General features: G+C 37.5%; 2 protein-coding genes across 3 annotated transcripts; one reads left to right on the forward strand and one right to left on the reverse strand.

Moving 5' to 3' along the window:
* Positions 1-468: 468 nt before the first annotated feature.
* On the reverse strand, positions 469-37,133 carry SHROOM1 (shroom family member 1). 2 transcript variants are annotated; one of them, XM_087924435.1, is made up of 8 exons: positions 19,054-19,180; positions 17,595-17,715; positions 12,804-15,572; positions 8,273-8,343; positions 5,119-5,658; positions 3,053-3,203; positions 1,498-1,770; positions 469-938 (listed from the first exon to the last, which is right to left on the reverse strand). In XM_087924435.1, the coding sequence occupies exons 3-8, from the start codon at positions 15,420-15,422 to the stop codon at positions 684-686; spliced, it is 3,909 nt and encodes a 1,302-aa protein (XP_087780561.1). In that variant the 5' UTR covers positions 15,423-15,572; positions 17,595-17,715; positions 19,054-19,180; the 3' UTR covers positions 469-683. The 2 variants fall into 2 exon arrangements, with proteins under 2 accessions (XP_087780561.1, XP_026552225.1); XM_026696440.2 differs by lacking the exons at positions 17,595-17,715; positions 19,054-19,180 and adding an exon at positions 36,922-37,133.
* Positions 37,134-51,021: 13,888 nt separating this feature from the next.
* GDF9 (growth differentiation factor 9) lies at positions 51,022-52,786 on the forward strand. The gene is made up of 2 exons (XM_026696116.2): positions 51,022-51,415; positions 51,855-52,786. The coding sequence occupies exons 1-2, from the start codon at positions 51,022-51,024 to the stop codon at positions 52,784-52,786; spliced, it is 1,326 nt and encodes a 441-aa protein (XP_026551901.2).
* The last annotated feature ends 19,303 nt before the right edge of the window (positions 52,787-72,089 follow it).

The raw sequence follows: 72,089 nt of genomic DNA on the forward strand, positions 1-72,089 counted from the left end.
TGAATGGTTACTGGAACTATAGTTAAGCCTGAGGACATTGGGCTAATGGTGGTTTACTCCATAAAGAATGATGAAACCAGCAATGGTTATCATGACTTCAGAACCAGCCCTTGCTTCTTCTACAAACTATGCTACAATCTTAAAACACTGAATACCTGACAGTAAGAGTGTAAATTAGATCAGCATGTCCATAACCAAGGTATATTTTTTATTGAAAGAGCCTCAAGAACAAAACATGTGATTTTAAAATAACACCTGGCAGTAAATATAAATAACAATGGAAGTGATATCGATGTTGTTTGGGATTAAAAAAAATAAGAATAGACAATGATAAACATTGAATATATCATAAAATATATTTATGGAATTATTATTATTATAATCAGTCTGGAAAAAAACAGACTGCAGTCAATAAAGAAGAAAGGATCACATTAATTCCTTATGAAAAGACAATGCACATTGTACCAGTCATTTCAAGATTTTTATTTTTTTTTAAAGTGCTATCTGCAGTGAAGGCTTTGTATTTTCCTTCTGAGAATATACTGTATGCCTGAGCCAATGTAGCCTTTGTCAATGGGATCTTGTGATGGATTGCTAGAAATAATCAAAAGGTACCATTGCTCACATCTTAAATGATGCTTTGTTAATAGATATTTAGGAAAACAAGGGCAAATAATAGGGTTTTAAGGAAGAATACTCTTCTCTAATCTCTCCAACTGTTCTTCAAGAAATTTAACATGTTCCTCAAGGTCCTTTTGTTCAATCAGTAGAGTAATCTTCTCCTGAATAAAGTGTTTGTAGTCCTGGAGCTGATTCTCAGTCATGTACTGGGAAAGAATGCCTGACACCACCCTTTCTCTGCGATCCAAATTCTCCTTCAAATCCTTTGCATCTTCCCGCTGCCTGGATAAAAGTCGGTACCGCTCATTTAAGGATTCCTAAAGATAAACATGACCAAAACAGGGTTAATAGGTAAAATGTAATGTGAATATAACATAAAGTAAGAATTACTGATTCCTTCTGAGGATGTCTCTGCAAATTCCTTGTAACTTATGATTAGTGACACCATACGTAGCAGATAAATTTAACTAGAATCTCCTTTTCTTGCTTGACTGAATCCAAGCACGAGGGACCAAATTAGATGTTTCACCATACTGAAAAGCAGTTGTGGACAGCTGCCACTTAAAGTTTTTAAAAAATACATTTTTCAGTTGTTTTTTTAGTTTAATTCCAAATGCTTTTCTGTTCCTTTGGATTTAAAAAATGGAAGAAGTGGTAATTTTAAAGTGAACAATGACAAAAGAAGAAAGGATCTAGTCATGTCCCATCATATTTCATCTTCTACCCCAACCCTGTGTAAAGTTTCTTGGATCCCCAGCCTTTCAACAATAGACAAAGACTTCATTTCAGTTCCCTGGGAAACTGAGAAAGAAGCACCAGGACATATTTGAAAGATACAATAGCATAAAACTCTACAGTATCTTTCCTGGCACTCACTTTTTCCTCAGCATCAGTGTTTTCATCCATTTTCCCCATAGCATTGTGAATCCGGGCAAGGCGGGTAGAGAGACACAGCAGCAAGCTCACAACTTTTTCTAAATCACCCATGAACATCAGGTAGCGCTCAAATTCATTGGGTTTACATAGATCTTGCACCAGGGATTCCAGCACCTTCCCGTGAGCAGCATGTTCCAGAGCTTCAGACTGGATAAGTTCCCTCTCATCCTGAAGAGTCTGCAATTTTGACTGGATGCTCAAAATAAGCTGCTTCTGCAAGAAGAAAAACAGCTGAGAATCTGTAACAGGCTGTGCGAATAACCTTGGGAGACAGGAGGAAAAGATGTGGATTAGACAAAAGATACCTCAGTCCACATAAGGGAGCAGGATACGAAAAGCACCCAGAGGAAAGGAAAAGGAGGGGATTTGCAAGCTTCTATTTCTGTAACCTCAAAATAAAGTTAGTGTTAGCACTTGTAGTTTTGATTGCTTGTTTGGACTACCTTGAAGGGCTGGCAGAGCCTCAACTAAATTTAAGAAAGATATCTTAAAAAGAATCAATGAATTAGGAACTGGATTTTGGAAGCACATTGAAGAACAGAACAGAAATTTTTTGACTAAAATATTTTCTTATCTGACATAACAGATACAAAGATTTACAGGATTTTTACTGCAATCAAAGATTCTGCTGTTGTTTGCACAGTATTAAAAATGTCATTTCTTCTTTAATGAGCTAAATATCACTAGTAGTTTGTTAGTACCAGCTAAGACTTCTTCCAAAATTTGTAATTTTGGATCTGATCCTGATCAAAATGGTAGTATGAAGATTTCAGCTCTTTGTTTTTTCCGTATTCCTTGTTTGGGCTGAGCAGTCAAGGTTAACTCTAGCACCAAAGAAGTTTAAAAAGAATCAGCTTTACTTTCAATGTGGCAAATCTACAAATAACATTTTTGTCATGGTTTGGTGCAAGCCACTTCATGTTACATTGGTCTGTGTTACAGTGGCTTCCTGTGTTACTGAATTCATTCAGTTCAGAATCATGAACTAATCCAAGAAAGATTTTACAATCTGGTCCTTGAGATATGTTGGAAATATTGGCTAGGAATCCCTAGCATTTTGATCCAACCAATCAGAAGGACACACATTTTTGGAAGACTATTATAAACTAACTTTTTACTTTAAAATATTTGTCCTGTTTTATTCTTGTCACTCAGCAACTATTGGGTGGCTATTTATTTTTTTCTTTTCTGAAAAAAATGGTACAAGGAAAGTATTTTATAGTTTGGGGAGGTGAAGCATTGGAAATTCATTACAGTCTTATAAAAGTGTATCTATAGTGTCCATAACTCCTCGCCTGATATTCTGACTAAATGGCTTGCCGCCTCATATAATTTTTTGCTTGTAAGTGAATATATTTTCAGCAGGATTTTGTTCACATTTTGTTTGTTTGTTCAGCAACACAATGCACATTTACCACAAAATAATTCTATTGAATTCAAGGGAACTTTCCTGTGAATAGACTTGAAAAGTTTGTTGTGCCATTCAGCTACTTACTTTCTTACTTGTGATTCTGTCTACATCAGGAAGACTTTCTTTATTTTCATTCATGATTTGATTTGTATGAAATATGTCATCTTCTACTCTGTATCCAAGCTCATTTGCAGTTCCATGATATGGATCTGTTCCACACTCATTGCTTCTTTGGCTGCAAAAATTAAAACAATCACAACATTGTCAACCAAACCATGTGACAACAATTAGCCAATAGATAAGTTATTATTCAAATAAATGGTTTAGATCAGGAGTCTCAAACACAGTTTATAACAGTGGCATCACATGACGTATCGGGACTTTCCCTCCTTCACTAAACCGGGCATGGACATGACCAGTATGACATGCATCCGGCCCGTGGACTGGAAGTTTGATAGCCTTGGTTTAGATTATTCTAGACCATTTTTCTTCCAGGCACTTAAATTGATCCTTAAAAATATGTACCACATCCACAATCCTACCTAATGTTTTTTATGCATATCAGAAACAGAATGGTATATGCTTGTTTAACTATTTCCAAGTGCAACATAGGTATGTTTTGACTGCTAAGCCACTGAACAATACTGAACAATATTTGCTTTCCTAATGTGATGTATAGTTTTTAATGGCCTGGTATGGCTGCTACTGTGCTAGTGTGAGTTAGAAGAGAATGGCTGGAGACAACAATTGGAGAGTATAGTTGAAATTGCTGTGCAGATAAGTTGTTGGTTCCTGAGTCAAAAGGGGAGAAGAAAAGTTAACATAGGATTTATTGGAGGAAGACAAGCAAAATCCCAGACAGATGGTATCTTCACTCAAGAGGAGAATGAGGGAGATGGTTGGCTATGAATGGAGGATTTGAATCTTTGATGAAGTCCTAGTCTTTCGGAAAGGATTATCATCCTTGAAAACCTAAATGTATTATCAGTTCCAAAAGAACCCAGTCACACTGTGACACCCAATGAGTGGATATTGTCTAACAGGTGTTTATAGTGAGAAGAGTTCTGAAAGAATAACTTTCTTGGGATTGAAGCCAGTGCTATAAGGTTGCATTTTCAAAGTTGGAGATAATATCACAGGAAAAGATAATAAAAAGAGGAAGAGAAGGAAAGAAGACATCTGATAAAGGAAGAAACTATTGTTTTGTTGCCCACTGCACCATGCAGTTCCACCAGATGGCAATAGAAATAGCACTTAGACTTGTATACCACATCATAGTGCTTTACAGCCCTCTCTAAGCTGTTTACAGAGTCAGCATATTTTCCCCAACAACCTGGGTCCTCATTTTACCGACCTCAGAAGGATGGAAGGCTGAATCAATTGAGCTGGTCAATATCAAACTCCTGACAATGGGCAGTGTTAGCCTGCAATACTGCATTCTAATCACTGCACCACCACGGCTCTTAGATCCTACATGCGCTCTTTTTTTTTTTTTTTTGAAAAAAAAGTTGATTATATAAACACCAGACATTTCTGTCAAAAAATTGCCATCTTTGCAAACTATCTCATCTGAGATAAGAATATTTATTCATCTACATAATATATTCTACTTTGATTGAATCTCAGACTTTCCACACACAAAGCATGTGCTCCAATGGTGGGATTCATTTTTTTTTTACTACCGGTTCTGTTGGCATGGCTTGGTGGGCATGGCAGGGGAAGGAGACTATAAAATCTCCAGTCAGAGGTGGCATTTGCCGGTTTTCCGAACTCCTCAAAATTTCTGCTACCGGTTCTCCAGAACTGGTCAGAACCTGCTGAATACCACTAAATTACAGTCCTTCCTTCAGAATACTGTCCCATATTTTAACAAACGCTGTATGTTCATGTAAAAACAAAAACAAAACTCCCAAAGAATCACACCAGCTTCAGGCAAATTTTGTTAGCAGGAAAAGGTGCTATTATAAGACTCCTGATTTTTTGCCATATTAGATTAACGTGCCTCTCTATCTACTGTGCCTATGATATTCAAGCACCTATGTATTTTTTCCAATTGCAGACAACCCACAGAGTTGCTAACATCCATTGTGCTGTACACATTCGTTTCTACCCTTACATTCAATTTAAAATTCTGTGCTTCCTAAACTTACTCATTTTCTTGGGCAGCTTGAATTCCCCCATTCCTTCTGTGAGTCCTCCGTCTCACTGAAGTGTTCACAGGAAAAAGTCCTTCCATAAGATCATAAACAGTCTTTCTCGAGGGATGAGGGATGAGAATATCAACCAGAGAGCTGTCTTCTGCAATAACCTCAACTGCTAGATGGCCATACGTTTGATCCTGTTGAGATTTTGACTGAGCTATGGATAACTCGTGTTCATTTTGCAGAACTTTTAAATTTGCAAACTGTTGGCTCAAATGTTGAGGTTCTTCATTGTCTAATAGGGCTGTGAAATTGTCTGTTCTCTTTTCTGATTGATCTGATGCATCTTCCTCCTCTCTGTGCTGCCACTGCGTTCCCCCAGGATCACTGAACACTTCTGAGTTTTCACTTATTTCTTGCTTCAGCTCAGAATTCTTACTATTTTCTTTGGAGAACAAAGACAATTCAGCTTCCTGACCGTGTAAATTCTCTAAGGATTTCTTATCGTCTTCACTGTCCGCAGAATCTTCCTTCTCAGACACAGAGAAGCTGGAACAAAAAAGTAGATACAGATTGATACAATTCCACAGAGTCTTCTTTTTTTAAAATGATACTTCTTATGAGTCAATGCATGGGCTGTGTTTACATATGGCAGTAAGCCACAATATACTTCGTTTAATTTTGGTTTAGGATATTGTAGAAACCCAAATATTGTGGTTAGATCCCAGGGCTTCTTTGGATGTCATTTTTCCAAACTTTAAAAACAAAATTAGAGCTGCACTCTACCATATATACCAAGTAGTATATACATTTTATACTAAAATAATAACTTTAAAAAATTAAATAGATTTCCCCAGATGTTATTAATTTGGAAACAGTGTCGAAAATTTCTTTGGACAGACTTGTTTTCTATTTCCCGTCTACCCAAACTTAATGCCATAGAATTTTGAAGGGTGCAAAAATTTAGTATAATAGCACTACTGTAACATCATAGAAAGTGCCACAAATACTTCACATGTCTCAGTCATGTTCTATTGGGATTCGTATTTTTTTTCTCAACCCCGCCCCTCAAAAAACCACACCAGAAGTTAATTATAAAAATTCATCTAAAGATGTACTTGTATGAATTAATTTAACAGTAGTGTTTTACATCAGTTATCTAAGCACTGAGTTGCGCAGGTGATATTTGAAGAGACCTATGTACGTCAAATGCTTTGTTACTATTTACTGACACCTAACAGTTTCACAGCTGAAATAGTCTTCCCAGTTCCTTCAGAGTTGAGACTGAACCCTTTTCTTATCAAAATGCTACTTTATTTTGTAAACAAGTTTACATGTTTAATTCCTTTATTATGTTAAACTTTATATTCCAAAACTGCTGAATTGTGAAATCAGAAGAACTTATCCAACAAAAGAATGTTTAGTTCCCATTCATTATTTTAAACATATTTCTTGGTTTATATTTAGGCTTTGTAATAGTGGCAAATATTGCTTGGGCTGCAGTCACTATACTAATACTTGTCTTTATAAAGAAGCGGGTGGATGTTGCAAAAAAGAAAATTGATGTTAGGTTTGTGCATGGTTTAGTATAATAGCTGTGCTCTTCTTTTTGATTCAAGTAAGTTGGAAACTTCATCAGCCCCTAACCTCTAATGACTTACAGCATCTTTGACAAGGTCACTAATGCAGATCATGAGCAAGGAAGAAAAAAGCACCCAGATTGCAAGAATAATTTTTAATGCCATCATTAGGGCTAAAGTACAGAATGTGGGAAAACTGATAGGAAACTTCAGCTTCATTTATAATTGAGGACATTACAAAAAGGTACCTTGGATAGTTTAAATCTTTTCTTTTCAGGCTTTCTATTACCTAGACTGAGCTGCTATTTATAAGTAACTAATGAACTCTGCCACCTGTTGATTGTTCAGCCTATAATTCCTCCCATTTTTTTCTCAGCCTTGTCACAGTCTTCATAATCTCATCAAGGCTCTGCTGAAGTGATAGAATTTCTGTTTTCACTACTGCTATTTTGGCATAACAATGATTGGATTACTCTAGAAAATGTTATAGATCACTTCTGGGAAGATTACACTAATCAGCTTTTATCTAATAGTTATATCACATTATTATGTGATTGCTTAATATGTATATTACCACATATTTAATATATTTTGTAGTTAATTGCCCTAAGCATTTTCTATGAAATGGCAAGTTATAAATCTGACAAATTTTTCAAGGCATTTTCTGCTATTGGTTCAATCTGGAAAAATGTCCTTTTTGAAATACACAGTTTAAGCATAAGTCTGTGAAAACCTTGATTGTTTTGATTGTTTATGGTGAAAGGCAGGAAACATACGAGAGAGATAAGAGTTTTTGTGTGAGCAGCAAACCATTTTTTGGTAATGCCAAGAGTCAACACTGGAGGAAAAAAAATGGAAATGTAAGAAAAGGAGAAAAATAAAAGAAGAAACTAAAAATTAAACAGCTGCAGGATGGAAAAGTTCAAAGGCTTTTTAAAAAAGTATTAGATGATGGCAGAGAAAAGAGGATCTGGAAGCTTCTTTTGGAAGAGAATGCAGAAAATGATGTTTAGAAAACCACAGAAGTATATGTAATTATAGTACATATGAATGAGAAATATGAAAAAGAATCTTTGGTGGAATGATACGGTGAAAGAAGGTTAGGGTGAGGGGAAATGCATATGAAAATTTAGTTTACTTAATTGTCATTGCACCTTGTACAACGAAATTAAATACCATCTTCGGTATATATTATCACTATGAAAATAAACAGAAACACACATCCTTCATATTCTATACACTGAATTGAAAGCCTTGATATTGCATTAATATTGCAGTATACAGTAGAATTCAAAAGAGTTACTGCCCTGGGATAGAAGCTGTTTTTCAGCCTATTTGTGCTTGTTTTTATTATTCTGTATTGTCTGCCAGATGGTAATAGTTCAAAAAAGGGTGCCCAGGATGAGATGGATCTTTGAGAATGCTTTGAACTTTCTTAAGGCAAGAATTTCTTAACTTTCTTAAATGCAAGAAATTTCTTAGACCCTGCCTGAAAAGCACACGTCGGGAACTGTGTTCATCTCTGCATATGAAAACTCTAATGAAGTCAACTGGACAAATTTATTATATGGTCCCCCATTTACCTGTGATGTGCAGCATAATATTCATGATCCTGAGATGATGTGGTTGAAAAAGCTATAGGTCTATAGTAATCCTAAAAAATAAAAATAAAAATCTTTAAGAAAATTTCATCATTACAAAGCACCCATGTTGGTTTTATTTTTTTACTTTTAATATAAACATGTTGATGTAAAATAACACATTAGCAATGGGAAGTGAGGGTGTTTGGGGCCAAAGCATTGTACATAGTGACTCTGGTTAAAGAATTTAGATTAATAAGAATCCAAATAGACATGTTTTCAGTTCAAGGGTAGAAACAACGACTTTGATACCTACCAGACCTAGTGGCCTGGCCAAAAGGAGAACACCAGGTCAGCTGATTGCCAAGATAGGCTTAACTATGGACCTGTTTTGCCCTGCATGGTATTTCAATACTCTGCAAAGCATTTTATCCCTCATTATGAGCCAACCCAACCACTGGTACAACGTTCACCCAAGAGATGCCAACCCTAGAGATAATCTAAAGATTGCTTTATAATTTCTAAATTTAGCTGGCTACACTGAGTCACTGGTCTCTTGCACCTAAATGGGCCAATTGAAAGACCTCAAAGATTAGACATTTGATACAAAATGTTGACCAAAGTTTGAGCATGAGAATATTTATAGCTCAGGGATGAAATGAGGGACCCTTGGGGCTCTCTAACTTTGGTGGTTTTCTTGCAGACATCTCATTACCAAACAATTAGCATTCATCAATGTGGATGAATAACTGCAATACTGAGAAAAATTATTTTCACAACTATTAAGAATGCAAAATAACAAGGGGAAAGGCTAGCTGACTTCTACCAAAGGGATCTCTACAAGGGGATTAGAAGCGGCTCTTCTCTCACACAATAAATACAGAAAATCCAAGCAGACTAAACATTTGGTTCACACTCTCTGAACTTCCTAGTGAAACCACTGACTTATTGCCTAAATCAGGGGTCCCCAACCTTAAGCAACTTAAAGCCTGCCAGACTTCAAAGCTGGCTGGGGAATTCTGGGACTTAAAGTCCACCAGACTTAAAGTTGCCAAGGTTGGAGACCCCTGGCCTAAATAGTGATCATATGGCATCATGTCACTTTGCTACAGGTAGTCCTCAACTTACAACCATTTGTTTAGTGACCATTCAAAGTTACAGTGGCACTGAAAAAAGTGACTTAAGACTGTTTTACACACTTATAACTATTGCAGCATCCCCATGATCACATGATCACAATTTGGACAGCTGGCAACTGGCATGTATTTATAGCTATGGCAGTGGATCACCTTTTGTGACCTTCTGATCAGCAAAGCCATTGTGGAGGTCAAATTCACTGGACAACTGGGTTACTAACTTAACAACTGCAGTGAGTCACTTATTAACAACTGTGGCAAGAAAAGTTGTAAAGTGGCGGGGTGGGGAACTCACCTAACATCTACCTTGTTTAGCAACAGAAATGTTGGGCTCAGTTGTGATCGTATGTTAAGGATTACCTTGGTATTCAGAACCAAAGCGGGAAAGGTGCTCAGATCTGATTTGGATGGGCTCACGACACCTGATATCCTTAAAAAGGGAGCCAAGAGACGCAGTGTCTCTAAGAAACAGCTAATTCAATCTGTAATATTGCATAGCTGATTCTTTCTTGCTCCAGATTGAGCACCTCTCCATCCATAAAATATGCAGTTACAATCAACATATATTCCTCTTCCTCTCTCTCTCTCCCTCTCTCTTTCTCCCTCACACATGTGCGCACACGTACGCACACACACACACACATGACCAATGAAATTTCTTTTCAGCACTCGTAACTATTCAGGAAGAAACATACTTGTGGAAGTGGCAGAGTCACTGCTACAAAGGGGAAAGTTGCAATTTCCCTGTACTGAGTGTTATAATTCACCCAAAGCAATTACTTTGCTTTCTGATTTTTAACATTCATATGTATACATATACAAATTGAAGAAAATCAGAAAACAAAGTAACACACTATACAAGAAGCAGAGTGTATAAATTAGTCTCACGATACAGTGATATGCTACTCTAGTCTGCTTATTTCCATGTCTTCTTGAGTTTGATGAACACAGAAAGCTGGAGACGGTGCAGACCACTGTTAATCTAATCCATATCATCTTTCATTGGGAGCAGTTCATAAGGTCTTGGATGTACAGTTTTCCCAGTGCTTGCTACATGCTCAAATACTAGAGGGCCATGGTTTTAACTGGTCCAGTTGCAACCAGTAGGTGTAACATTTTGGTTATCATATTTTAATCAATGAAGCCAAATTATTCAGGTATTTCAAAATGTAAATTAAAATAAATAGCAGAGTTTAAGAATAAGGGAATGTTCATGAAATTCATAAATCCAACTTTTCTGTTATCTCCACATAATTTTACCAAGAAATCAGGGACCTCTTCCCCCACTAGTCTTTTAAAACAAACAGCTCAAGAGTTATGATCTGAAAAGATGTAAGGTTCTCTCACTCTCTGTAATATGAGAACTATCCCTCTTCTTAAATTCCAATTAAAAATGTAAAATGTCTTCTCCATTCATGCCCTCCAAATTAATTGGAACGCAAGTTTCATCATTGTCATCCCTCCTGGATATATCTGAAGGACCTCTAAGCCATGATTCAGAAAATCTCGGAAACCAAGTACAATGATCCACTGAACTTTTTTCTGTTTTATTTTTTACATTGCTATATGAATACTCATATAAAAATGTTTAAAAAAAACATTTAAAAACAATTGTCCCAAAGGTGTTTTTTTAAGAGGCAATTGGACTTTTTTGTTTTTTCTTTGAAGATGTTTTGCTTCTCATCTAAGAATGAGAATCTTTAGCTCTGACAGAATAGCGAGGAATGGAAGGAAAGGACAACCATGACCTAAATGACTGAGAATCTCTACAGACATTTTTTAAAAAGGCTAGAGAAAGTTTGTTATCAGAGAAATAGGTAACTGAAATCTCTTGAGCTGAAGAAATAGGTAACTGAAGTTTTGGCACTAAGAAACACGTATTTCTTGTTTCGTGTGGAAAAATAAATGTGGAACATGACAGAAAATTTTAAAAGGTAATTTCAAAAACAATAAGATTCAAGTATTAATAAACACAGAGAATTGTCCATGATCAATAGCATTTTTTAAAAGCCCAAAATCAAATTGGGAACATAAAGAAGCAGCAGATTACATGACAAACTACAGAATAATATTATATCTTCGATAGACAGAAATCAGTTGAGTTTCAGTATCTGTGTCATGGCACATTACATGGTATTTGATCCCCTTTAAACTCAAGAAAAATCACAAGCATACAGAAAATTGTAAACTTTGAAAGTAGTTTGTCATCAATAAATTTCACATAAAAATAATTTTACATGAAATGTAAAATATGACTTTCAGCAAAACACCCAAAAATGATTCGCAATGAAAATAATATTGTGCTGCCTCATTCAGGCTGTCCCCAGGGTGGGAGTGGGGGACGACAGTTAAAAAGAATTTGGAAGCCAAGGGTGTCTTGGCTTCCGAGGATATTTCTGCTCGTCCCATCAGGATTTATGGAGAAGGATGGTCCAAGTCCCTCGTATGTCATCCTGTAAGATGTTCTCTATCATAGTGCCTGCCCAATTGAGTAGCATCACCCTGAAGATCCAGGTGGCTCTGATATCTTGACCTTTTATAAGGCATTAAAAACCTGGATGTTCCCACAGGCATTTGGGCCAGAGTGAACTAAATGAACACTGATGGCGGTTTTGTCTGTTCTCGTGATTTTTCACCTGAAATGCAATGATTTTTAGAATCTAGTTTACATTATATTATTAAGACTACAGTATTCTGGATTAGTATTTTTGTGTATATTTTGTATGTTGTGATGTTTCTTTCTTTCTTTTTTGCCTTAACCCTCTCTGCCATGAAAAGTTATTGCCATGAGATGGAGGACTACATATATTGTTTACATAATAAATAGAACATAAGAAACCAGAACTTTACATGACACAGGAAACCTTAGTCCAAACAATTCTATATCTAAGATAAAGAGGAAGGTATTACTTAGTCTCTCATTCTTTCAAAATTAATGATAGGGTTTTTTAAAAAAACCTATCATGACAAATCTGCCAGTATTCTATTAAAGTATATAATATTAAAGTATTGGGAAAGGAAAAATAAAAAATATTATAGCAAGTTACTGTTTAAGTCACAGTGATTTCAATGAAAGAGAAAGTAGACCAGATATGTTCTCCTGTTTAATTATTAATGCCCAAACATACTGAAGTTCAATTGACATCATTGGAATTACAGTACAAGTGAGGTAATTTTTCAGATTATAAAATTTATTCATTTTTCAAGATCATGCTGGAAATAAATGTGACAATGAAGCATAAGTCATGCCTTCCTCCCTGAATTTTTTTCATTCAGTAATCTCTTCAATATATTGCCTTTACACAGATGAAATTCAGACTCATATGTATTATAGCATACTAAAGGAAAGAGCAAATTATCAGCAGAAGTAAATTATGTATGAATAGCTTCATAATTACCTGAACAGGAGAAGGAACTGATTGGGATCTCTCTTGGACTCTGCTGGAAACAAAACCTGAGTGAAGAAAACTTTGAGCAGGTACATATTTGCTGTTATAGCTTTCTTCCCTGATAACAGGCTGTGCTTTTGAATTCAGCAGCTCAGACTCCAGAGATCTGACAATACGTTTATCAGCTGTGGTGGTTGTACAGGTTAAAGTAGGGAAGGTAGAAGGTGGTTCATGAATTCTTCCAGAAGAAATAGGGAACGGAAAGAACTTATTCTGTGACTTCCTATTGGTATCAAGATTGGAAATGTTGTCTTCTGGAAGCCTCTTTGAATTCAGAATTCTGGGTTGTGAAGTCTGCTGTGACCAGTTCTTTGCTATGATAGGCTGTTGCCCAATCTTTCGTTCCATGTACTCTAGGAGTGCATTTTGTTGCAATTGCTTCAGTTCAACTTTTGAAATGGCCCTGCCTTGATTTGCCAGAGCTTTACCTCTGATTATCCTTATTTCCTGTCCAGTAATTTCATCAGAGCGGGATCTTGCCTTTTTCTGTCCCCAAGATATATTTTGATCCTTCTGGTCATCCAATTGGTTGAGCTTATCAGGTTCAGAATAAGACATCTTCTTTTGTTCTTTGGTTGCCCTTTTCCTGGCCCCAATTCGAATGGTCGGTGCCTTTTTGGATTCCCCATCTGGATAAGTATTTTCCTGTGGCTTGGATGGAGGAATTGATTTGGAGTCCTCATTTGTACTAGATAATGACAGTGACCTTAGATGTTGAATAGACGGCCTTGAAGAGGGCTTCTCTTTTAGACGAACAGGCAAGCTCATCTGTAAATCCTTCCTCTTAAAAGATGTCTCTCTTAGGACTTTCTGTTGGGCAAATTTAAGTTTTTCTCGGTAGTCATTCTTGAACTTTTCATCCAAGGAAGCCTCATTCTTGTTGGCAATATCATCCACGTGGCTGTTACTTTCTTTTGGCCTTACTCCTGGTTCAGCCAAGCCTGAAGGATTGCTCCTTGGAGATTTCATCAAAAAGTCTTCATGTTCTTGATCCTGATTTTTATGATTCATAAGGCTGGAATTTCTCCCACCAGAGAGATAATAAAGCAAAGGTGTTGTCTTTCTATTTATTTTGATATTGGCAGAGTCATTCTGGGATTGACTTTCAGCCTTTGAAAATGGCAGTCTGGGAAAACCAAAAGGCTTGAGCATTTCCTCCTGTCTAGGATATGCTAAAAGGCTGGTGCTGCTGGTTGTATTCTGCTCTGCTTTTCCAGGGCCGCTGAATAATTGAGAAGCAACTTCCTCTGCATCATAGTTGAAATAAGATCCTGAAGGTGAGGTCTCGTAAATCTTACCATAAGATATTTCCGTAGGAGCCAAAGCTTGAGATGGCAGGTTCTGGATTTTTAAAGGGTGCTGCTGCCAAATACTTCTGTTGCTTCCTTCCTCAGAAGAGAAAGTGCAGTCCTTATCTTCATAGGTATTAATTATTCTCGGTGTAGCTTCATGAGGAACAGAGCTGTCAGCATATTTTAAACCTTTACTGCTGTTGTATATACTGTGATCGAAACCTGAATAATCATCAACTCCGAACAGGTCCAGAAGACCGTAAAGCTGCCCCTCCCCTTTCCTGGGTACTACAGCCCTTCTCTTCAAATCTGCTTCTCCAAAGCGTGGCTTGTGTACACTGCTGGCATAATACTGTTTGTTCTCCAGTGGATCATTAACAGGTTTGTGGTTGGTCTGCAGTGAAAGGGAAGGATTAGCCCTTGTTGCCTCTGGAATTTTATAAGCATGAATTGCATTCTGACTAACCCACGTCTCCTGGCTCTTCTTGTCCAAAGAGCCAGATTTTGACTTTTCTTGAAGAATAGAAGGCTTGGTGGAAGAGGTAGTGCTATTCTTTGTAGTTTTCAGGTTAGTAGGACACCCAACCACGTCCTTTTCTGTGACTGGACTTTCATTCTGAGAAAATGAGAGCCAACAGTCATTACAGCAATTTGGTAGGATGTGCAAAGGAAGCCCTTGGTTGCCCTCTTCCATGTAGCTTTCTCCTTGAACATCACTGCTGAAGCAAATTCCAACATGAGTTTCATCCACATTTCGGTTAGTTTTATAGTGATCTACTTGAGCCGTTGGGGATGGCGGATGAGAAAGCAGAGGTGAGAGCCCAGTCAATGGTGATGCAGTTTGGTATAAGATCTCAAGAGTTGGCTTGGTTCCATATGATTTGATATATGCAGAGCTGTCCAACCTAGGGTAATTGCCTTTTCTCACTATCTTGTTTTCATACATCTGTCCATCCTCAAAATGTCTTGCACTGGGATTACAAATATTTCCTATAGATCCTGAATCCATGTATGGCACTTGCTTTAGAGGAAGCAAATCAGGTTCACCAGAGCCTAATGGCGTAGGGACTTCTGGAAGATTTGAGCTCCCTGAGAAAGAACTGTATGCAGAATCTGTTTTTCCAGAAATGTGCCTATATTGGTCTATGCCAGGAAGAGGGGCCTCTGGTGAAAAAATGGGAACATTGTTAGGTGAGACCAATGGTGACAAGAGCTCAGCTATTTCTCTGACATGTCCAGGGTGCCATTCTGATACTTCGTTATCAGAGGAAGACATTCTGTATTGTGAATCAGTCTGGTCTTCCAGAAAAGAAGTAATCTGAAGAGATCTCTGATCTTATTGCCAGGAATGCACATATTGAAACATATTTCTTTGGAGAAAGTTTCACCAGTCAGCTTCACCTTTCATGAGAAGAGGAGATGGATGCTAGAAAAGAAAAAAGAGAATTAAAACACATCTAGTGCATCTGTTTTGTTTTTTTCTAGCTAATCATTAAGATGATAAACCCAGCAACACATTGATTAACCTCAAATCTTTTAAACAACCAGTAGCATATCTTATCAAGAAAATAATCTATCTCTCATAATATAATTTTTAATAATTGCTCTTATGATTGAATATATCTGTGAAACTCTGGTGCAGAATTATTAATATTTCGTACTTATACCTTGTGAAATAATTGTGGTATTGTTTTCTGCCATATTTTATAGATGTAACTGTTACTGGAATTTCACTCTTATAGTTAATATTACAGGTTTTATAATAATCATATTACATATATTTTATCACAATACAGCAAACAAATACCTGATACCAAATATTAGGAATAATAGCACAGAAGCTGTAATTTTGAATCCTAGGGTCACATGAATTACATTTACATGTGCATTAACATTAGAAGAGGAGACCATGTTAACTTTTATCATCTGCTATATGAATATATTTGCTTTATAAATTATCTATCCAGCGATACACCGCTGGCTGATGGTGACACAGCAAAAGTCGTCAGATTTATTCACTCCTCTTTCACTTGCACTTTTATCCAGAAACATTTGATCAGTTAGCCTTAAAAAAATTGTTCAAACTATCTTTTCATGCAATGATTTTATCTGCTTTTGCCTCTGCTGTGTAAAATTTAAGCAGATTTTGTTTCAACTATTTATTTATTGGCAAATGATACAATTCCTCCATGAAACCTGTCTCAGTCAGAGGAAAAACAAGGTTGGGTTGTTTTCACAGGCTTCTGTTTGAGTAATAAGTTTTTAATTTCCTAGTTCCTCATTCTGGAATTTGACTCTTGTTCAGACTTTGGTCACTTAGAAACTGCCAAACCCTTGTGCAATTTTCTTCTTCCCACCTTCTCTTCTCTCAGCAGAACATTCTCTCATTTTTTTCCCCATTTGGTTCTCCTGGTGCCAAGAAGCCTTTACTGTCTCTGGATATATTTGAGGCTGAAACTGCAAACAAAGGATCCCACTTGATCTCCAGCTCTGAAGACACCATAGGAAATATTAACTTTCTATGGTTATATCTTAAGTGGCAGGATTGTCCCTTTAGTTTTCCTAATACTATATGAATTTGAAGATGTTTTAAATTTAGCTAATGATCTTTCTCATTTCTCACTCATTTCTCATTCATGGAATGCAGTGGCTCAGTGGCTAAGACATTAAGCTTGTTGATCTGAAAGGTCGGCGGTTTGGCGGTTAGAATACCTAACACTGCATAACGGAGTGAGCTCCCGTTACTTGTCCCAGCTTCTGCCAACCTAGCAGTTCGAAAGCATGTAAAAATGCAAGTAGAAAAATAGAGACCACTTTGGTGGGAAGGTAACAGTGTTCCGAGCGCCTTCGGTGTTTAGTAATGCTGGCCACATGACCACGAAGATGTCTTCGGACAGCACTGGCTCTTCAGCTTTGTAACAGAGATGAGCATCGCCTCCTAGAGCTAGAAACGACTAGCATGTATGTGTGAGGGGAACCTTTACCTTTAACTAATGATCTTTATTATTACATAATAGTAAAAAGGAAGAGTTTGCATAAGAAAATGCCTTAGAAGGTTATCCCCATAATTCACTGGCAGGATTTTTTTCAAACTATTAAAAAAACGAAGAAGTGAGCTCACTGTCTTTCATTTTTAGACAAAAAATTATCATGTAAATAAAACCTTGAAAATCCCCCCCAAAAAAACGGCACATGACCAAAGAATTTTTAGAGCTATTTCTGAAATAAGCCATGCAACTAACAGCAGAACTTATGACATGTATGAATCAAAGAAAATATTATTAGCGGGGAAAAAGAATTATAGCTGTATTTCAAATACTTTGGATTCTTGTCAGCAGTGTTGGGACATTCAAATTCAATCCTCATCACATGCGTTGAACTATTTTAAATGATACTAAAGCCAGCATAGCTGATACTGCTTAGCAAGTCTGCTGAAATAGCCTTTTACCTCAGAGAAGAATAATGGTATGTTTATCCTAGTCTGATCCAAGGTTATTTTCTTGAGTGGCGGTTTGGATTCTGTTTAATCGTTGAAGGAATCCTGGCAGCGAATTGCTAAGGTCTCTTTGCTGCCAAAATAAGAAGTATGTGTAAAAAGAATGCAAAGAAACCACCTGAGCACCACAGCCCTGATTATCATGCCACATAAGTCACGTTGGTAAGGCTCCTGAGAGTTACACTGGTTTTGTGACCTTATTGAGATGAAGATTTTCCACACCAGAATTCACTACCAGTATGTAGCTAGTACAATATTGGGAAGGCGGTATTTTTACTAATCTAAATCAGGATACCCAGCGAAAGGCAAGATTTTATCTCATTTTAAGCTCCATAATCAGTTAGGATAGTAATGAACTTTTATTTCCCTGTCTTATGTTTGGATTTAGACCCCAGGAGGATCTCAATGCATGCTGGGCAAATAGTTTCTAATCCAGTTAGATAAACTAAGACTGGTATTTAAAGAATCATGAATCATTCTCCAGTCTTCACTGCCACATCAAAGGCTTAGCTAAACTTAAATATATGTCTTAATTGGCAACATGTGTAAAGCACTTGAGCCACTTAATTTTCTCCACCTGGAAGAGGGGGGAACGTGGCAATTTCCTACGTAGACTATGGAAAGACGGCAGATAAAAAGTCAGAAATCTGTTGAATCACAGAGCAGTAGATAAGGGATGGCTGCACTCATAGCATTCCCAGAGAGCTGCAAAATTAAACAAAAATATAATAGCATATGTTGGACCAGTTGACTTCTGAATTATTTCTTAGATATTTCTCAAAATAGTTTTGGCCAGAATAAAATTCAGTCTGTTTTGGGTATTATATTCCAAGTACAAGTGACCTACACTGTGACTATATCTATGTGGTATGTATTTATCTGTCTGTCTGTCTAGTTGGATACAGTGATTAAAGTGCTGCAAACAGAAAGTTCTGAGTTCCAGTCATCTATTAAGCATAGAAGTCTGCTGGATGACTTTGGCCAAATCTCTTTCCAAGCCTTAGCATGAAAAACGTCTTGAAGGAACATTGTCAAGTCACTTCTGCCAAGAAAACTGCATGATCCTGTCCATAAAGTTACCAGGAGTTAAGATTGACTCAAAGGCACAATCACACCCTCACATACAGACACATAAATAATATATATTAATATATAGAGAGAGACAAATTCAATATACCTTCCTGAATTTCGAATTGCCATCTGGCCGTTACTGAAATATTTGCCCACCCAAGAGCAAATCACATATCTCACGATGTCATTTACCAGCCAGTTTTAAAAGCTTTTGCCCCAAGTTGTTCTCATCTCTACCAGCTGAGTGACAAGACAGCAGGAATGAAGAAGCAAAGCATGGGCGAAATGTGCCAGAAGAAAGCATCTTTCTTCAGTTGTGGAGGTGGGCTAAAGAAACAACTACCTGATGCAGAGCAGTCAGATTTTATTTCTTCGTTGCATTGCTCCATCCAGTTTTCAGGTGGCTGCAACCAGACCATATGGAGTGTCTAAGCAATAGGGATTGCCCCAAGCATAACACACCTCATTATTCCTTTTTCAAAGATGGTATGAAAAGGGAACAAGGCATGAAAAACATTATTTTTTCAAAATAACCAAAGAGGGTAAAGAGTTAGTTACCGTTTTGGACATAATGTTTTCTTGGAGAAATTGGACCTGGAGTAGAGTACAAAATTCATCTAATGATCATGAGGCTAAAGAATTCAGAGTTTACTGTTTAAATGGTCTACAGATCTCACAAAGATTATTGTTAATCTTTGCCAGAATCAAGTTACTTTCATAGCCCCAGGAGGGTGTATTGGAAAGGTACACATATTTTCAATATTTTAGTATATTTGTCCCAGGTTTGGACAGAAGGTTACTAGGTCAATGGGTATAAATTTCTGGGGGCTCTGATGGTATAGCTTTTATGAAGGACATATTGGTTTACATGTTAGAAAACCCAAGTTCAAATCAACTACCTTAATGTATTGCTATGCCCTAAATAAAGTCTGACAGTTGTGAATCATACATCTTAATGACAGGCAAAAGTTTTGGCCTCCAAAATAGCAATTTCACTGCAAACATTCTGAGGTCGTTGAGAAAAATAAATAAGCTGTCTCTCAACGGAGCTCTGCATTTCAAAACATGACAGTCAATATAGTATAATAATATCAAGAGTTGAAAAAATGAGGCCACTGGCACTATTGCACTGACTCTTACAGTGTCCAGGAAAGGAGGAATGGGGTGATAAAAAAAAAATTAAACTTTTTAAAATCTCCCTCTTTGGTTAACCTGGACAATTACTTGTAACCTACTTATCACTGCTGTTGATCTGGTCTACCCTCAGCCCAGGAAGGCCACTGGATGACTTAGACCAACCTACCTCACAGGCTTCTGGTTGTGTGGAAAAAGAATGCTGCCTACCCTGCCTTGACAGATGAGTTTTATGCCTAATAAATAAGTAGACAAGTTTTACCTTCCTGACACCTCAAACACCAGCCACAATTTCTGTAGCTAGCTTGTATGATAAGGAGATGACTCCTTCCCATCCTTAAAAACAAATTGAGGCACTCCAGGACTTGTAGTACTGTTCATAAAGCTTATGTTATGGTGAATTCTTTCTCAAAGTCCTAACAATGAACACGCCAATAGGCTGAAATCTGCATCACATCGGAGATGAGATCAACTAACCTACAGAAGGTGGCAACTGCGTGATTCCACATTTATCTCTGCATGGTCCTCCTCTCTAATTCCTGGTCCTTAAAAATGTTCATGTTGCAGGAGTTAGTTATCTTTTTGGCAGTGTCTAGTCATCCTTTGTCCTTGATCATTCTTACCTGCCACTATTTATGGGTTGTTGTCTCCTTAAAGAGATGAACACAGCAACACATGGACATAAAGGAAACTACTCACTGGGGCTTGAAATAGCATGCCATAAGTGGTAGTAAATAAAAACCAATCTTCCCCATTGTTTGCCTCTTAAAGCACAGTGAACTCTTTAGCTGGCATTTGTTGGCATCAGGGGTGTCAAACTTGTATCATCATGGCGGCATCATATGACATATCACAACTTTCCTCCCCTTTGCTAAACTGGGTGTGGGCATGGCCAGCACATGACACATCCAGCCCTGCTATATATGAAAGCAAAGAGAAGCACAGATGATTGCTGGGAATGTGAGTACACAAAAGATTCAATTTGCACACATATATTAGACATCATGACTTAATTGTGCCACTTGTGTGGGGATGTTATGAATGATGTTGCTGTTTTGACATAATATGGATTCTGAAAGTTCTTAGAAGCAATTAGAGACATGTTTAGCAATTTGATCGTCAAAAGATTACTTTTCAAACTTCTAACACACTGATGAATTACATCCAGTTTTAAATGAGTTCAAACAATCTTTTCTGGATACCCAGAATCAGATACCCGAGGCAGATGCTTCATCCGCCTAATGGCAGAGCATAGCTCATATGAACAATTGTAGAGGTTTCTGAGTGCTCCATCTCACAGCATCTCCTGGCAGAAGAATGGGAGAAGGAAGATGCCACCATACACCTTCCTGAGAAAGAAATGTCATTTTCCATACAAGGAAACTTCCATGTATTTTGGATTTCAGTTGGAAGGAGGTATAACTCATTGGAGAGTTACCTTTTCCAATTTCAACAACAGTTTTGATATGAAAACTTATTCTGAGCTTAGGGGTAGGGAAATCAGCTAAGTTGGGTAAGAGGTAGAAGTGGAAAATAGTTAATTGATAAAGTAGATCTACAAGACAGATTAAAGAAGAGGGAAGGATAAACCAGAATGATGTGCTGCTTGATGAGCAGAATACAGCCCTCCCCATGTTGTGTGCAGAGTGATGAGGTCTGGGTCCTTTGCCTTAATGATGTAGACTAAGTCATAAGGAAGAGTACAGTCATGACAGTGGAAATGGCAAATAATAGAGAAGGGTAAATCCACTAACGTTGTGCAGTAAAGTCACGAATGCCTGCCTGTCTATCTTGTATTTATTGTGATTTTGCAGTAGATTATAATAGGCTAATATTAGTTTTTCAAGATAGCCCAGACAGGAAACCAAAACCATGAGTACTATGGGAACATGACCTTTATTGTAGTGTTACCGTAACCGAAACTTGCATGTCTGAAAGCACTCCCTGCCTTCACTTTATTTTTGAGAGAATTAGGGAAGATCCCTTCTAAGAAGCTTTCACCTCCCCTTCCTTCCTTTGGATTTTCTCTTATCAAACCACTGCTGGGCTGCAACTCTTCCTCCCGTCTCCCAAGGTTGCTCTCATAGTCCATTACAGCGACCTTATTATAATGTTTTTATTCTACATTTGTACTATTCTTAGTTACAAGCACACAACAAATACATCTATTAGGAGTGGTGATGGAAAAGTAAATATACACTGAAGAAATAATCAGTTCAGGAAATAAAGAGGTGGTGGTACAAAGAGGAGAAGAGAGCCTAAGGGTCACCGGAAAAAACACCATGCCTTCTGGCTTTGTTTTTCTAAAAACCATGAAGAGATCAGAGGCCAAGGAGAACTACGGTAAGGCAGGATACCCATTCTGATTCTGAACCATCTTGCATGCTCAGACCTTTGTATTCACATAATCTCGGCAGTCTTAGAAGGCAAACTGATTTATTTTCATAGGGAAATAATAAATAAATAAACAAATAAGCAAATAAAATCATCTTTAGAGTCTGCCACCTCAACGTACATCACACACTTAGCCTAAAGTCTATTTGGAAAATGGGCAGGGGTCCATTTTTGTCTACCATATGTGTTTTGTTAATATTTGTTGACCATAATGCTAACCCTAAACTGTTTTTGAAGGTGATTTGGGACCACTTCTCACTCCTGACTGGATCTTCAAAGTTTGATTTTTGCCCATTTATCTGAATATGTCATGGTTTTCTTTCTTTTAACTAGTTCAAGGTCAGCACCCCATTCACTACATTTCCCTTCATCAAGTGAAAAGTATTGAAGACACTCCAGGTCATGCAAGAGTATTGCTCCTGTACATTAAAATCTACCTGGAGCATGCATTGATTGATTTACAGGCTCACAGGTAGTGTGATATGATCAACACTCATAAATTTATGGTCTCCCTGTCAAGAATTGATTTGTGGTTTATGCATTTGTACATTTGTACCTTTTAACCAAGTAATGGGGGGAAGCAAAAAAGAATGCCCTTTCTTAATAGAAAATTATGAGACAAAAGAACCCACCACCCTATTTTTGAATAGTTTTTACTCAATTTTTTTTAAAATCCAGCTGTTGAAGCTCAGAAGAATGCAATCAATAAAAATGTGAAATGTAAAGCAAACATCATGGCTAGTTCACTAGAATTATGCCTGGTACCCAGCTGCGAATGACCCATGGCTTATCAAGGTACAAACTGCTAAGATCAATATTTAACTACATTCCTAAAATTCCATTCAGTGCAAGTGGCATCTGGCATCCACAGTTTCTTCTTGTGTATAAGCAAAAACTCTGAGATGAAAGCACCACCATCAGGTACAAAGTAGACATTCAGGGAGAGATCTAATTATTTAAACTTGAGTCTCTGATTAGCATCTAAAATGTCAATAAGGATGAGATGTTGTTTGTCAAGGGTAGGGAAAATTGCACATTATAGAAAATGCAAATTGTAAAATGGAAACCTCAATGATCAAAGGGCTATAGCAACTACTGAATGATGAAAAATTACAACATTTAGGATGTTTTAGGTGAGAAAAAAGCAAGCAAAGGAAGGCATGATAGAAGTGCAAAGAGACTTTTTCCTGTAAAGGAGAACATTTGTAGGTCAGGGTTGAAATGTGGAGCACCTTTGATGATATTACCTCATTTGGGTAATGAAACATCTGCAAGCTCAGAAAGCACCAAAGACTCTTCAGTCTTTTTCCTTTTGTTCCTATAGTTCAGTTTCATTCAGTTGAAAGGAATGACCTTCACAAAGTATTCCAAATATGAAATATGCTATCCTGAAATGTAGTAATAAACACCAGCAAGAATGACAAAATCAGCAACAACGCTATCCCTGGGTACCATTTGTGACTGAAACTCCAGTAGAACAGTCACAATCTCTCTCAAAATCCTGAGTGGCACCACTGCATTTCTATCCAAATCTAGTAAGCTAATGTGAGAACCAAATGCTAAGTGAACAGACCAAATCCAGCAGTGGACTCCTTAAGCTTTCAGAGAAGTTCAAATTTTTTGCTAAACTTTGCTTTTCTTACAGTTGTAAGTGTTCATGCAGTAATAGCAATTGCACTTAGACTTATATACCGCTTCACAGTGCTTTACAGTCTTCTCTAAGCAGTTTATAGAGCCAGCATATTGCCCCCAACAATCTGGATCCTCATTTTACTGACCTTGGAAAGATGGAAGTGTGAGTCAACCTTGAGCCAGTGAAATCAAACTGCTGGCAGTTGGCAGAATTAGCCTGCAATACTGCATTCTAACCCCTGCGCCACCACGGCTCTTAAGATGGCTTTAAGGTGTTTGACAATAAGACTATGCTATAGTTTAACTTTTTTTAAACTCCATTGCATGTAAGTTGTACTTTCTTTTAGAGAAACATGACTGTAGTAGGACATTTGTCCCCTTCATCTTGAAAAAGATTGTCCATCAAAGCAGCATTTATATGTATATTTCTTTTAATGTTGGGCATGTTTCTAAGCAGACGTGTAAGATTATACTCATTATCTAGTTTTAGCAATTCCAAATTGGTACCCTCACAACAACAACCCCAGATGCTATATCAACATATAATCTGCAGTGGTGTGCTGATAAATGTTTTACTGGATCTGCCAGCTCTATTGCCACTACCAGGCTGCATTGCTGCCACCAAATTAAGCCATCATTGCTCAACTCTGCTTTTATCTGGCTACAACATTTCAAAAACAAAATTTAACAACGAGTTCTCATGAGCCAATATAAGCCAGTTCCAGCACACCACTGACTGGGGATGATGGTAGTAGTGAACCAACATCTGGAGAGCCTCCAATTGGAAACATGTATCCCAAATTCACCAAATCTACTGTAATCATTTTGAACTAATATTCCATACACACAAATGCTTACTGTAATTTTTATGTATGTTTTCTTGATATTAATATCAATCTCCGTAAGAGTAAAGAGTGACATGCAACAGAGATAAAAAGGAAATGTTAAACTATAGCATACTCTTATTGTTAAGCATGCTGTACATACTATTGCAGGCCTAATGTTGCACTGAAAAGGAAATTTCCTATCAAAGTAGAATAAATTACTGAGGTGCCTCTGTATGCAAATCTGTTTTTTTAAAATATTAGTTGCAGCAAACAAAAAATAATGTCTCCTTATGATTTGCCTCATCCAGCACAAAATCCAGTTTTTCTTTGAAATAAAAGCTACAGTGCATCAAAAATGTACAAACATCAAAAATAGAGAAGGCAGATTGAAGAAGGAAGATTGTTTCACAATTAAGTCAGGTCTTGTTATGCATATTCAAAATATTATCCTTTTCTATTGTTGCAATGGCACCCTAATCCTATTACCATTTTTCATTTTATAGAGTGTTAATCTAATACCAGATCAATGAAGAACACCTAGCTGGCACATGTAGTCACATCTTCTCACAAAATCTGTCTAGCCCCCAACCTGTGGACAATAATTAGTGCATTAAGAGGCTATGTGTAATACTCTGCTTTTCTTGCAACAGACACAGACTTGACAATTATCAGCTCAGCCCTGCAGCAAATATCAGAGTTGCGGTCTTTCATAACCAGAATGAGATCTTGAATCATAACTGGTCTTTCTGGACAATTTGGAACCTGAGGCTAAGAGATAAAAGAGATCTCTGATAACACTTTACAATTTAACTGGCAAGTGAATGATGTACAATATCTTCTGTGTCATGACTGCTCAAGAAACTTAAGCCGAGAAAATTCTATATACATCCAATTCTCTATAACATTCTGTACATGTTTCACAGATTTGTTCATTTGATTGATTAGCTGCCCAGTTCAAAGAACATGACTTTGAGTGGCTTTTAAACATAAAATACATTTTTTGACTCACCTCAAAAGATGAGATAAATTTCATATTACAACTTTGCAAAGTAAAGGTCTGGTCTGAGTGTAAAACTATATTTCCCATATGATTATTTTAAATAACATCTGCTGCTCCTTTGAAATTAATAGAACACACATATTTAGCCTGAAGGGGGCTGGGGATAGAGTAGATTAGATATGAATTATATTAATCAGGATTATGGTGCAGGCTTAATTAGACTGTCATGCTTTAACAAGGTCGGCCGTGCCTATATTTTCAATAATTTACAGATTTATGGAAAATAAACTTTCAACATTAGTTGTATATGTACCCAAGATGTGACATTTAAAATTCTATGTAGAAATGCACTTTCACAGAGTTAAAAAATATATGTATCCCAATAATTAAGATCTGTAACTGTAATTCTCCAGGTTGTAATGAATTGTGAATTTGGTTTTGTTTTATTTTTGTTTACTGCCCAGGATGCCTTTGGTAGATAGCAATCATAAATGTAAGTTAAATAAATAAATATATTCAAAAGGGATATACTGAAAATCCTTTGCTACTCTGAGATTCCAGCTACAACAGTGAGATAAAATATAAACTTGACTGCATTTATTATGATCAGCTGAGATTCATCTCTGATCTTGAAAAATAAAACAAATACATGGTGAGGAGCATGTTATTACTTGGGGAAGGAGTCCTTCTGTATAATTTTGTACTTAGGCTACCCTAAGATCAAGTATCAAGGAAAATGCATATTTTAACTTAACTTAAATACAGTGGCATAGTCAAATGATTGGTCTCTGAAAATGCAAGAAAAGTAAAAATAATAATAGTCGCATAAGTAATTTAATTAGGAAATTCTTCTATTCCAACAGCTATACCAGTGGTCGCCAACCAGAGGGCTGGGGAGCACTGGTGGTCCACAAGAAAATTGGGGTGGTCCACAGAGAATTGTCCTCCCCCCAAAGCAATTAATCCATGCTGCACGTGAACACAAGGCTGAGCCACCCACATGGCCCACCCATCCGCTGGCCCCTACCCTTCAGCCGAGCACAAACTTTATCTTGAATAGAGCCATGCAAGCTGGAACTGGAAGGTAAGACCAACAGCAGGGGAGGGAAATATGCCCCGGGGTGGCTTGTTGATGGGGTGGCTTGGTGGGGAAGTCGGTTCCATATTCCAGAGCTGCAGTAGTCACAAGACTGGCCCTTTGGTTATCCTGGAGTAGCTTCTCCAGTCCATGGCAGGCCGGTGCACCTGGGTGGAGGAGCAGCTGCTTCAGGATGACCAAAGGACCAGTCCTGTGAGTACTGCAGCTCTGGAATATGGGACCGACTTTCCCACCAATGTCACCAAGCCACCGTCAGTCAAAATTCATATTAGTGGTCCGCGGGATTTGAAATTATGAGTTTGGTGGTCCCTGAGGTTGGCGACCACTGAGCTATACAAAGTATGGTCTGAATTAACCTTATCCAACTCTGCATATTTTCAACTGAGTCATGTTTGAATCAATGAGAGCAAATGAACTTAGATTATTCGTGATAAAAATCTGTTACATGTACAATAATCAACTGGATTTAAGAAGGCCTTTATAAATGCTGTTGCATTTTGCTAATTAATTCATTGATTTAAATAATTTATATAGCTGTTCAACTCACAACAGTGAGTCTGGATAGTGTACATAGAGTAAACTATAGCTACAAGCAATTCTAAATTGGCTAAATATTTACAGTAAAAGCCCATTTTTCTTTGCCTATTAGCTGATTCATAAAAATGTTGCTTTCAGACTTCCATCTTTTTGTCCAGAACTATTTCTAAAGCTGACTTTCTGGTATGTTTTGTCTTTAGTGTATCTCATATGAGTTCTACCATGCTTCATAAACTACATCAATGTATATCCTAGTGTGTATCATCCATAGGGAAACTTCACAGTGGTCTATTAATCTGACTTCCATCAGTGTAATGGCATTGTGCCAGTCTGAATGATCACTTACCTGTTCCTCAAGTTCTTTACTGGACTAGCCAAATAAAGAAACAATTCTCTGTGTACAGCCACAAAGAGGGACTATTCCACTTAAGAGGCATAATAACTTCTCTTGTAAATTATCACAAAGGGTAAAAATGCTATATGTATAGTCATTCCTTTTTTTGTAGGAAACCAATAAATAAATGAAGCAGGAAGCCTTCAGCTACTGTGTTGCTAGTGTTACTTGGCAGAGGCAAAGATATGAAACAATAGTGTCTTTATTACCAAGTGACTGAATGAATAATAAAACACTCACTACCACAGAAAAGCTAGCTTTTTTTTTCATTCTGCAAACCTCACAAACAAAACAGATCAGGACTCCAAATATTGAGGTTAAGACTTCAAAAGTGAGGATCTTCATTTTTGCTGGATTTTTAAACTAACAAAACTAGCTTTTAGCCATCTTCTCAAAGAGTATATGGAAGCTGTTGTCAGCATAATTAGAGGATATCAGAATGGGGAAAGTTGGTTTGGCTTCATATGTGAACATTAGATTCTTTGCTTTACATACCCATTCATTTGTAAGAAGAATGGGCTACTGGATGTCTATGGATATTCTCAGTCATCCAGGTCATGGTTGTCACAAAGGCATTTTCCCCCGAAAAGTTTTGAAGATGGTTCTTGCATGAAAAGCTAAATGTCTTCAAAGAAAAAACAAAGTAAGTCCAGTTGCCTTTTGAAAAAGCGTCTTTGAGACAATACGCTACTGGAACAAACTATACATGGATGACACACACATACATACACACAGAGGCATACATTCCTTTCCTCATTTCTTTGAAATAAAACAAAAAGTAAAATTTTCTTGGCTATACTTGAATTTAAAACCCATTAATAAAATTAAGAATAAGCAATTAAAATTGGGGTGGGGGGAGGATGGGGATATATATTTTTATTGTATCTAAGCAAAGTTTCAGATGTCAGAGAGATGCATGAGATGAAGTCTGAACAGTAGAACACAAATCGTGTATATTTATTTAATTCCCTCAAAGGAGGAAAGATAATTATCTAGACTGGCTACTTTATGAGGTGGTAGATACTTCAGCTGGCACTCTGACACAGTTTCCATCATTTTATCTATGGGAATGAAGGTAGTGATTAAGGCAGTAGGATAGAAACCAGAAGACCGTGAGTTTTAGTTCTGCCTGAGGTAAAAAGCCAGTTGGGTAACCTTGGGCCAGTCCCTCTCTCTCAGCTTTAGGAAGAAGGTGGCAATGGCAAATTTATTCCATAAAAAATTACCAAGAAAATTACAGGAACTAGTCCTTGAAGTTACCAGGAGTTGATACTGACTCAAAGATGCACACAAAAGGATTTTATATCTATGACTCTAGATAATACAAGAAATTAAGAATTTCCCTCAAAGGGAAAGGAGCATAGTTGATTAAAATACTTATAGAGTGATTAAATTCCCTCTCCCAAGATATCCTAGATTTCCTGATGGTTACACAGGATATGTAGCTCTATCTGGATTTCCCTATAATTCACTAGTAAAGCAGAACATATGACTCTTGCAAATGCCTGGTAAGAGGAAAGGTGATTTCATTTTAAATTACACCAATCATACATTCCCACCCCCTGCTCTTCTGGAGCATAGCTAGTTCAAGATACATTTCCTATATCCAATCTCAAGCTTCTACTAAATAACATATGAAAAACAAAAATATTTTTGATCAGCACAGGACAAGTACTTGCAGTAATATGAACGTATTATTGCTTATTACAATTATTTGCAGGCTGCCTGATTCACAGGACTTTCTTTGGGGAGCGAGAATGAAGCCTGTTAAAATTCATAAATATTAAATGGAGGGAGGGAAAGGCATATTTACAATCCATGTTACTGCAATGCATGCAGATACTACATGCACATGCAAGATATGCTTTTTATCAGAACAAAATGAAGTTTCTGGTAAAGTGAGGTCAGTCCACGAGCCAAATAGCTTTTTTTTTAAAAGCATACTTTTAATTATAACATCACTCTTCTAATAAGTTTTACAGGAGAGATTGACCTCAGTCTCCTTTTGACCCAATCCTTTTCAGTTCTCAATCTGCCCTAATAAGAGGAAATCCATCAAGCATGCCAAAGCCAGATAGTGTGGGTTGTTGCGTAAGAAGTACAAAAGGAGACAACAGGCCCTCATGGTAATTTAGTCCTTACAATTAGTAGCACAGTAAAATATGCAAGCACACCAGTAATAAAGAACGGATGATTTTCAGGAGGCATCAATGAATGAAAGAGGAGGGGGGGGGCAAATCTCAGGAAAATTGTAAAATAAGGGTGTTGAAATAAAATAATAGGTTGGAATACCTTGGGAAAGGAAAGGGGAAAAAACAGAATGGAAATCTGGATAAATTAAAGAACTGAAAGATATTTAGAAGAGAATGGGAGCAATGATGAAGATAAATAAATTGAATTGGGAGAGAGTATCATACCATATCACCATGGAAAAGGAAGCCTGACCAGCAACAAGATATCAATCAATGGCAAGGGTATATTTCTATCAATTTGTATTTCTAGCTCTCACAAACATGCCATTCTATTAAAAAGGCTGTGGATTGTGTGACTAATTGCAAGTGTCACCATCTTGAAAACAGACCTGTCAAATTCTAAAGTCCATTGTTCACCTTCTCCAGCAGGACTTATATGAGCAAACCCTGACGACTATGACTTTCACAAATGCCTTTACTCAAGGTGCAAAGCCCTGTCTTTTGTACTGCAAAAATCCCCAATTTATACATTGAAAGTGGAGCTCTGTGTAGGATGTTGAATTAGAGAAAGGAAGTTTCTCTATCCCATCCTAACTCAGGTGATATAAAATCATATGCCAAGAGTTCCTCATTTTGTGTTGGGAATTGTGATTTGAGCCAAGTTAAAACACAACATTAGTTCCAACCTCAGTCATACAAGGGCCTTATTTTGACCATATGCTGACTGTCCCTCCTTATTCCAAAAAACTTAAAGCAACTCTTGGCTTATCTTTTCCATTTTGAAGCAGTTTTGTGGTCCAAATCTCAAAGCAGTAAGCTTTCATGTTAGGACTATGTCATGTTTCTGATTCAAAGGCACAACATGATTTGGAGCATGCAGAGTTGCTCAGGGATCACCCCGAAAAACAGTTGCATCTTGTGTTAGAATTGTATGGCTCATTGCCATGTCACCCTGAGGCAGAATGTATGTAGTTAAAGTGCCTTTTTGCCTTTGAATCCAAAGTGCTGTTTCACAACACCTGAGTTAGATGAGAGAGAGAAAGAGAGAGGGAGGGAGGGAGGGAGGGAGGGATGAAGAAGCTTCTTGGATGAGAAGTTAAATGTCTTCAAAGAAAACCAGAAATTCCACTTGCCTCTTGAAAAAGCACCTTTGGGACAAACAGACAGACAGACAGACAGACAGAATATATATTGCATTTTATAGAACAACTAGGCATTTCACTATTTGAACTTAATCAAGATGTAAACACAACCTAGCTGCATCTATTTTCTGCTGCATCCCCATAATATTATCATCATCTCATCCCAAGCCCATTGCTGAAACAGCTTAAGTTATCCATAGCTGAATCATGCTAAGAGAGTGTTTTTTCTCTTAAGCCAACAATATCCATTTCAGCTGCAAGATCTGTACATCTACAGTATTACGATTCACCCATTATATTGGAGGTGTGATCAATAACCAATAACGGGGTGGCATCCCCCAGCTGCTTCTGGCCATTCAGGCTGATCTGTGCCTGGCCTTCCTTTTGGATCAGTTTTGCCTGCCTTCAGCTTTTGTCTTCTAAAGAGCTGGATGCAGCAAGAATGTGCCAGACATCTGTTAAAACTGCAAAAGAGGGCCTGGCCTATTGGAAGAGTTTCAAGATTGTTTCCACTGCCAGTTTAGCATAAAGCTGGAATAGCAAGCCAATAACCCCTCCACAATGACTGCTGAATAAGAAATAGAAGAGCCTGGGACTCACACACTATTGTACTGATAAAAGAAGGAGAGAGAGACCCAAGAGAGAAATCTGAAATAAAAGTTATATTTGTGATTTGGCAACTTCTGCAATCCCAATTACTTGTTAGTTCTGATGTTATTCAATTCAGGCTATTGACAGAACAGGAGAAGGGAGTAAGGAAGAAATCTAGAGATGATGAAGAGAATCCTGCAGCTAATCCTATTGCTGTTGCCATGTTGTTTATCCATAGTCAGGGCATCACCATTCAGCAGGGAGTGAAAACAAACAGAACAGGAGGCAGCAGATTTCATACCTTTATATTTTTCTGCCCTTGTAAGGATAGAGTTACACAGGAACTACGTTTTGCCATTGGCTTTAAGTTGGTCTGCAAATTCCTCTTTCAAATTAGTTTAATTTCAGACCTGCTCAGAACTATCTTCTGCCCAAAAGCATTCTAAAACACTGTGATTATGTTAAAAGTTGCACTCAACCGTCCTTCAGTGAAAAGTAGCGAAAGGAGCCATGGAGAGGAGGTGCACTGATGCTGAGCCAATTTTCAGTTGGCAGTCGCAGCTTGGAATTGCCAGTGCTATTCAAGTCTCAAATGGTTGAACAATCATTTTACTCACAATAGCACAATCTGTTTCAGGCTTCTCATGCAGGTTAAACAGTTCGTTACATCCAAGGAACATATTTTCTAAATACTTAGCTTCAAGTACTACAATGTTTTTTATATATATATATTTGTATATATATATGTATGTGTGTGTGTGTGTGTGTGTGTGTGTGTATGTTTTCTTAAGTTATATATATATATATTTTTTTTTCTTAAGTTTTTGCGGGTACTTACATGTATGGCATTCAGCTTTGTTCGGGTATTTTCCCACGTCATTGTAGTTGTGCTTTTAAAGTTGTAGCAATGTTTCAGCAGAATCTCATCTGAGATTCGTTAAAGTTGTAGCAACTGAGAAACATTGCTACAACTTTAAAAGCACAACTACAATGACATGGGAAAATACCCGAACAAAGCTGAATGCCGTGTGTGTGTGTGTGTGTGTGTGTGTGTGTGTGTACGGCATTCAGCTTTGTTCGGGTATTTTCCCACATCATTGTAGTTGTGCTTTTAAAGTTGTAGCAACGTTTCGGCAGAATCTCATCTGCCATCATCAGGTTTCCGTACAGTGTTCATCCGCGAGTCAGACTTTTACAGTGGTTTCAGATTCAAATTTGGGGCAGCCTACTGCTGTGCCAGGATGGTTTTTTCTTCATCCTGATTGGTTAGGAGTCTTGGTCTGTGTTTATTGGTCTTGGAGTTTGCTGTGTTCTGCTTGATTGGTGTTTCTAATACCTTCTGTCTGTTTTTTGGCTCTTTTTGTATCTTGATTGGCTGGCAACATTGTGTTACTTTATTGGAGGCCTTTAGTGCAGCTTGGCTCCGAGTAAATGGACGGCTATCATTAGTTAGGAAGCTAGGAGGTATCAGGGGGGATCTGTTTGAGGTTCTGCCGAAACGTTGCTACAACTTTAAAGGCACAACTACAATGATGTGGGAAAATACCTGAACAAAGCTGAATGCCTTACATGTAAGTACCACAAACTTAAGAATATATATATATATATATATATATATATATATATATATATATATATATATGTGTGTGTGTGTGTGTGTGTGTGTGTGTGTATGTGTATATATGTATGTATGTGTGTGTGTGTGTGTGTATATATATATATATATATATATATATATATATATATATATATATATATATATATATATATATATATGTATGTATGTATGTATGTATGTATGTATATGTATATGTATATGTATATATATATATATATATATATATATATATATATATATATATATAATATATCCTTAACAATAGTTTGACAACTGCACATGCACTGTTTTTTCTCCAAAATTATATTTAATTTTAACTTAACATGTGAGATTTCCCCCTCTATTTTGTTTGATTTCTTTAGGATACAGAAAATGTTCCTACTGACTCGTGACATTTTCAGCAGTTTCAAGACATGATTAAATAATCATAATTCACTGACTCTAAACTAAGTGATTGCATTTGGTTATTAGCACCACTAATGGAATATAATCCACAAATTATTTTACACATTGCTTAAAATGGGATTTAAAAGCATCACATTTAGTCTCCATTCAATCTGCAAGAATGTTTATTGTGTAGAACAGAATGCTGTAACAAATATCATTCATATCTTTCAATGTGCAGCAAATATACTTTTATAAAAATTTTAGGGGTTATAAAACTAGAATTATAGCTGTTACATGAAAATTAGAGTAACAGAATTTTACTTTTTAAAAGGATAGAATTCAGTAGGCAATTCTCTTATGCACATTGTATCCCTCCACTGCTGATCTGATTTAAGTGGAAACATTAATAACAGTCTCCCAGTTGATTTTGTTCCAAGTCTTAATAGTTTCTTAAATGATAAAGCATTTGTAAAAAGCTAAGTCAAACACTTTTAAGGAAAAAAAACTGAATGTCAGGTATATTGATGGAAGGGTTACTATTAAGATTGATGTAATTTCACCTTGTGTGGCCCCACACAATTACCATTCTCTGAGCTATGCAGCATTCCTTAAATACTGGAACTACTTATGTAACACCAGAACTGGTTTATTTACATTTCCCTATATAGATGATGCATTAACTACGCCAAAGTGTTTCTTGCCTAAAAGACTTTTGAGATCCATGGAACCACAGAGCATCCATCACAGGCAAAGTTCCCACTTACAGATGCTACCACTTCATCTTTTATTTCCCAATTAGTACCAGATTTACTGTATAAAAGGTAGTGAAAAGCAAGTAAAAAGAGAGGCCAAATAGAATGTCATCAGAAAAAAAATGAAAACTTTACCTCATGATCCCTTGCCAAATTCACCACAATCACGGTATGGCTTTGAATGATGATAAACCAAAATGGATCACAGTCTGCCTCTTCACTACCCAGACAAGATTAACTTAATTACCCCCCAAAATCTGACTTTAAGCTACATAGAATGAGTGAAAAACAAAGTCATAACATCTGGATCTCTTGTGGTTTGATGATTACTACTTCTGTGTTGAGGACATGCCTTTAATTTTAGATATTTTGTCTGACTTTGAATCTAATGTTTTCCAGGATGGTTCAAATAAAACAAATCCAAATCACAGCTAAAGTTCCCAAGAAGTAACAACTCTTAAGGAAGTTAAAATTCAGAAATCAGAATGTTAATGTTGGCAAATTAATATTGCTACCATTTCTGCCTCAGTGATGTAGCAGTGTGATGATATTTCTCACACAGGAAATCCTTGACTTACGACCACAATTGAGAGCAAAATTTATGTTGCTAAGTGAAACAGTTAATTAATTTTGTCCTGTTTTACGACATATCTTGCCACATTTGTTAAGTGAGTCACTGCAGTTGTTAAGTTAGTGACATGGTTGTTAAGTGAATCTGGCTTCCTCATTGACTCTACTTGTCAGAAGGTTGCAAAAGATGATCACATGACCCCAGGACATTGCAACCATCATAGATACGAATCCGTTGCCAAGAATTTGAATTTTGATCACATAACCCTGGGGATGTTGCAATAGTCACAAGTGTGAAAACCAATCATAAGTCAGTTTTTTTAGTGCCATTGTAGCTACAATGGTCTAAAAATGAACCATTGTAAGTAGAGGACTACCTGTAATTGGTCATTTTAAACATTCATTGTGTTGTGAAGGAACAAAATATATTTTGATTAGTTTGGTTGGAAAGGTTCATTTCACTTATGACATTATGACAGATGTCTAGCCATTTCAGCAGTTGTTGTTCAACTCTGTTTCTCATCAGTAGCAAACCTGGGAACATATCAAGGACTACTGTATAATGTAGCTTTTCACACAGTGACCACATCTGGGCTGCAATACTCCCGACAGCCACCAGATAGCACCAGAGACAAAGAGAAGATTCTAAATGTTGGCTTTTACTGCAGGTTGCTTGAAGTTTTGCAGCCAAAATGTGGGAGCCCCAGAATTATTTCTTCTGGTATGTATGTATCTTCAGCTGTATTTAAAAGAATTTTAATTCCACTTGTGTAGAAAAACTTTAGTAAATCCCCTGAGGTTTTGTAAGGTTTCATAAGGTTTTTATCAAAAGGCAATTATAAATCATTTTTATTCAAAATAATTATTTTATTCTCGTATTTGATTGTTTGCATATGGAAAGCTGCGTATAACTTTACATTTTTGTGGCAGATAAAACAAAATCAGAAAATATATCCAAAGTTTTATTTAAACACATATTCTGATGATATTGCAGTACACAGGAACTTGGCCTGTCTAGATGGAATTTAATTTGTGTTAAAATTGTTGCCTTTTTTCCCCTTTGAACTTTTTGTTGAGAAAGAGTTATCGTTTTTACACAGCTTCTGGTTATTTCTTTGGCCTGAAATATTCCTCTGGAAGCAATTAAAATCATCTTAGCGGACCCTCAGACAATCAAAGGCTGCTTGTTTAGGTGATGGCTTCAGTTAAACCATATGAGTGAATAATAAAATGAATAATATTCACTTACTTTACAACCTGAGCATTTTGGAGAAGATAAGACAATTCTAATGTGCTTGGTCCAGAAAAAACTTGCTTCTCCCGAATTAAACAAACATCTCCAAATAATGTAATTGTAAAATGTTTGCAAATTCAGAATAAGCTGACTAAAATTTCCAAAGTACAATTTTACACACAATAGATTCTTATAAGGTTTCCCACACTTACAGAAAATAGTATATATAATAGTAATTTATGTCTATAAATTAATATATTAAAAACCAAGACACCTACAGTTAAAAAGCAAACAATGAAAAAACATACATAACTCATTTTTTTTAATTCCTCATCTGTTCCAGTTCAATCTTGCTTGAAAGAAATAAGTGGTTTTCCATGCAGAGTTATATTTGTGTAAATGCAGCAAACTGGATTCAAATGGCTTACAGTACATAGTTTTCTTCCTTAAAATAGCCCTAAATTATACATTCTAGCAACAAGAAGGCCTGCTATCCTTGCTAATTTCAAGCTCATCTTCATCTAGCAATCTCAATTTACTTTATTTAAAAAAAATGTTGCTGCCAGATGCATACATTTTTGCCACATTCCTAGGCAACAGACTTCATCAACTTAAAGTAGATACCATGTTATATTTCTGGATTTGTCTCTTTCTCAATGTATTATAGGACTATATGGGGATCATTATAAAACCAGTCATAATTACCTGCTTGTCATCATTTGATGCTGCCTCTGTCTAATTGCACTTCCCAAAGTAGCAGCTTGAAAGCATTACTTTAAAGAGATCGATGTAGATGATATGCATTCCTGGTCATGCTGTCTATAGCAAGATGTTGCTGCTATTCCTTTATGTTAGATATATGAGTACGGTTTCCTTAGCACAGTAGAAGCAGCTCTTTGAGTTTTCTTTGGTTCCCTAGCTACTTTCACATCTTACAGGCAATTGGAAGAATTCCTCATCCAATCACATGAAAGTAGGTGGGGTTGAAATAATGAACCTGAAACGCTGGTTTCAGACTAACTGTGTTTCAGCCTGACCCAGATCTTCTCATGCAAGAGAAAAAGAGAAGTGCCTACCAGCACGCAAAATGATAAATAGGATGTTCAGCTTAGAATTTGTATTAAGGCTCGGATTGTAACTAGAATCTTTTAAGGTATTGATATACTGCATAGAATGGTTACACGTTTATAAGGCTCTTAATTTACAGTAAGGATTTCAAATGTCTCCTTTGTTTCTGTAGAAAATTATTGTAAGGCTGTCCTGTCTTTTTTTTTTTTTAATGTTGCAGACATTAGCCAAGTTTGGCTTCAGAATATTATGGTAATCCTTTCAGCTCTATCTCTGACTTTCTAATTACATATTTAGTTCTCAGAAAGATGCTAGCAAATTATATGCGTGAGGAAAATCATAGTGTTGAAAGTAAGTACACTTCGACTTCTCATATGTCAGGTGCATATTACAATCTAGGATTGACTGAGTATATCCCATATATAATTCATTAACAACTGCTGGGAAAGACTATCATTCGACAGCAGAATGATTGTTCCAGGCAACAAGGCCTCTGTTACAATTCCAAAAGCTTCAATTACATTTTTTCAGGTAATGAATTTTTAAAAAAAGTTCTCAGCTGAAGCAGACTGTGCTTAGCAAGACTTCCAAAAATTATAACTGGGTATATAAATAAATACGTCCTTCTCCTTTTGTGATTTGGGTCATGAAAAAGTCCATTGAGGTTGAGCAGCCAAACACCTAAAGACCAGGAGATGGCATGAGAACCATGAACTCTCCTGAAGGTAATACTTCACAAATACTCTCTGGAAAGTTTTCTTCATAATAAACTGTAGGTAGAAAATCCATAAACTTGAAACAGAAGCTGCTCCGTTTCACTTGAATTTTGCATCATGAAGTATGAGTGACAATTGTAGGGTGGGGGGGGGGAGGATGTTTTTGGAAGGCAAAATCATTCAATTCTCTCAAAACATAGTTTTTTCAACAGGCCTGGGGATCCCCAGACAACAAAGAGCCCATACCTTGGTTGTGTCCTGAGTAAGATTCTGATGCCTTCTCTCATGAACTTGTTTATATTTATGTTTTAATGGTTTTTGAAGAACGTTTTCATTTAGTTTTCCCATTTGTGAGATGGTCAGTCATACAAATTTGATTGATAAATAAAGGAGACCCTAAAACAGGGAAGTCAAACTTGCATCATCATGGTGGCATCATATGATTTATGGGGACTTTTCCCCCCTTCGCTAAATAGGGCATGGGCGTGGCCAGCGCATGACACATCCAGCCCATGGGCCACAAGTTTGACAGTCCTGCCCTAAAAGATATCCAAATCTTGTTCTTCTCCTTTGTGCAGAGCCAGAACAAGACATCCAATCTTTTGAGTTGAGGACAATAGAGAGAACTTCTTTCATTCCATCTACAGAACTGACATTATTATAAAACTAAGGTAAGCTGACATCATCTACTCCAGTGTCAAATAGCAGATCACTTTAGAGGATATAGATTTATCCAATGACAAATAAAATAGTCTTCTAGCAGAAGGAGAAACTGGTGCTCAAGAAAGACAGCTAGATAACTGCAGACTCATGGCATCTGCCATCTGACCAGGTTGATGGATTCTTCTAATGGCACAACTGATTTTAGCATTAAGTTGCAAGCTAAATATTATATCTATTTCCATTCTGGGCACATTTATGGGAATAAGTAGCAATGTGGGCAAGGAAGTTACAGTAATAACCCTTCCTAAATGACAGAAAGGTGGTGTGTTTTTAAGAAAAATAGAAATGGAACTATACAATTCTTTTATCATTTTTAATTGATAGACTATTTGTCATTTAACAATCCCAGAGATGAAATGTTTATTGAAATATTTTTATTTTAAATTACTTTGAGATATAACCCATAGGTAATGGAATAGAACAATCTAGAATCAATAAAATAAAGTACTAAATTAAAAAAAAATGTGTTTATTCGTGCATTCAATATATATGGCTGCCCATTTCTTAAAATCAGGGAAATTAAAGCCACCGAGTGGCTGTATGGAAACATCAGCTTTGAAAAAGAAAACTTTCATAACTACTTAAACAGAGAGTTAAAATCATACCTTTTTATAACCAATAAACATTTTACAAGAAATGGAATATATGTAGCTCAGGGTTAAATTGTGGAGTATTGGGGGTGGGATATAATTTTTTCCTTGGTAGTTCCTTGATTAGGATATTATTTTCTGCTTGATCACTCAACCCACTAAAGCACAACTAACACAAGCAACTCTAGACAAAGAATAGAAATCAAAACATCAACATAATCATAAATTAATAATATGCAAGAAAAATGTAAAATGGCAGTCCCCAATTATCAGCACTAATATTAACTCATAGGGTTTCCTATCTTTCTAACTCCAGCTTGGAAGGTCTTAAGGGTTTTTGAAGACAAAAGAACATCTTATTAGACACAAAATACATTGTGTAACATCAACTGAACGGTGCCAGATTTCCCTCCTAGCAGTGCAGACAGGAAACCATTACTCCAAGGAAAAAGGGTCAGAATTCAGATTAATAATGTTTGCTAGAATGAATGAGATGAAGAGATTGACATATGATATGGTAAGGCAAACCAACTATTAAGACAGCTGGCTCCATTCCTACAGCATAAGACAGTGCCGATTAGTACCAAGAAGCACCTCATACAACGCATATTCATCGCCGCTTTATGTTACCAGTGTCAAACATGGACACTTACAATAAAACATAAATGAAAGTTAGTCACCATAGAAATGAGATGTTTGAGGAAAGCTGATAGAGTGACCAGAAGACATAGAATCAGAAATGAGATCATAAGAGAAAGAACTGGCATAAATCCAATCTTAAACTACATACAAAAACAGCAAATAAAGTGGGTTGCTCACCTGGAGAGGATATTGTGGTAATCCATACCATACAAGGCATATACAAAAAGTGGAGAAAATCAAAGAGCACAAAGCAGACCAAGAAGAAGATTGAGAGACAGCATTAAAACACCACAAGACTGGACAGCCACCTATCAGAAATGGTATAAGGTCTCCTGATTGAGCAGAGGGTTGGACTAGAAGACCTCCAAGGTCCCTTCCAGCTCTATTTTGATTGATTGATTGAACATCAATTGACAATGGTTAAGGCTACCATAAGAAAAGAACCGGAATTTTGTATCTCCCTCAATTCCCTCAAGAAAAAGTCTTAGGCAAGGAATTTATAGCAGCCAAGTGTCAATATAACAAGTCATCCAAATCAGGATTGTTTTCAAGATAAGGCAGAGGAGGTAGAAGGGTATCCATGTTGACTCTAAGATCAATTCAGGTTCAGAATTAGGCACCTCTTTCCTTGTACAGAAATCTCTTCTGAACATACAGGCTAGGAAGAACAAGGCTTTATAAACAGTCAATGCCTTCCTCGGTGAGCCAAATTGCCATCTTCCCTCATAGAGTCTATAGACATCTATGGCAGATATGAAGATCAAGGGCTCATAGGTTTATATACTGTAGATACTACAAAGGAAATAGAATACAAAATATTTAGACATTTGGTAGCCTCCTGCTTCCCAAGCTCTATTAACATCTGGGTAACCTTTCTAATGAAATTTACAACACAAGAATTCCAGCACATACTTCACTTTTAAATGAGGCACCTATAGATAGACAACTTATATTGGGAAAAGCATTGCCCAATCACATTATCTAGAGTGGGGTTAAAAGTGACCCTATTCTCTAAAATGTCACCCATATAAATATGTGAAATATCCTTCAGATATCTGAATCCAAAACTACAATGGATTTTTTAGGTAGTTATCAAAACCTTCATTTGGAGTTAAATAATTTGGTAACCAACAGCATTCTTTAAATATCAGTATCATATGATCTCATATGATCTCATATGGTGAGCCAGTTTGATGAGCACCAGGGTAGACCTTGAGACCATGAGTTGCAGTCCTGTCTTAGGTGCAAAGGTGCCTAAGGGTGACCTTGGGCCATTCACTTTCTCTCATCCCCAGGAGAAAGGAGGAAATGATAAACCAAATCTTGCTAAAAAAAAACTGCAGAGACTTGTCCAGGCAATAGGAGGGAGTCAAGGCTGACCCAAAGACACTGGGGAAAAAATCCCTATGCCTCATCTGGCTCTGTGAGGGAGAATTATGGCAACCACATTTTATTTATTAAACTTAACATTTCCACATATATAAAATGCATGACAACAGAAGGGGAGTAGCTAGCCCACATGCATCCCATTTCTTCTGTGTAGCCACTCTGATTACAAAAACCCTATTGGCTTTTTGCAAAGCATTTGGCTATATACCAGGCATGGGGCTTGAAATGTGTTCAGGGCCCTATTACTTGACTTTACTATTTGTTGATTAATCATCACAGCTGCTGTTTATACTTATTTTGTGGATGTTTTTATTATTGTAATATTTTTTTAGATTATTTAAATTGTTTTATAATTTTAAAATTGTACGCAGCCCAGAACTACTTAGGTGAGTTAGTGGCTATGGAAATTGAATAAATAAAGATAAATAATAATACTGATTTTCAGTGACAAAATGCCCAAATATTTGGTTTAAGAATCCTACTAGATTCAACATACAAAGGAGCAAACATTCCTGAGCCAGGCATGCAAGAATCAGCTACTGTATAACAATGCTCTCAATAGTAGCAACATATATACAGTTGACCACCTACCCACTCACAAAGACACCTCTCCCGAGTCAAATTATACTGTAGTTAGGGACATGATAAATGGACAACACAGATAACATTCAGAGGGGGTATTCAGCAGGTTCTGACCTGTTCTGGAGAACCGGTAGCGGAAATTTTGAGTAGTTCCGAGAACTGGCAAATCCCACCTCTGACTGGAGATTTTACAGTATCCTTCCCCTGCCACACCCACCAAGCCACACCCACAGAACCGGTAGTTAAAAAAAATTGAATCCCACCACTGACAACATAGGACAAACCAGTGCTGGGATTCAATTTTTTTTACTACTGGTTCTGTGGGCGTGGCAGGGAAGGATACTGTAAAATCTCCAGTCAGAGATGGCATTTGCCAGTTCTCCGAACTACTCAAAATTTCCGCTACCGGTTCTCCAGAACTGGTGAGAACCTGCTGAATACCACCTCTGGGACAAACATGAATCAAAAATCTTTTGCTAGTGCAGAGATTATATGTGTTGAGAAAGCCTGGACACTCCCTAGAAACTCTATGTATCATAGGGAAATATTACAGATAAACAATTGCATTGAAATACTCTTTCTTCAGATTAGGGAGTCAATCACTTATGTGCTGTTTCTTCCAAATGAGCTGCTCCATCTCTATTCAAAGTCTGGAGCAGTAAGCAGGTTCCAAAGGGTTTCTTAAATTGTTAAGAAGCTAGTAAGCTTATGTATTTATATTTATTTACTTACTGTACTTCCTTTCTTATTTATATATGGGAGTTTTTGTAAAAATATCAATTTTTGATTCTTACTTTGGCCTAGATTCGCTATGATAGGTCCTTACGTCTGTTTTTCCCACACTGCATCTTTTGCATTTGTTTCTTTTCTTTTATTTATTTTTCATTTTTTGTTTTAATAAGTACCTCAAAGCAGTGAACATACCTAATATTCCTTCCTCCTATTTTCCCTGCAACAACAATGACCCTATGAGGTGAGTTGGACTGAGAAAGAGTAACTGGCCCAAGGTCACACAGCTGATTTCCATGCTCAGGGCAGGACTAGAACTCATGTTTTCTTAATCAGAGACTGGTGCCTTAGGCACTAGACCAAACTGGTTTATACCATTTTTATATTGTGTTGTTTCATGCCGGCCATTGGTCATAATAAAGTTTTTGTGACGTGATTCTAAATTGTGTTCTAGCAGGGCATATGCTACCATTGTTTATCATTCATCTTCACTATATTATCTTGTTTTATCCTAGAAGGCAAAACTATCCAGAGCCAACTTTATCTCTGTCTTTTGCCCTCCTGTCTATGTTGTCTGTCTACTCTATGTCTCTAAGCAGGCAATAATGTTCCATTCCAGAATATTGAAACCTCTCCCAAGGTTGCAATTTAGTCAATGACTAAAAAGCAAAAAAAAAAAAAGACAAACGGATAAACCTTTCCCCTCCACACACACCCCTCCAATTAAGAATGCAGGATGTTCCTAGCCCTTTCCTAAATCCTGAGCCATGACAGGTGGCATGTAATATGAAAGAACCATGAGGAAAAACAAAGTCCAGTTGCCTTTTGAAAAAGCATCTTTAGGACAAGTCGTGACCTGGAAACATCACAGACAACTGTGAGATTATAGTTTCCATGTTCTGGAGTTCTGGGTGGGAAGGAACGAGTTAAAAGCAACACTAGCGTCTTCCTTGTTGCTGGAAGGAAGTCTGCAAACCTCAAAGCATTCCTAACTTGTTACACACATTTTGGCCTCAGTGACTGAAAGTGAGCCAGAAGAACAACAAACAGTGAAAAAGTATAAATGGAGACTCTGAAACCACCAACCATATTTAATCTGAGAACTGGGCATGAAATATTTGAGAAGAGTGTTTAAGCTCTCCATAAGTTTTGCAGAATATATTTTAAAAAGAAAAAAAAATGTAAAAATGAAATGGTTTTTTATACTATTTAAATGAAAGGTGAGAAAAGCAAAAAGAAAAAGAAAAAAAAAGAGAGAGAACAACTATTCTTCTGGACAGGATAAAACAGCTTTAATAATCCATTAAATGTCCCTGGTTTTTGCAGGCCTAAAAAAACAGTTTTTCCATTTTCTTTTTAACCCGGGATTGGTGACAGGGTGAGCTATTTCAAAAGATTTAAAACTTGCAGAGAATTTCAGCCTTAGAATTCTCAGAAATACAGTGGATCTGATAGTGTGCAGAATCCAGGGCATTTAGAGATAGGAAAGAGAAAGGGAAATTTTGGAGAAACAAGCAAGGTAAAACAGATCAGAATTCCTATACAGGGAGTCCTCATCTTACAACAGTTCATTTATTGACCCTTCAAAGTTATAATGGCACTGAAAAAAGTGACTTATGACCATTTTTCACACTTATGACCATTGCAGCATTCCCTATGGTCACATGATCAAAATTCAGACGCTTAGCAATTGGTTCGTATTTATGACGGTTGCAATGCCCTGTAGTCATGTGATCCCCTTTTACAACCTGATAAGAAAAGTCAATGGGGAAGCCAGATTCACTTAACAACTGTGTTACTAACTTACCAACTGCAGTGATTCACTTAACAACAGTGGCAAGAAAGATATTAAAATGGGGCAAAACTCACTTAACAAATGTTTCATTTAGAAACATAAATTTTGGGCTCAATTGTGTTCATAAGTCAAGGACTATCTGATAGTCAAGGACTATCTTGAGTTCATAAGTCAAGGACTATCTGTAGACAGTCCATAAAGGAAAGATAGAACCAAAATTAAACAGAAGTTAAACAATGCAGTAAATTGTGAGCAATATGGAGAGAAATATGTCAACATCTGCAGTTCATGAGAAGAAAGATTACAAATGAGATCAATTATTTTTCATTCAGTTGCCTATCGGAACAAAACAGATCAAGACTTGCGACCTGTAAATATAAGAATGTTAATGAAAGTGAAGATGTTCTGTAGGTAGCAGGTTAAATAATGAATAATCCAGCAGGACAAACTAATAGTTTGCAATAGTGCAAATGAAGACAAAACGTTATCCAAATTAGTCTGTGGAACCAACTATCAAGAAACCTGACGAATTGCCATATTTCTCTCAAAGAGACTAATGAGTTTTTAATATACAATGAATTACACTGCATTAAAGCTGGGAGAACAATGCCAACTCAGATGGTTATAAATAATTTTCCCCATGAGTAGATCTGCTAAGGATTTTTAAAAATTATGTTTTGCATTTATTGCTTTTGTCTAATTGATCACGCTCCAATTACAATATATCAAGTCTCTTCTTATCGTTTTTAAAAATAGGCTTAATTTTGAAAGTTTCAGACAGGAGGGAGATATATGTGCTTGGCAGGCAGATAAAATGATTTAATGGCAATAATCTTGCCATTTATGAAAATAAATATATTGTTATACTTCTAGCAATTTCTTTAAATAGAAAAGGGTCATTAAAACCTATATTGTTATTTGCCCTATGTTTGCTGAACCTAGATGACATGCTATCTGCCCATCTGTCCTTCTCTAACAAAAATGTTTTCCCCAAAAATAAACATAATTTGACTTAACCATAAAAATAATCAGGTGATTATTTTTAGATATCCCTGAAAATTTCTGCCTTTTGTTGTTTAGTTTTATTTGGAGATGCGATTTGTATATTACCTGCATGTAAGAATCTATTTCTTTTTCCAATATACCACTCTCTGAGGAAAGTATCCAATATTACAATATTTTCCCATAAAATTAAGACAAGGCTAATATAATTAAAGATTGTGGATAAGTGACCATTACTCCTTTCAAGACTAGGTTTCAAAATCAAATCATTCTTTGACTTGATCAGAAACTGGATGAATATGGTATTGGGGTTTATCATCACAACTCTATATAGCACTTCTGCCCCCCTGTGACACTTCACAGAAACACATTTTTGTCCTTTCTCCAGTTATTCTGGAATGATTTTACAAATGTTGTTTACACTTAGGTCTCATGGTATCTTTCATTCCCCTCGTCCCTTCTACTTTTCCTCACCAAAAGAAGATGGCTGGCCTGAGAAATAATAATTGGACACCAGTAAGTTTCCATGGCTGACCAAGAATTTGGCCCTTGATCAGTTTCACATCTGCTGTTTGTGCTCCCCCATATGTTGGAAAAGGTATAAAGGAGGGAAGACAAAGTTTAGATCAGCAAACAGTCAAACCAGCCAGGATCAGTCTTGGAACCTAACTTGCTTTGGCAGGCTCTTCTATAGTAAATCATTATTGTCTTTTCCTTAACCCATATCTACTTTTTGGGCTGGATCTTCTTTTCTATGCCTTTTTTCTTCCAGGATCAGATGCATATTCATTAAAGAGAGCAATTCAAGTTCCTCTTTCCATGTGGTGGCCGAGGTCTATCTAACCCCCACCTGGTTTCTTTCCTACCTTAAAAAATGGAAGTTCTAGCCACATTGGAGGCTTTGCCTCCCACAATGCTTCTCACTGTCCTTTTAATTGTTCTATTGTTCTTTTCTTTTTTTTACTATTACTTTAATACACTTGGGTATCACTTATGGTTGTGTGTACCTCAATACATTTTTCTAGATGTGCATATTTGCTGCTTTTTAAATAAGGGAGCAGATGCCAGTTCAGGTAATACCTATAGCAGATCAAGAGAACAATTTGGTGCATGCAGTTTGTACTTTATAACTGAGCCAGATGTCACAGGGGTTGAACAAAATGCCAACATAGATGAACCACAAATAAACATGATCTTCCCACAAAGCTCATTCTGGTTTTTTTATAGTTGGCTATCCAAAGTCATGTACTTGGAATGGGCAGCCAGGTAAATTAATCAATCAATAAATTGATTAAATTAATAAAGCCATGCCTATCCAGCAATCCAATCATTTGCCTAATAGTGCCAATAAGTAGACATACTTCCTGCAAGACATATCTCCTCCAAGTGATGCTAGGAACCTGCCCCCCAGGCATCCCTCCACAAAATCAAATTTATTTGTCAGCCTATGTTGAAAAATAATCATGAGAAGCAGTAGTGCCATCAAATGCATTGATTTTAATTTTTAATGGTAAATATTAATAAACATAACCCATGCAAATCCATACATCTTTTGTGGTTCTCAGTAATTATTTAGAAGTAGGGAAAAGTCCCAAGGGGAAAAAAATTAAGAAACATTGCTACCTGTCAAGAATCTGATCACTATTAAAGAGAACAACTGTGTATCACAAGCTCACGACTAACAATGTATCAAAAAAAAATTTGCATTAAATAGGGATAGAATGTGAGACCAACAGGTGACAAGAAATCATAGGAGAATGATCTTTACCAGAAGTTTCGCTAGAGGGATCAGTAGAAGTTGAAATAGAATCCATTGGTATCATAATGATCCAATCCATGGAAATCTGCTAGAATTACAAGAGGAAAATGACTTTTCCTAGAATCTGACATTTGTTATATTACAAAGTGGCAAGAAACAAAGGACTATAAACTGATGAAAATTATGCAATTGTTTCAGCATGACATGACCTAATTATGCAGAACTGCATCCATTTCTAGGAAGAAGGAATAATGATTCCACAGTTCCACAGAAATCAAGCACAAAGTGCATTCAAAACATTAAAGTACTGAATTTTTTTTACAATGAAGTAGGATGGGACTTTGACCCAAATACTTAACAATGTATAATGCAAAGTAGAACCAACCATTAAAATTATTGGGTGGGGGAACCAAATGCTACAAGGCCAAATCTAGCATTGTTTGATCATCAAAAGACACCAGCCACAAACCTAAGTCTAGCACAAAGGTTAACAAGACAAAGAACCATGATTTGTTTACTAAGACTAAGAATAGAGAAGGTTTATTTGAATAGCTGGGCATCTCTTAATGAATTTAGGAAACAAGGAATGAATTACAATTGTGAGATCTTCCAATCTTACAAAAAGGGCACAAACAGGGAATCTAGTGGCCTCTTCAAAGTAGCAATAGCACTTAGACTTATGTGCCACTTCACAGTGCATTACAGTCCCCTCTAAGTGGTTTACAGAGTCAGCATATTGCCCCCAACAATCTGGGTCTTCATTTTACTGACCTTGGAAGGATGGAAAGCTGAGTCAATCTTGAGCCTAGTGAGATATGAATTGCCAAACTGCTGGTAGCTAGCAGTCAGTAGAAGTAGCCTGCAGCATTGTATTCTAACCAATGCACCACCACAGCTCTTGAAATAGAGCAGAGTCCACACAAAGTAGTGTCAATATGGCAATAATTACATGAGGAAAATATGAACTGGCAACAAAACTGAGACATAGCAGAAAATACCTTATGGATTCATCAGAAAATGCTATGAACTCATGTAAGAGTCCAGCAAAAAGTCCTTGTCACGCCTGAACTTCATAGAAACCAAGCAAAGGTCCAGAATAAAGAATAATGTTTTGCCAGAACTAGAATGGAACAAAATAAGGAATGGAAGAGGCAGGCTTTCATAACTAAATCTAAACCCATCAAGAAGTAGATGGACTGTTGAAATATCTGCAGATCAGAAAAGCTATGTTCTAGTCCAGTTCATTTAAATAGAGCCTGAGACTAATTCAATCTCTTAGGAGACCCAGGAGCTAGGTCACAACAAACTTCCTTCCTTTGGTTTGAGAGAGATCTCAGCAGAAGTATCTGTAAATATTCTTTAAATAAAATCTATTTGGAAGCCAAATTTCTCTGATGATTTGCACCTCTTAAAAATGAATGGAAGATGAGAGGAATGGCAGAGTCTTCCTAATCCGTTATAATAGATTACTAACTTTCTAGTCCCATTGCTTTCTTGAGGCTAAACTGATGTGCAATTATTAAGTTCTTAAGTTTTTGTAATTGCCAGTTTAGAATTCTGACAAAGGAATTTGTTATTCTCTCATCTGCCTGTTGGGCCTACATGAAGATGAAGAGGGAAGAAAAAATGGTGAGTATTGAACTTGCTTTGGTGGTGTCATCACCTACAATTAAATTTGCTTCCCTTCTCCGCTGCAAGCTAATAGACTCCTCAACATTAACTAAGCCCTCTCTCTATGAGCTATTCTCTAGACCTCTGCCATGGACAATGCCTGGAATTAAGTTATCTGGAAATCCTGAGAATTTTAGAAACAAAGAATATACAGAGATGACAGACTCTAGAATATAATGAACTTGTAAGATCAAACCTATAGAAGATGCTCATTTCTGGAGAAGAGCCTCTGCTCTGAATTGCACCATATCACAAAAAAAAATTTTTTTTTAATGTTAGTGATTAATTCTCTGACTATAATTCTCTGAACAAACCCTTCAAGCAAAGTGTGACTTAAAGACAAAAACTCAGATTACACAACTATGGTCTTATTACTTAAGGAATTTCTGCCAACCACAACTGAATTCCACTTACACACACACCTAGACACTAGGAAAACTCAGAGCTGGAAACTAGATTGGAATTTTAAACAAAAACATTCTGGAAGAGACCAATAGCAACCAGAGTTGTATTATTTACTTCCAAAAACCTATATATCTCTACCACATGTCTATAGCATGGAGTTTTTTTTAATTGCAGTAAGATATAAATGTATTTAATAAATCAATAGTCATAAGGAATTTGACTCAACATGAAAGAACTTTTAACCAGTACACTTTTGTATAAATACCAAAGAAACAATCATGTATTACATTATGTAAATAAAATACGAAAAACTTTTTTTAAACCCTGCAGAATACACAGCTTTAAAAAAACTCAATCACATTATAAATGCTCATTATTGAATAAGTATAACAGAATGTTCTTGTGAGGTATTTCTAAATAAATATGGAAAAATACTATATGAAAATCAAACGGTACATCTGTAAAAAAAAAAAAACCTTAACTTTGAAGCTAACAGCCATAGCAGGGAATAACTTTTAGTCTTACTGTGATTTGAAATCTATTCTAGAGTTCCAAAGTACTACATATGCTTTTTTGGGTGGTTGCAGAATATTTTTTGCCCATTTTGTGGTAACTCCTCTCCATCAAAGGAACTTTGAAGGAACTCTTCCAAACAATATGTAATTTGGAGACAAAAGGCATACACTAGTACCCAACACACTAGTTAACTAGCCAATTTATCTATCCAGAGTCACTGTATTATGAAACTGCATGATGAAACATTAGGAAGGTCTTTGGATTTCTCTTCTACATTAATATAGACTGGAGCTTGGTAGAAACTGCTACTCAGGAGTTAGGCTGGCTTGCTAGATTTACCAAGGATTCTAGTTAGAAATCTTCAGTAATAGTTAAAAATATTCAGCTTGAGGAACTGATTGGACAGCTGTTTATTCTATGTCTTTGCCTCCTTTTTCCAACCACCACCAGTTCTTTTAATAAAAAACAAGCAGCAACATCTGCTATTCATTTTTCTATTTCACTTCATTCACAGAAAACTCTCTAATGAAATTATCTTGACATTCATTGTGCCTTAAGCAAGAAAAGTTGTTTTATACTGAATCATTATTATCATTCTTAAAACTGTAGAGATAAAAAAAAATAGAATAGCCTGTTCATTTTATTCATCTTAACAGAAAATAAAACAAGTTATACAGTAATAATAATGACCCTTTCTACCCCCCAGGAGTTCATTATTCTCTGTATGCTTGTCTTCATTTGAAAGGCCAATGCAGTGAAAAGCACATCCCAAACAAGAACTACTCTGCCTTTGACATGCACAGGATTATCAAATTAAATGGTTCTATTATCTGGCAATAAAGTTAAGCACAGCTGTAGTTTTAGAATCAGGTCTAACTAATCTTGAGCACAAGCTTAAATCTCTTTCCATGAGGAAGTCCTATTTTGAACTGTGGGCTTACTTTCTGGAAAGTGTTACAGAGTTACAGCATACATTTCACCACATGTTCCAAATTACTTTGAGTTAATCTGGTTTTAATGTTACTAAACTTCAGGTGAAAAGGAGCCATAACTTAATTCACCTGCAAAGGGAGGAGTCTGAAGTAAACAGAATGACACCATCAGGTGTCTAATTAGTGTAGCTTTATTTAAGAGGCTAGAAGGAGCTGCCTCTTTTTTTGTTTGAGAGCTTCCTCTGTTATGCGGGGAGATAGTTACTTTGCCCAGCTAATGCTCATCATGAAGCTTTTGGGGATACTATTTTTCAGTTTTTGCTTGGACGGGTTCTTTCTTGGGGTCCTGTGTGCCCCTAGTTTGAGAAATGAAGGGACTTCTGCACCCTTACTTTTCTCAGAGGTGCAGGCCTCCAAGAGATCTCCATTGGTTCTTCTAAAAGAAAATGGCCAAGGCCCACATGCTTCTCTTTTCAAGCTGCTGTCTGGCCATGATCCCCAGGACTTGGAAAGCGATGTCTCAAGACCAACCCTAGATTCTCGAGCTGTAAAATATATGAAAAAGCTGTATAAAATGTTTGCTACTGAGGAAGGTGTTCTTAAGACCAACAAAAGGCATCTCTACAACACTGTTCGCCTTGTGTCACCACATGCTGAATGCAAGCATCCCATTACTAACGGTATGTGAGAACTTCTTTTGGGTTAGCTAATTTTTTTGCACTTTGTCTAAATATGTGGATGGTCTTGCTTGTTATTCCATGTACAAATGGAATGGGATCCATCTTTGGGGTCCCTTTTAATAGTGTAAAATATATATTTTCTTATAGTTGGAAAATTACCTTTTTTTAGTCAAATGCCAATTGTGGTGGCCATTTTGTTTCTCCAAAGCTTTATACGGATAGGCTTTTTTAAAAAAAAAAAGGGTATTCAAAATGGCTGCCACCCTAAAATGACTGCTGCCTTGTCATTTGCTGAGAAAAAGTGTATGCCTAATCAAAGTCTTATTGAGATTAATTGCTTTCATTTGCAAATATGCTACAGTATAGTGTGATTAAGAGAAGCAAACTGGGAGGACAGGGCTACTTTATTTAAACATTCTTTTCTTCAATTTCTTTGCAGGAAATCATTCAATAGACCTGTTCTTCAGCTTGGATTGTGTTACTGCATCAGAGCATTTACTCAAGTCAGCTTTACTCTTATTTGATGAGTCTGTGTCCACAGCTTCAAATCTTACCTGTGTTTCCAAAATCATAGTTGAGGAAAAAAGTAGTGCCACCAGTCAAGTGTGCATGGATGTTCCACATGCAATGGTATTCAATCTGCATTTTGAACTTAGACGCAAATGGATTGAGATTGATGTAACCACTATTCTTCACCCTTGGATAGTCACCAAGAAAAGAAACCTCCATATAGCTGTGAATTTTATCTGCTTGAAAAATGAACATTCTCCCAACTCTGAATATGATTTCTTCAATATTGCACAAAGATCCATTTTTCTTCTCCTCTATACTGCTGACACTAGTGAGCACACTTATCACAGATGGAATTTTTTCAGAAAAAAACTTACAATATCTGGTCTCAACAAGGGTCCTTTCACAGTTCCCAGTGAAGAGGCCAGGAAAGGACTTAAACAGGGAAGAGCACCTCGTCACCGAAGAGAAGATGGGAAAATGAAAAACACTCCAGTTCCAATATTTAACATAAGTCAGTATTACAAACAGTTCTCTCTTCCTCAAAATGAATGTGAGCTTCACAGCTTTTGGTTGGAATTCAGTGAACTGAACTGGGACAAATGGATAATTGCACCACATAGATACAATCCTCACTATTGCAAAGGTGACTGTCCAAGAATTGTTGGCCATCGCTATGGTTCTCCAAGGCATGCAGTAGTTCAAAACCTCATGCGGGAGAAACTGGATTCTTCTGTCCCTGAACTTTCCTGCATTCCGGCTGACTACAGTCCTTTGAGTGTTTTGAAGGTGGAGGCTGATAAATCAATTGTATACAAAGAATATCAGAATATGGTAGCAAAAACTTGTACATGTCGTTAAAACCAATTGTGATGTAATGAACCCTGTAGTTTGGTATTTTCCTTAATTGTAAATTGCCAATTAGTTGAAAAATAAATATGAAGTGCAAAAGCAGATAATTCTAATGTGTTTGGTTTTTTTAGCTTTTTCTGATCTGCAACAAATTAAGAGGGTTTCTTGTTTTCAAAGTAGAAAAATTAAGGAAGTATGGGTGTTTGTGGGGTTTGACAAAAAACCACATTTTTCTAAATTAACCAAGTGAGTAAATACCATGTTATGTTATAATAGTTTTTGTTTAGTCTTGTGTTAAAGGTTTTATGAAAAGCTTTATAACTAGTATTTAGGCACAGGGTCTTACATTGTTAACTTCTCAATTGCTTTGAAGCTGGTTGAGACTATTGTGACTACCAGATATAAATTTCATTTTAAAGCAATAACTTTTTTTTCTGACTGCAAGTTCATGTTGCAAAGTAATGCAGACTTAAGTTTGTTATATTCTCTATACCCCTAGGAAATAACTTTGAGGTTAATGGTTATGTGAAGATACTTCTGCAATAATCAGAAAATTGTACTCTGTTTTGTAGGAATATTAGTAATGATATAGGCATGATCTCTGTGCAGGAGTATCTTCTTTTACAGGTTTGATAATGTGGAAAGAATTTTGCAGCAGACCTAACTGGCTGAAAAAAAATCCCTTTTATAATGAGGCTTTATCTCATTTATGACTTTAATTAACTCTGACATTCAAGTTTTAAATGCTTTCCATTTTGCATTCTGATTTATCAATGGAAATCATCATTCACCTCAATAGAAATTTAAAATCTGCACTATAGTCAATATCAATATTTGTCAGTCTGTGCTCCATTCAAAATCCAAGAAAGAAATACTTAGACTTCATAGATTAGAGGAAAGAAATCTTTTACTGAGAATTGAAGTGGTAGTGTCAGGTAAAATTCTGAATCTGAGAAATTAGGCGTGTAGATCACATATACAAAGTGATGGAATTGTTCCCACCCCCCAAAGTTCAAAAGATTCTTCCAATTAAAAGTTCTGGATATGATCATGTGGACATCTTCAGGTGGTGATGAGGCCTCTGTCTGTTGACCTTGGCATATTTTGATAAAGATTTGCAGTTGCGCAGAGAAAAGAAAGCCAAGCGACAAATAGAAACCTAAAGCAGGAATTTACACTCCCCTCCCCATTCTCCATTTATACAATACAAGAATGTAACACCTCCAGCTCTCTTCCCAGACAATGCCCCCCTCCCCCCGTTACTTTATGGCAGCCAAATGATGCAAAGCAGTAGCAGAATATCTTGAAGGCTGACATTCGCCCCCTCCTAGAAAAAAGACGTTAGTCCTGCAAGAGAGAAAAAGAAAAACATAAAAGATACTGATTACCAATCAAACACATTTCTAGGGTTTGTCGGGGTATTTTGTGTGAAAGTCTTTGATCAGCTTAGGGGCTCTAACATCTTTCTCATTGACCCACTCAGCTTGGGATGAAGGGAAATGTTTCCAAGCTACGAGGTATTGGAGACGACCCCTCTACCTTCGAGAGTCCAAAATTTCTTTAACTTCAAAATGTTGTTCACCTTCAATCAGCAATGGTATAGGAGGATCAGTCTGGGTTGGTCTCAAACCAGAAGTATGTTCAGGTTTCAACAAACTAATATGGAAAACCGGATGAATTCATCGAAGAGTTTTTGGTAGTGTCAATTGTACTGTCACAGGATTCACAATCCGTTCAATCGTGAAAGGACCTACATATTTAGGACCAAGTTTCTTCGACTTTTGAGTGGTTTGTAAGTATTTGGTGGACAGGAAAACTTTGTCATCACTTGATAGGTCTTCTGTGGAGTTCTCTTTTTATCTGCAAACTTCTTATGAGATTGATGTGCGTTATCTAAGGCTTTATGGGCAACTGGCCAGTTAAGTTGGAGTTGGGATATCCATTCGTCTAGCGACTGGAAGTTAGGTCTTTCATGAGGAAGCTCAGGTATGGGTACAAAGTCTTGTCCCAATGCCACTTTAAAGGGGGTGAACCCAGTACTACTATGGACAGAATTGTTGTATGCCACCTCGGCAAATGGCAATAAGTCAGCCCAATTATCCTGTTGATAATTTAAGTAACATCTGAGGTATTGTTCTAACACTGCGTTAGTTCTCTCACAGGCCCCATTGGTTTGGGGATGGTGGGTGGAGCTTAAGCCCTGGGTGGAGCCTATTAACTTCAGGAATTCCCTCCAAAAGTTTGAGGTGAATTGAACCCCTCGGTCAGAATTTATACGTTCAGGAATGCCATGCAGTCTGTAGATATGTAGTATAAATAGTTTAGCCAACGATTTTGCCGAGGGAATCTTAGAGCAAGGTATGAAATGCGCTTGTTTGGAAAACAAATCGGTTACTACCCAAATAACCGTGTGTCCATTGCTCTCGGGTAACTCTACTATAAAGTCCATGGAGATTTCCTTCCAAGGAGCTGTTGGCCTGGCCACATTTTGTAACAGCACAGCTGGCTTACCAGGAGGCCTTTTTGCTGAAGCACAAACTGAGCAGCTAGCCACATAAGTCTCAATGTCCTTTTTCAACGAAGGCCACCAAAACTGTCGCTTAAGGAGGTGTAAGGTCTTCACGAATCCAAAGTGACCAGCTGCTTTGGAGTCATGGGCCTGTTGCAATATTTGGCTTCTCAATGTCTCTGGTACATACAGTTTCACTCCCATCCAGGCCAAACCATCTCTAACTGTACAGTTATTTGAATGTGCCAGAAACCACTCATCCAGTTTTAGGGCTTCCTTTAATTGCGCTGTCAGATCACTTAACAAATCCCCTTCTTGCTTCTTCTTTTGCGCTCCACTGTGGCGGCTAGCTGTTTGGCTGAAACAATCGGCCGTATAACTTCCTGACAAACACTGTTATATTGAGGCAGTCTAGATAAAGCATCCACCATAAAATTCCTCCCTCCCAGGATGTACTTCAATGAAAAGTTGAACCACTTAAAATACTGGGCCCACTGAACTTGTTTAGGAGACAGTTTCTGCGGCGTTTTTAAGGCCTCCAAATTCTTATGGTCAGTCCAGACCTCAAACGGGTGTTTTGCACCTTCCAAGAAATGTCTCCATGTCAGTAGAGCCCAGCGAACTGCAAAAGCTTCTTTTTCCCAGACGGCCCATCTCCTCTTGGTTTCAGTCAGTTTACGGGAGGTGTAGGCGCAGGGTTGTAGAGTTCCCTTTTCATTGATCTGAAGTAAGACTGCTCCAACTGCCACATCACTCGCATCGGCTTGGAACACGAATGGGGCATCCATGTCCAGGTGCTTTAGCACTGGTTCTGCAGCGAACAGTCGCTTCAGCTTTTCAAAGGCACCTTGGCATTCCATGGACCACTCCAGTGGTTTGCTAGGCTTTGGTTTCACCTCCCCTTTGGTTTTCAAGAGATTGGTGATAGGCATTGCTATCTTAGCAAAAGACGGGATGAATTGCCGGTAAAAGTTGGCAAATCCTAAGAAGCTTTGAAGTTGTTTTCGGGTGCACGGTGGGGCCCACTCGAACACAGCCCGTACTTTTTCTGGATCCATTTCAATGCCTTCGTGCGAAATGCAATACCCCAAGTAGTCGATTTTCTCTTGATGGAACTCACATTTGGACAGTTTAGCATATAATTTGGTGGCTCGCAGTTTCTGTAGCACTGAATGCACCAGTCTCACATGTTCATCCCGAGTTTCTGTGTAGATAAGGATATCATCAAGATAAACCAAAAACCCCTTGTATAAATGTTCGTGTAGCACCTGATTGATCATCTGCATGAATATGGCTGGTGCCCCCTGTAGGCCAAAAGGGAGAACATTGAACTGGAAACAACCCATCGGGCAGTTAAAAGCGGTTTTCCACTCATCCCCTTTCTTTAATTCGGATTCGGTAATACGCTTCCCTCAAGTCCAATTTCGTGAAAATTTTCTCTTTAGCCAGGTGGGCCAACATATCCTTCATTAGGGGGAGGGGGTACACATTTTCCACTGAAATCACGTTTAGGTTTCTATAGTCCACTACCAAATGCTTGGAGCCATCTTTCTTTTCACGGAACAACACTGGGGCCACTACCCCAGGTCTAGCGGGTTGGATGAAACCACATTTCAAATTTTTATCGATAAACGATCTCAGCTCTTCCAATTCCCATGGTGTCATCGAATATAGCTTCGGTTTTGGGAGCGTCACCCCGGCAGAATTTCAATACTACAATCTGTTGTCCGATGAAGGGGAAGCTCATCTGAAGCCTTTTCGCTGAACACTTCTTTTAAGTCCCAGTATTCTTTCGGAATCTTTTCCTCCCCCTCCAAGTTTTCAGTGCCTGTGGAGGCCAGCTCAACCAGATTCTGAAGCCTCTGTTGGGATGGCCCCTCCCCTTCCGGTCACTGATTGGTGCGTATGCGTAACGACCCCTTCCTCCAGTTCACATGGGGATTCTACTTGCGGAGCCAGGGCAATCCTAGTATTAATGGTTGCTCCATTCCAGGGGCCACAAAACACAAAGTCTCTTTATGCTCCCCCATGGTCATCTCTAGGGGTTCCGTTATGAAGCGTGCAGGGCAAACCCCCGCCACTGATCCATCTAATTGGCAAAAGGCTATGGGCGTTTCTAAAGTTCTCAGTCTGATGTCCATTTCCTCGGCCACTTTCATGTTGATTACACATCTCGTGCACCCAGAGTCTAGCAAGGCTAACATCTCCCCTTCGGTCCCTGAAGTGGGTACCCTTAATTTTACTGGAATGGTCATGGGGCCCTTATTTGGACTTACCAGGAAAACGTCTTCCGAGTCGGATTCACTCTCTTCAAGGAAGGTCGGAGGTCCCAGCTCTTCTCCTGCCAAGGGGCGACCTCTACAACCTCTCCCGTCTTTAGCGCGGTTTCGCGAGGCTTGGCTGGGCAATTTTCAGGTTTCCTCCCTTCTCTCTGCACCCCCTTTGGATCCAGCTTGACCCTCCAGTCTGCAATCCGGTGGCCCTGCTTCCCACATCGAAAACAGGCAGTGGATTTGGGTCTTGCCATCACTCCTCCCTTCGGAGGCTTAGGGGCCTCTGGGAGCGTGGGGGGGATGGCTTGCTCCATTCAGAGCCCCTGCATCTGCTTCGGGTCAAATCTATTTCCACTTCTTCTGCCAGCAAGTACCACAGCTACAAATCATTAGAGTCCCTTCTGGAGATACACATCTGGTATAAGTCTTCACTTAGACCATCTTTGTAGGCTTCTATCAGGGCTCCCTGGGACCAGCCTCGGATATGGCACGCCAGCTGTCTAAACTCTTGGGTGCAGTCGGCCACTGACCTCCTCCCTTGATTTATGGTTTTCATCCTGATCCTGGCTTTTCGCTCCGCTAGTGGGTCCTCAAATCTTGCCCGCAGCGCAGTCATGAATACGTTATAATTCAGCAGTTGGGGGGAGTTATCAATATACAAAGTCACCACCCACTCTGCAGCTATTCCCTCCAGGGCCCTGGTAACACATCTAGCTTTGGCTGCTTCTGAGGTGAACTCTTCCCCGTATTCTTCCATATAGCTCCAAACTTGTGCTAGGAAGAAACCCAAGTCTTTGGGATTTCCCCCAAATTTCACTTCTAGCGGAGGCAGCTTGAGGACTCTGCGTCTTCTAGGGATCACACCCACCGCTGGGGCCCCCGGGGCTGCAGCTGGCTGTTGCACAGGCACAAGCTGAATTATGGGGGTGGGGGCAGCTTGGCTGCCTCTGGCTGAACTTGCTCCCCGTTCCCCTTCATACCTTGGAGCAGCGTGGGGCTGTCCGAAAGCTTCATTTAGGAGCTGCCTGGCTTGATCCAGTAATAATTCTCTCTTCTCCCTCTCTTGCCATGGTGGCTCCTCTCTCCCTTGCTGTCAGGAAATGGTGATTCCAGGAGGGGGGGCTCTTCTGGATCCCTCCAGCCAACACCCAATGACCATCTGGGCTTCTCAGCTGGAACCTCTTCCAGAGTAAGGTCGGCTAGCAATTCAGCTGCTGGCACCTCCGGCATCAGTAACGACTGCCCCGCCCCACAGCTACCAGATCCTCCTGATCGCTAGCTGAAGATGACATGATATCAAACCCCCTTGGAAGAAAACTGAATATTTTCTCTGGGTGGGCTGGTGATGAGATTCAGAATAATGTCAGTCTGTGCTCCATTCAAAATCCAAGAAAGAAACACTTAGACTCCATAGATTAGAGGAAAGAAATCTTTTACTGAGAATTGAAGTGGTAGTGTCAGGTAAAATTCTGAATCTGAGAAATTAGGCGTGCAGATCACATATACAAAGTGATGGAATTGTTCCCACCCCCCAAAGTTCAAAAGATTCTTCCAATTAAAAGTTCTGGATATGATCATGTGGACATCTTCAGGTGGTGATGAGGCCTCTGTCTGTTGACCTTGGCATATTTTGATAAAGATTTGCAGTTGCGCAGAGAAAAGAAAGCCAAGCGACAAATAGAAACCTAAAGCAGGAATTTATACTCCCCCTCCCCATTCTCCATTTATACAATACAAGAATGTAACACCTCCAGCTCTCTTCCCAGACAATGCCCCCCTCCTCCCCCCGTTACTTTATGGCAGCCAAAAGATGCAAAGCAGTAGCAGAAGATCTTGAAGGCTGACAATATTACTTTTAAAAGTAGTTGTTCTGTAGATATCTTAAAGCATTTTAATGTTCTATCTTTAACTGAAATGCCATTTAAGTATATAAGCCTGAATGCTTGCTGTAAATAAATGTGAATTGTAATTTGGCTTGGTTTTTTTCCATTAATTCCAATTCTTTATTAAATATATTTTATAGCAATCTTTGGGTAGTCAAATACTTTAATCAGTTTAAAGAAAAATGTACTGCCTAAATGAAAGTAATTGTTTTTACATTCTTGGAACTAACTAGGTATGTTGAAATATGTAAACTTGATATGAAAAACAACCCTGTTAATAGACAGTACAATCTTACCTAGTCTTACCTAGTCTATCTGAAGTTTGTGATAGATTTTGTAATGGGTCATGTGAAGATATTGTTGGGTATATGGATACTCCAACTGGTTTGGGTGAATAAATATGTAAACCTAGGATTAAGTGCTATGTAGCTTTAAGCACATAAACTGCAATGTCATTGTGGGTGCGGTTGCAGGCAGCCATATAGGTAGGAGGGGAAACGTAATAGCCCCGGCTTCTGGATGCAACTGTCTGAGTCCGTCTTCTAGATGCACCTGGTTACTGTTCCAGGTCTGCTGCCTACTGTGTATTGGAACGTCTATCTGCTTGCTTTTGGAGGCTACTGTGCCAGATACCAAATTCAACTGAACACAAGGACTGTTTACTGGTGAGCTGTGGATTCAGCATTAGTACTTGAGAGAAAGGTATCATAAGAAGAAGATATACAAGCAGATAAAGACATTGTATTTACTGTTAATGGACTTGATAACTGGATTGATAAACTGGATACTGACATATGGACTGAATGACTATTCTTAATCTCTGTATGAATTAAATACCTATTTAAACCACAAACAGTGTATTTGTCTCAAGTGTGTGTATACTCTAGGGCCCAGCCTCACTCTCATTTGGCTGCCTGGCTTGACTGCTGCTGCACACTCTGCTAGGGGGTTTATCCCCAATCACTAACAGATATCTCTGTAATGAGCAATACATCTGTGATAGGAGGTAAATGAGGTCTGAGTGGTTAGCATGCAAATAGAAGAATATTGCAGGAAGGGATTAGAAATTGGCATGTTTGAATTTCATCGCCTTGGAAAGTAAGCATGGATTAGAAGAACAGATGGCATTTTCTCCAATGCTACAATGCATTGAGTTTCAAAGCTGACTGTGAGCCCTAAGCTGAAATGTTCAGTGGGATAGTTAGCAACATTTTGAGAACCTTGGGTGGCCTGAATAGTTTAGAAAACAATGAGTTTGATTTGGAGAATGTGCTGAATCAAACCATTTTTCTTTTCAATTGCAGGTGGATTTGAACAGTAAAGCACAATCACACATTTTCTTAGCCTAAAACATGAATTGAGCCCTTCAGTAAGTTGCCTTGTCAATGCTGAGCTATGCCTTCAATCATCTGGCTGATTTATTACTGCTGAAGCCAAATATTTCCAAAGTTTTGAGTTACATCTCCCTCAATCTCATTAATCATGCTTTAAGAGGCTAATGAGGCTTGAAGATGGGTGGTCAGTTATTTAAGACAGTCCTACTATTCTGCCCATAGCTATGGGTGACAATGCCTCTGAATACCATAGTTTAGCTATTCTTTTCATGAATATATTGACTATCAATTTTAAAACAAAAGCACAGTTAGCATTTGTTGTAACGACGAGGCAGTCGAGTTGTTTGATCATGAACAACTGAATCATGATGATCTTTATTGGAGTCTAGTCTTCCATTTATACAAATTTTTAGTTATCCTCCATCACTGGTTAATCTTGGTTACTGCTTAACTTTTGTTATTGTTTAGCACAGTAATCCATACAATTAATTATCTCTAGTTAAAGTCTAACATATGTTTAATTCCTCTCTCTAATCCTCCTTTACATTAGTGACTTTGTTTGCCTGAGTTGTATTTGCTTTGTAAACATTCATTACCTGAGGTTTGCCATCCAAGATAAGAACGTTCCTGCAATTACAACTCTACATATCATCATTTTTTATTTTAAATGGAGGATTCAAAGATTTATGAACGTATCGCAATTGTAGAGGATTAAGAGAGGGGGACTCAGGATGAAACAATGCGAATAAATTTGGAATACATTGAATAAAACAACAGGTTGCAATTAGTACAATAATAATAACTATAGCATAAAGGAAAAACTGTCTGAGCCAGGACCAATCAGGGAGCCAATTGGTTAGCCACTCAAAAGGTGAGTACTGAGCATGGATATTATTTTGAATGTATGATTGTCAAGCTCATTCTCAATAGTTTTATTCAAAGAATGAAAATGCACAGCACATCCACCGTGTCCAACTAACATACAGAACCCTCCCTGACGGGCTAAAAGATAGTCTATGGCAAAACGCTGCTGTAAGACATCTTGATTTAAGTCTTCTATTTCATGCTGCAAATCACAAATAATAGCAGTGGTAGCACTGATGGATTTTTCAAGTCTGCAGGTGAGACCAAGAATAGACCGTCTGTTTTCTTGAGCAATTATGCCAGGATAAGAGCCTAGAGTAAGGACTCCTGTAACAGCCCCTGCCAATGCACAGCCAAATTTAGAACCAGAAGACAATTGTGTGTCAATAATGACTTCATCATTACATGTAGGCCCCAGAGAGGAACGCCGCTGTTGAATTGATGGGAGCGTACCTATTTGAACAGGTAGAGTAAAATAACCTATAGTTGCACATTGATAATTCTGAGGATGAACATTAGTAGCATATTTATAAAAAAAGAACTACATATTAGGATCCTTAAGCTGCCAACCAGCACATATCGATCCTGTATTAGATTGATCAGAGGCATTAAAAATAGGAAAATTGTCAGGATACATATCAGGAGCTATATTAATTCCATGCAAACAAGAATTAAAGGTACCTGACAACCAATAGTAGTCAGAACAATAACTATAATTCCCTAGCTTTTTTAATATGTGCTGAGCAGCATCATAATCAGACCAATTATGAAGCCAAGTGTGTTTAGTGTGACAACAGAAACACAGACCCCTTGTAAATTGACTAACTTTCAAGTAACGCCAATGGACAGAATTCAATTGCATAGGGGGTGTAGAAAATAGCCAGGAGTGTGAAATAGATTGTAGTTGTGAGACAATAAATGTAGAAAACATGATCAAGTTAGGGGGAAAAGAAATTTGACCAAATGCCATTGGGGGCTCATAGTATAAAGTAATATTTGTGCCATGGGTCATAAACATGTATTGGGCATGACAAACCCACAAATTAGGGTTAAGATGAACAGGTGAGTCTGCAAGAGAAGTGTCATTTTGAGCAGAAACACCATTAACCATAAACCAGAAAATACAAAGTAAAATGATAACATAGTTAGCAGTAATAATAGCAAAAACAGCAGCAACAAGATTTTCAGGAGTCTGAGGTAATGAGGCCTGTTGCAGTTGTTGTTGCAGCTTGATATGTAGTAGATTTAACCTGGCCCCAAGTGATGGGTTGCGGGCGTGTCGACCTTGGAAGACGGACTTCCGTGTTCAGATGAAGATTGAAATCCGGAATCGGGTTGTGAAGGCCCTGATGCCATGCCATGATACGGAGGAACACAGCACGCTGGAACCCACACTGCTTGTCAAGTAGAAGGATCTTCCACAGCAGCGTAACCGTGACCTCAGGTGATCAGCGGTGTAGGACCTTTCCAGGTTGGATCTGGAGTTTGGCGATACTTTACCAAAGGCCTTGCTAAAGATTCAGTAGTTCGAAAATGCAAGAGTATCTAAAAAGGTTAAATAGTTCCAAGTATATAATGCTACAGCAATGAGATTTTGAATCTTTCACAGATGGTAAGGGCCAGACTCAGTTTGTAATTGTTTCTGAAGCAATCCCTTAAAAGTACGATGAGCTCTCTCAACTATAGCTTGACCCTGAGAGTTGTAAGGAATTCCATGCACTAAAGTAATATTCCATTTCTGACAAAAGGTTTGAAATTCCTTACTAATATAAGTGGGGCCATTGTCAGTTTTAAACTGAGAAGGCTGACCCATTACAGCAAAAGAGGATAGGCAATGAGAAATAACATCTGAAATACGTTCATGTTTTGAAGGTGTAACCCAAAGGAAGTGTGAATGAGTGTCAATAAGTATATGAAGATAACAGTATGGCTTAAAGGTTGAAAATTGAATTACATCCATTTGCCAAATTTGATTAGCTTGGGTTTCTTGTGGGTTGACACCTACTGGAAAGGGAACTGCCAGTTGCTGACAAGCTGGACAAGCACAGACAATATCCCAGGCTTGAGATAATCAAAGTTTAAATTGCTTTGCAAGCGATTTGGCATTTTGATGAAAATAAGAATGACTGGCAACAGGATCAGCAAACAAAGATGCAACATCCTTTAAGGATTCATCTGCCTTCCGATTTCATTCAGTCAAGGCATTAGTAAAGGGAGTATGACTTCGAATGTGTTCTACATACAAAGAATACAAGCGAGTTTCCAAACTATTCTTTAAAGATAAAAACAAGGATAACAAATTCTTATCCAAAGAGAGAGCACAATAAGAAAAGGGAAGAGATTGCATAGCTAAATACACATATTGAATATCAACGATCAAGTTAATAGGTTGGTCATTGAACAATCGTAAAGCCAAAATCACAGCAGCCAGCTCAGCACGTTGAGCTGAAGTCTGCATGGCAGTAAATTTAGAATACCATTGTTGTTGAATCTGCCAGACAACCTTGTAGGTGATCCATCAGTAAAGACTGTAAGAGCTTTAGAAATAGGATTTCGCACAAAAATGGAAGAGAAGGCTGGATTTAAAGTAGTAGTAACCACTATTCTAGGATCCTTGGGTAAAGAATACAACAAGTTTCCCACATATTGAGAAAAGGCTATCTGATATTATTCTGAAATCATATAACAAAAACAGGAGTATTCCAAGGACTAGTAGAAGGTTCTATATGACTAGTAGCCAATTGTTCTTGAACCAATTGTTGTGAAGCAGTGAGTTTTTCCCTTGATAATGGCCATTGTTCAACCCAAACCGGCGTAGAACAGAGCCATTTAAGAGGAAGAGCCATCATCAAGAATCAAATGGGCATTAAGAAGAGAAAGGATACCACGGCCCCAATTATTAGTATGAATATCTAGAATGTATGGTTGTAGGAAAAAGGACTTACCAGCAGTGTACTGGCCACTGTAAAGAGGAGATGACAGTAACATCGGCTCCAGTATCCAATAACCCTTGAAATGGTTGTTTATTAAGGAAGAGCATTAACAAAGGATGAGAGGAGTTCGGCTGATGAAGTAAGCCTACAGATAAAGAAGTTGATCCAAATCCTGCATCCGCATGATTACCTATACCAGGAGATGGATTTTCATATGGAAGAAGAAGCAATTGAGCAACAGAAGAATTACAAGGAAGAACTTGAGGAAGATTCACCCAAATCTGAATCAGATACCAGTGTAATCTGAATCTATTACCCCAGGCACAACAAAACAGCCTTTTTTGTGTGCAGAAGAACGAGGCAAAATTAAGCCAACTAATCCCAAAGGAAGAGGACCTTTAAATTGAGATGGAACTATTTTAACTTCCATGGGAAATTTAAACTCAATTTCCTCTTGAGTGATTAAATCGATCCCAGCGCTACTGGCTGTGGCTGGGGAAGAGTGAGAGAGACTGCTGGAGGAGTCAGAGTGATGGGAAAGGCATGCTTTGGATTCTGGGTGGGTGCCACACCCATTGGCAAGTTTCCCGACCGAAACCGACATTGATTGGCCCAATGAAATCCCTTTTTACAAATAGGGCACTTCTTAGAAGGACGATTCTGAGGCATAGAAGGTATAGAACGACAGTCCTTCTGAAAGTGGCCTGGCTTCTTTCACTTAAAACAGTTACCAATTGGTCGCTATCCTTTCTGAATAGCAGCTACTAACATATGCATTTTATAAGTTTGTGATCCAATATCCTGGCAGACTCACAGCATATCCACCAGAGTGTAATGAGCAGTAGCCTTTAACAGCTGTAAAGCTCTTTTACAATCTGCATTAGCATTTTCAAAAGCTAATTGGCGAAGAAGTTCACCAGCAGCTTCCTGAGATCAAATTGCTGTCTAATTGCTTTGGACAGACACTCAACAAAATCAGCATAGGGCTCATTGGCATTCTGTCAAATGTTTGAAAAAATTGCTCTAGGTTCTCCAGCTTGGGGTACCTTAAGAAAAACATGAAAGGCACATTCAGAAACAATAGTTAATGGTAGCTGGAGGAAGAACAACTTGAGTAGGAATTGTACCAAATGGTCCAGAACCAAATAGCTGCTCAACTGTATATGCTCCTCCCCCTCCTAAAGCAGCAGCTTGAGCATGTCTCATATATTCACTCTCCCAAACCACATATTGCATGGATGTTAAAATCATGCGAAATATTTGCTTCCAATCTTCAGGGATCATTGTATAACCATTTTTTATTCCTTCGACAAGTCCTCTTGTAAAATTACCACTAATCCCATAGTCTGTAACTGCCTTTTTAAAACTTTCTTAAGATCTGATAAGGCAGACCCTCCCATTCTGCTACTTGCAGTCCAAGCTATGGCCCCTGACCAGGACGATAGTGTACTGGACAAACAGACAGTAATTCTGCAAGTTCTGTTCCTGAGACAGAAGCATCCCTTTTACAAGTCTCTACCATTTTCTGAAAAGAAGACTGAACAATAGAGTCAGGAGGCTTTTGCCCTGTATCTACAGGAGCTGAGGGAATGGAAGACATATATTCAGGTGAAGAAGGGGGACAAATGACAGCATTAGTATAACGTGAAGGTGGAGGTGTTAAAAGAGAAAGTTCATTGTGACCAAATTTTTCAATTGCATGCCTACATAAACACCACACATGCAAAACTTCTATTTTTGCTCGAGGTTCAGTATGCAATGTTTTCCCTATACATTCCCAATCAGTTAATTTTAAAGACCCCTTTTCTGGGTACCATAGGCACTGAGCTGCAATCTCCTGGACCAGCCTTAAGAGATTTCTCTGTGGTACCTTAGTATTATTTTTCTTCAACAAATAGCCTAACTCATCTACATGCTTCCTTTGTTCCTCAGAAAGTGTAGACCCCATACTTACAGAAACCAAAAGATTGAAGAAACCACAAAGGGTTTAGAAAGAGTGAATTGTTGAGGCCAAGAAACAGTGAAGAATGGTTGGAATCCAAGCCAGATCTCTAGGTTAGGTTTGCAGAACATGTTGAATCAAATATGCTTGGCTGATTGGTGGCTTAGGCACTTTCGTGTATGACCAGTGCAGTGAGTCAGTATGGCCCAGTGAAAAGTCAGACATCTAAATTAAACAATGATTCAGTTAAACATGAACCAGAAGCCATGCACTAGAAATGGCATGTGCATTTTTCCCTGTTAGGAGAGTTTATCCTGAAATCACAGCTTGATTTCTATACTTACTTTAAATATAGATGAATACACCACAAAACTTTATTATGTTATATGGAAGTGAAGCAACGATACTAGATTTTAATGGTAGCTATTGGCTTGTGATAAACCTGTAAGTATCACAGTTTTCCATATTAATGTAGGGAGCTAGGTGCAGAGGAACAAAAGGCATAAGTATTATAGCACACACACACTGACATAAAATGCATTAAGAATGTTGTATATGTAATTTGTATGAAGTCAGCATTGGAGAGAATACTGTATAATATTGTATAGCCTCACAATCTATATAATTTATAATGCCTTGTTTGTGTGTAATGTGAAGGTGGAGATAATTGAGAATGAATTCACTGTGATGTCTAAGGCAAAAGATTTATTGTAAAAAATACACCATTTTACCATTTGCTGCCTTTGAATAACATTGCAAGAACAAGTACTTTCATGATGTTAAAACCAGAAAGATCAAGTATAAAAGCCCTTACCAGATACTGGGATGGTGTAGAACTTCTTATTGATTCAAAGTCCTGACCAACTAAATATAAGTAACGAATGATATCTTGAAAATGGCAATATGATTGACTTCTTGATATTACTTCAAATTCGGGTCTCGATTTCTGCTTCTTCTCTCTACTCCCTTAGCAACATAACTTTTGTATGAGTGCAGCTGGGCTCTTCCCAGCCCTTCATTACTAGGATAGTCTAAGCATGATGGATACTTAGAAAAAATGAACTTGGTTAGTCTAGGGAAATGCAGACTGCAGGAAGGAATAGACTTTTGATTCATTGCTGGATTTTGGAAAATGAGCAGTGGTATCAGTAGCTCAGGGGTAGAGGACTCTTAAGCCAAAAGCAAGAGAAGGGAAGCTATGGATGTTGAACGGATTTAAATGATGTAAAAGGAGCAGCACCAGGAGGGGTTGGCATACAGGTCTAGACTTAAGAAATCTACCTTCAAATGTTCCCTAAACAATCAAGTCTTAGGCTAGCATGCAGAACATACATGCTTCAGGTGAAACCACAATTGTGTTAATCCTATGGAGAACCTGAGTGGAAAGTGCAAAGGTAGTTCCCTAGATTTGCCACATCATCTCAAAGTTTGTCAGAACCAAGTCATGTGAAGAAAAAGGAGAGGCCATAGTGGTGGATTTTACTAACTCATCACTGAAAAGGGTAATGATATTCATCCCAGAAATTGATGCGCAATGTTGTTGAGATTGTAGTTTATCTGTTGGGATTATTGATATATTTCCACCCAGGGCTGAGTAAGAGATGTTGTAGCTGTTGAATTTACAATTTCTACATAGGAGCAGATTAAGACTATGGCCAAGGGTGATTTCAGCCAGTTTTGATAGTTCTGAAAATTACCGGCCTTTTTTCAGAATGGGAGGTCTTAGCAATTTACATATTTATTATCTTGCCATTGGGGTACTGCAGTATGTTTTCTTAGGGCTGCCCCTGAGGACTATTTAGAAACTACCATTGATGCATATTATGTGACCCTGCATACTGGGGGTTGAGAGCAACCTTTAGCAGCAAAACCTTGGTCAGAATTACTGATAATAACATATGAATGCTTGAATTTGGGAGAATGGCAGGACCATCTCCTCAGTATGGAATCTATCTGTCCTGTTCAAGTTATCCAGGAGAGAATGTAATGGATCTCCTCCTTGAAAGAAGTCAGAGAGGTGGCAACCTGCTTCTCTGGAGCAGATCCATGCTAAAGACCCGGATGCTATCAATGTTCAAGAAAGCTAAAAGATTTACTGTATATAGATATTTCAACACACCTTTGAAGTTGAGCATTGCCTGGCATGTTGGTCAGTAATTTCAACTTCGTTTGTTTTGATTATGTTTTCATTATTGCATTTTGTTTGTGACTTCAGATATTTTTTATGTAAATGAGCCATCTTCAGGGGGTGGATTTATATGTAGTAAGGAAGTAAACAACTAAATGTGGATGCAGAAGAAAGAAAATATGTGACCTCAAAAACGGGATTATGTGGTTGAGAAGAGGAAGTGAAATATACCTGTGAGTATAGCCCTGTACATAGATATAAGAATATTTCTGCTCAGAGAATGTCAGTCATGGTTGGAATCATACTTGATTCAATAAAGTACCTTAGTTGTTTGGAGATTCTTCCTTAAAGTCAGATAAGTGAAAACTCATAATTTGAAGTTAGAAACCTTTATATGTTAAGTTCCAGAATGGTAAATAGTCAGCAGAAGAAATTTGGAATAGTCCATTATGGCAGCTCAGTTTAGTTTTAGTTAGTAACTGACTTTGCTCTGTTTACTTGAACTTTAATTTATGAGTCTGGGAGAGAGAGATTTCATGGGATCTGTGCTTTTTGCCCCTGTAAGCTAAGATTCCACTGTTTACCTAACAGTTCATTGGTTCCAAAAAAAAAGTCTTCATTTGGCAAAAAAAAATAGATGTTTGCCTATGAACTTTATTTAGGTAAATATTTATTACTTACTGTTATTTCATCACTCAAATTAACTGCATTATTTCCAAGAAAGTCTCTCTTCAGTGCAGTAATCTTTTGTATACTGTCAGGAAAGTTGATATTAGCTGATGACATTTTTATATTTTAAATTGAAGATTTAAATTCATAAATGCTAAAATTAACTTCAGGACATCAATTAATTTAAGTGTTGGTTGGGCTAAAAAGCTTTCAAGATTTTTTTCTGCCCTTATGATTTTCACTTAATCCGTGGCATGAGTGATTTTTCATATTTTATTTTGAATATTTCATGGAACTTAGCAGGTTGGCAAGATTAGTCACATTCTCTTGTTATAACCTGACAATTCACTGTACTTAGATAATGCCTTGTGTGAATATTACAATTATTGAATTTCTTACAATAAAAGGAAACTTTCTCAAAACCTGAATTTTGATACCAGCTAGGACATTCTGAATTGTAGTCCACACGTCTAAAAGCTGTCAAAGTTGGGAACTTTATTCTATAGTTTTTATACTACAATCTTGTATTTCTGTACCAAAAGACATTATATGCAGTCAATAATATTTTGCCTTTATTTCTGGATAAATAATAGGATTCTCTGTGGAAATAGGTATCTTGAAACAATTGTCTTGGACTTTTTGATTTTTGTCACAAAATATAGGTGTCCAGATATTTCAAGGACAGTCAAAGTAGTAGTTCTTTATCTTAGATCAAATCATATCCAATATCAATTTTGTAAGTGAAGAATGAGTAGTGCTGAAGCAAAAGAATCTGGCTGAAGTGAGAAAATTAAGGGTACAATGCACTCATGCTAAATACCCAGTTTCTGTATTTTTCTGCTTTCATTCACAGACTCTTATCTATAGCCGTAATCACTACACATATACAATAGTATATGACATAAACAGAGGTTCTAAGCGTAACTTTTTCATCACAAAGTTCAAAAAAGATGATTCCCTTCAAAGAATAACAATCCATGTTCTAGTATGAAGTACATAAACTTTCATAGGCCAAACTGATAAGGTAGAATGGATAACTGAGATGATTTTAAGTTTCAGTTCTCCAAGCAATTTGTCAATATCTTATATAATCTGAAATGTACACATTAGGGCTGCGCCAACAATTCAAAAGTAGTGCTCCACAAATGATTCCTGACTAAGTGAAATATCTCATCCTAAAGTTACAAAGCACTTCAGCCAAATCATGAGGCTACTTCTTAAGATGTCCCTTTTATTGCTACACCACACTTGCTTTCCAAGACTACATTGGCCCTTATTTTTCTGAAACACATGAGAACATTTTATTGGGCACTCATGGAAATGGACTAAATGAAGTAAACCATCTATGCTCTCTCTCCATGCAGGTTTTAGACAATTCTTGCTCTTGCAAATCCTGTTTGACAAGCCAAATTACTTTTTCTGTGAAAAGTATTTTGAAACATGCTAAGATTAGCTTCTTGGAGATTTGGTGAATTGCTTAGAACAAACAGTACTTACATGCAAACAGAAAACATTAAACAAAGCAAGCACAGTGCTGTATTCAGAGAAATTTTGCACTACTCTGTGGGCACTTTTTGCTTAGATGAAGTGAAATATTATAGAAGTTTGGGCTTTTTGTGGAGTTGGTAAAAGAAATACTATTTCTTAACATATGAGATTAATTAAAATGTGGCGCTGGTATATTTCATCAATAAGCATTACACTCGAGTTCATGGTTGGGACTATGGGACTTCTGTATTACCTAACCATCCTATAAATGGTTAAGTAGTACAGAAATCCCATTGTCCCAACCATGAATTTGAGTGAAATACTGTACATAGTTATATTTGTTGTTGTTGTTATTGTTAGTTGTATAGTCAGGCAAATGCTTAGACTGGGTTTGGCATTTTTATCCATCTACCAAATTCTTCCCTAGAGTCTCTTTATAAGGGAAATCAGCAGTATAAACATTTAATAAAATAAAAAATAAGGAACCTGTGATAGGCAGATATTGTTATTTAATAATATTAAAGATATTGTAGCAGGATGTAAGCTGTTCCTCGTAAAGCTGCCTTTTGTAATTGACTGATGCTGATTTTGTCAATGCCGATGGTGGTGCTCCAGCTATCAAGTGGTTCTCCAGCTATCTTGAAATTGCACCCAAGGTGCCTATTATTATTATTGGTACTATCTTGGCTTCCTTTTGTCACACTTCTTCTACTTCTATATGCAGGTCTTTCTACTTTGTGATTTTTTTCTAGTCTCTCTCATTTATTGTCTGTTTCCAGGTATTGCAATGTCTACTACCCAGACTTTTTTGTCTTTTTTTAAGTCAACAATTTAAACAATTGTTGATAAACAATTGCAGATGCCTGTCTGTTTGAATTCTAAAGCCTCAGAACACTTTAGCTTCTTTGTTTTCTATTACATTCTCTATTTTGTAGTCCTACCCATTTTTTTGCTTGCAGTCAAGTAGTATCTACTGCAGATATTCTAATGTGCTGCTGTTGCTACTTTATCATGCTATTATTGTAATCAGTTTGTGTGATCATCTTGCAGCAGCTAATTAAGCAGTTCACTATTTCTTTAGTTTATTCAGAGTATTGCAGCATAAATTCAGTGCCAGAATAGTAAACATAGGTGGCTGAGGCTTCATTTAACTTCTTTATAAATACATGAAGTAAATTTTACAATACCAGTTGTAGATTTCTCCAACATGGAGCAAACCCAAACAGAAATATTTCACAAGTGTTCTCCACTCCTCTACTCATTGCAGAATACCTTATGCCACCAGACTT

Source organism: Pseudonaja textilis, chromosome 2 (genome assembly GCF_049901715.1).
Source record: "Pseudonaja textilis isolate UNSWEBS1 chromosome 2, rPseTex1.2, whole genome shotgun sequence".
Taxonomy (NCBI): domain Eukaryota; kingdom Metazoa; phylum Chordata; class Lepidosauria; order Squamata; family Elapidae; genus Pseudonaja; species Pseudonaja textilis.

Coding starts and splice junctions, on each gene's coding strand:
- SHROOM1 (XM_026696440.2), bottom strand. CDS start 15,422: ATGTCTTCCTCTGATAACGAAGTATCAGAATGGCACCCTGGACATGTC. Junction 3,204..5,118: donor CAAGCTGCCCAAGAAAATGA/GTAAGTTTAGGA, acceptor TAATTTTTGCAG/CCAAAGAAGCAATGAGTGTG. Junction 939..1,497: donor ACACTGATGCTGAGGAAAAA/GTGAGTGCCAGG, acceptor GTTTATCTTTAG/GAATCCTTAAATGAGCGGTA.
- GDF9 (XM_026696116.2), top strand. CDS start 51,022: ATGAAGCTTTTGGGGATACTATTTTTCAGTTTTTGCTTGGACGGGTTC. Junction 51,416..51,854: donor CAAGCATCCCATTACTAACG/GTATGTGAGAAC, acceptor ATTTCTTTGCAG/GAAATCATTCAATAGACCTG.